Source organism: Nicotiana attenuata, unplaced genomic scaffold (genome assembly GCF_001879085.1).
Source record: "Nicotiana attenuata strain UT unplaced genomic scaffold, NIATTr2, whole genome shotgun sequence".
NCBI lineage: Eukaryota > Viridiplantae > Streptophyta > Magnoliopsida > Solanales > Solanaceae > Nicotiana > Nicotiana attenuata.
This window is the reverse complement of record NW_017672924.1, coordinates 26277-98365: the sequence shown is the minus strand read 5'-3', so window position 1 is coordinate 98365 and position 72089 is coordinate 26277. Positions and strand designations below refer to the sequence as shown.

Below are 72089 nucleotides of genomic sequence, written 5' to 3'. Positions count from 1 at the left end.
CCTGCCAGCCCTTAGGATTCAGAAAAATGGTTTGGCCGCGGTTCTACCGCGACCGCGGCAGAACCGCGGTGGAAGGCAGCTTCAGAACTTTAGAGATTCAGAGAGGGTGATTGGTCGCGGTTCTACTGCGACCGCGGCAGAACCGCGGCAGGCGCAGAAAAGTTCAGGGGTCAAAGTGTCAAATACGGGATTTTTAGACCTAAACCCTATTTAAAACATTAGACTTCGCCCAAGAGAATTACAATTGATTTTTAGGGTTTCTTAGCAAGGAAAACCATTGTGAGAGAATACTCAAAACATCTTTCTTCTTTACTTTTGATTTTTATGATGAATTCTATCTTAGTTTATTTTTCCATAGCCATGAGTAGCTAAATTCCTTGTCTAAGGTTTTGATAGAACCTATTGGGTGATGAACTTCTTGTTTATGTGAATACAAATTGCTAATTTAATCTCTATTTGTTCAACTTCGTGTTTGTTGTAGTTAATTGACAAGATCCTCAATTAGTTGTGCCTATTTAGTGTGAATAACTTGGAAAAGAGTGCATATATAGGGTATTGTTGAACAACACCACTCCTAGATTATTAGACGAATCTATAATTGCGGGTTTAAAGGCGGGATTAGGGATAACAAAGCCTTGGGTGTAATCTAAAGTGAATCGTGCTAAATAAAGTAAGCAGTGTACCTCGGGAGAGTGCAATAGTAAATTACTGTGATTACTCGGGAGAGATTTACGGTAAGATTAGCGTTCATGATTGATAGAGATGTGTTGGTAAATTTGTATGAGCATAAACAGAAGGGATTCCATCAATAGGGAAAATCATTGCCTTAGCTTTTTATCATAATTGTTTACAACCTTATTAGTTTAGTTTACAGCCATTTAGTTACTTGCAAGCGTAGTTGTTAAAGAACATTCCACTGAGATTTGAATATTTGGGAAGCTGGTTCTGAAGAATTAGTGGGTCTGAAGATAGTGGTTGATAGGTTAACTCTCTGTGGGTTCGACCCTGGGCGTAATACTCGGGTTATATTTGCAACGTCCGCAGAGTCCTTTTTATAAGGCATAGTTGGGCGTGTTCAGATGTACATAGGTCGGGTTGGTTCGGATTTTGCAATTGCCAAATCAAACCAATTGTGTCGGGTTATTAAATCTAAAGACCAAACCAAACCAATAAAACTCGGGTTTTTCAATCTCGATTTTTTTCGAGTTATTCGGGTTTTTCGGGGTTTTTTTTTCCGGTAAAATCTTTGTAGCACAAAATATATAATTTGTGCTCAAAATATTTCGCAAATCCTAGTAAGATACAATTATATAATGTATTTTTCAAGAAAATAAAGTCGGCTTTAGGGCCAAGCAACTAAAGCATATGCTTTAGGCCCCCAACTTTGGGGGGCCCCAATTTTTTTTTACCAACAATAGGCTAATTATTATTTTTTTTTTTTGGAAATTAATAAGTACTTTTAAGTAGGAAATTGTTTTTTGAACAATAAATCTAAATACCCGTCCATCCAACGCTTAAACTAAAATAGTCGTTTATATTTTTTCCTCAAGTTTCAAAGAGGAGTTATTGAGCAATCAAAAAATATTTGGAATCAAATCATTGATTTCCTTAAATCAGAATTCTCTTATTCTAAACTTTCAAGTGTTATTTTTATCTAAGATTTGTTATTTCTGAGATTTTTACTTCATACTTATAGATTATCTTTTTAATAATTTGTTAAAATTTAAATATATCAACTAGAAAATATGAATCCGATTGCTCACAACTCAAAAAGAAAAAAAAAGAATTAAAATTATGATATAGTTCCAACTCCCAAAAAGGATTATCAGGAAAAATCGATTAAACAAAATGAATACTAATTTTGCATATCAAAATATTAGAAAACTAGCCTTTAGATACACACTGTTTAAAACAATAAAGAAGAAGAAGAGTATTGCAGAGAAAAGTAGAGGGAGAGAATTCTTATTGATTTGGGATGAATTACAATGGAATAGAACCCTTTATTTATAGGGAGAAGGTGACTTAGCCACCAAGTAATAAACCCTAGAATCTCTCTAAATATAGACATTCACCATAAATACATTTTTATTTATAACACTCCCCCTTGAATGTCTATTCAACAGATAATGTGCCTCGTTAAAACCTTAACTAAAATAAAACCCAGTGGGAAAAAAATTCTAGAGAAGGAAAAAGAGTACACATATCTAACAATACGCCTTTTGGTTGCCTCGTTAAAAACCTTGCAAGGAAAACCTGGTGGGACAAAACCTTGTAAGGGAAAAAGAGTACAACGCGTATTAACTCCCCCTGATGAGAGCATCAATTCACATCCTTAAGCATTTGCATTCCAATCTTGTGCACCATTTTCAAAAGATCTTTGGTAGATATTTGATAAACAAATCAGCCATATTAACTTGAATGAATATATCGCACCTTGAAATCATCATTCTTGATAGAGATGAATTGTCTTCATATGATCTTGTTGGAATCTTCAGTTCAATATCTTCACATAGAGGTGAAACTCTTGCTATCATATTATCATGCATATAGTTATAGCAAGATACGTTTGTGCACAAATTGCACTGAGGAAGTGGTACTTCAAGATCAAGAATTGTATATGCTTCAAGCAACTTAAATCCTTCATGGATTGTCATATAAGTTAAGTCGTATAAGTCATATAATAGACTTTTGATGCATATCGAGTTTTCATGTCATGCTAGACATATAAGATACCCAAAACTGATTGCACATACCATTGACTTTATACTTTCAAGTGTTTGAACTACATGTCTTTCATATGAAACCAATTCTATTCGAATTGTTTCTTCAGACTTAAGATCCTCATATATATTTAGCGCTATTATAGATGTCGTCGACAAACATTTTATATCGATTCCAACCTTCTTATTTTTCATAAAGACATAACATAGAGATCTCTTCATTCATATATTCAGGTACCTGAATCTCTCATGAGATTTTATGAAGTGTTATGTCATGTGATCTTCTAGATCACTTGCCTCCTTTATTATGATCATTTAGATCATTTGCTCATCTTCTTTATCAAGAAGTTTATTCGAAACCGATTTGTCTATATGCTTCAAGCGTACCATAGACTTTGTCCTTCTAGGACTTAATAGGAGCATTTGCAATGAGAATATAGTTACTTTCTTTGGGTCAGCAAATGCGTCTGGCATGCTTTGCAATATATTGCAACTGAATTATCCTTTTATGAACTTCAAGTTCATATTATCTTATTCGATGATCTAGATGTATAAATGATAATTCATTCCACGTAACATTTTCTCAACTGTTTATCATGTCTCCCCCTCATGTTAGAAAAACTAACTTGTTTTCTCAACTTTGAGAACTCATCTTTGTGCGTTATGGTGTTAATCAAAATATACACCGCACATCAATAATAATAAGATGGAATTATTTGGTTCCTGACCATGAACCACCTGTGAGGGGAGAAATTAATATACTTTCGTATATAACGTATATCAAACTGGTATATAAAACTTTGTTCTCATAAGCAATTGTTTAGCTATTAAGTGGAGGCACTCAATAAATCATTTTGCTAAACCAGCTGTGATGTGGACCAACTTATCAAGATGAACTTCTTGAATAGAAAATCTGGAATATGCTCTAAATTAAATTATTGAGCAAGTTACCTCACAAACACCATGTTGCGGGTTAATAATAATCGCACATGTAACCATCTCATATATGCATCTTATGTGGTATACATGGCAGGTGAATGGGCCCATATTCACCTTTGATATTTTCAGCATTCATGGGACTCAATCCCAATTTTAGTTGGTATATTAATTAATGAAAACAGGCAACATAAGAGAATTCGTAAAGAACTTTCTAGTTCTTTAATATTTACCCATGTGAATTCTCGTTTATTTTTGCACATGATGCTTAAATTAATATGGCTAAACAAATTATGCCAACTGAATAAATTATCAATATTGATAAACTTCGGATTTACACCATGACATGTGCAATTATCAATAAACTCCAAGTTTATTATGATATGGGTTTTTATATCAATAAACTTCTACTTTATTGTGGCATTCTTTTATTTATGTAGTACAAATTGGAGAATAAAGCGGGTAGCTTTTCACATACATATTACTCCGCTACAAGTTGTAGTAATAAAACAAACAAACAAACAACAAACCCAGTTTGATCCCAACAAGTAAGGTCTGGGGAGGGTAGTCTGTACGCAGACCTTACCCCTACCTAATCAACCGCTTTCGCGTATACTTTGGAAATTGAATAAGTTTCTTTGAGACTTACTACAACACAATACCTTATTGGTAACTAATTGTGTTTCTCCAAAATTGTATAATTGGCTCTTGCGGAGTTCTCAATTAATTTTGTAGTACCACATATTCATCAACACCCATATGGTGAATATCTCTTTTAAAGAGAAAGTTATACCATTATGGTTATGGTCAAAATTATATGCAAGATCTGTTTCTTGCATTACCGTTGTCTTTTAACAATCACAATGCCAAAATATTTTGGCGTACAATAGGTACGTGACCAATGACCATTCATGCCATAATAATGATATTATTTTCTTATATCATCTCAAACCTTCTTTTCGAGGTGAGTGCGGTATATTCACTACCACTAGCACGTTCATATTCTTTGAAGAATGAATCTGTATTCATAAATCAGATGTTGTCATATTCATATCATGAATGGACCATAATCATCTATATGTGCTTTACAAAATCTCATGTCAAATCGATGACAAATATTTTTCACAGAGTGAAAGATTATTTTGAGAATCCTTATTGTTCTCATTACCACAAATGATGATGATTATAATTTCGTCTATTGCCACGTCCATATCCATTGATACATTCGTAGTAATAATTTTGTCTTCTTTCAGACTTATCATATACTGCTATCACATTCTCTTAAGGGAATGAGAATGGAACAAATTCAATGGGACGGTTTTTCAATTCTTTGCCCACAATCATACATGAATTTGATCATGGCGAGGCATAGAAATTTTACCACTTCAGGTGGTTATAATTTCTTACAAACTCCATTAGAGTTATAATCAAACTTTATTGTCTTTGCTTGTATTTAAAATCAAAGTATAGAATAAAAGTGAAAAATACGGTAAAATACTTACCTTAAATCCAGAATTTAATCATGAAGGAAGTTCATGGAATAATTGACAATCATTATGCTCAATCCCAAAGCTTCTACTCAATTGGTTAGAGTCCCGTGCTGATAACGTGTTATAAAACAATAAAAGAAGAAGAAGAGTATTGCAGAGAAAAGTAGAGGGAGAGAATTCTTATTGATTTGGGATGAATTACAATGGAATAGAACCCTCTATTTATAGGGAGAAGGTGACTTAGCCACCAAGTAATAAACCCTAGAATCTCTCTAAGTATAGACATTCACCATAAATACAATTCTATTTATAACACACACATATATATATGAATTTTTCTGTCTAAAAAGGGGTTTAAGGCCTCTCATCAAATGTTGGCTTTAGGCCACAAATACGGTTGAGCCGCCCCCGCAAGAAAATAATACAAAATATGAGATGTGTCATGGAATTATCCTAAAATATTCAAACCAAACCAAACCACTTATGATCGGGTTCTTTTTCTCGATTTGACTCGAATTATTAAGTTGGTGCGATTTGTCGGTTTCCTTTGTACACGCCCATATGTTACTATTATAACTTATCCAAACAATTTGAGTTATGAGAATGAAGTACACGTACGATAATCCTAAGGTTGCTCAAAAGTCCCGCTTCCTGACTATTGACCCGAAACAAATATGCATTTGCATTGTCAAGACACTACATGCACCTTGATGTGTTTGTATAGGGGTGTCAAATGGATGGCTTGAGCTAAGGGTGTTAAACGGGTTGGCCGGGCCGGTTCGGGTTGGGGAAAAATAAAACTGGCCGGGTTCCAATCCGGGCTGGTTACGGGTTAGGGTTTATCGGGCTTAACGGGTCCGGGTCCATCCGGATAAAAAATGAACCGTAAGGGTTACGGGTCCAAGGGGCCGAGCCGGGTTAGTGTTATTTTTTTTTTGTATTTTGTATAACTATTGTAATTTATATTTATATAAAGTAAAAATATAAAGAATACAATGAAGACGGAAAAAAATTGCACTTATAAATTGCAAGTGCTACATTTATTTCAAAATTCAAACTTACAAATTGAAAGGTTTACATTTAACAACAAGTAAATTAACGAAAAAAGAGTAAATTCAAATGTTTTGCATTGCCTTATTAAGTTCTTCATAATCAATATGAACTGTTTGGCCTTCTTCTGGAGTGTTAAATTCATATGGGTTATCATGTGTTAATATATCTCCAAGTTCCTCGTCTTCTGGGCTATCAACATCTTCACGTCCTTGATTTCTTCGTTCCGATCTAATCCAATCTCTAAAACATACTAAAACTTCCAAAGCATTGCTTCCCAATGAGTGACAGGTGTCTCCAAGTTGTTGTCTTGGTTGGCTAAATGCACTCTCTGATGCAACAGTTGAAATTGGCACATTCAGCACGTCCCAAGCCATAGCGGAAAGAACAGGAAATTGCTTTCCATTCTCATGCCACCATCCCAACGGTGAAAATTCCTTTGTGCGAGGCTCTTTTTGCTTTTGCAAGTAGAATTGAAGTTCATCAATGTTCCTGCTACTGGTTTGAGTGTTAGAAAATGTAGAAAAAATATTAAAACTACAAGGCCTTCATCATCATCCATAGTAGTAGAAGTGGTACAATGCATAGTGGGATTAACATTGCCTACATTAAGAGCAGCGTCATCAAATATATTTGCATAATAATTATATAATTGTTGTAAAGAATCATTTAGCTTGTTCATACAAACATGTATATCTGGGGTTTCAGTTGGTCCGATCTCCGTATAAGTATATAAAGCATTGATTAATTGGTGACAATCAAACATCTTTATAGAAGGATTTAAAACAGCACCAATTAAGTAAATCGGAGGAATTGAAAAGAAATATTTTTTGAATTTTGCTTGTATTTTTTCAACAACATCCTTATATTTTTCTTTCTTCTTAAATCCAGAGAGTAGAAAAAAAATTTCAGCTATATGTACTAAAGCCATAGTAACAGTAGGGTAATATGCTCCAGAAAACTCAACAGTAGCTATATAAAATTTATGTAAAAATTTAACAACATCATTAATGGCCTCCCAAGTAGTAGTTGTTAACATACGGTTTGCATCAGTACAATGCGCATTAGCAACTTCAGTTATTGTGAATCTATATTTGTAGCAATATTTTAAAAATATATATGTATAATTCCATCTAGTAACAATTTCGTCTGGCATGAATCTGGGCTTAAGGTTATGCTCGGTACACTTATTCTTAAATTCTCTAATTCTAGATTGTCTATTATTTCCTTGAATAACACCAACTGCTCTTCTAACATGAGTAATCTCAGTTGAAAATAAATCAAGGCCACTTTTAATAATTAAATTATAAACATGACATGCACACCTAACATGAAAAATTTCGTCAAGTGGTGGTTGCAAATGTAGTTTCAATATTGAAATTGCGGCATTAATGTTAGAAGCATTATCAAAAGACATACACAATATTTTTTTCTTAAGATTATAAAATTCTACAACTTCGCAAATAGTAGTACTTATAAACACACCAGTATGACTCTGATCTTCATCATATTTAGAAGTGATAATACGTTTTTACATACAATAATTATCATCTATCCAATGACATGTAATTGTCAAATAATCATTTTCATTAAGAGCATGGCCAATATCAGAAGCTAGAGAAGCTCTAAAAGGAAGGTGGCTAAATAAATAATGTATGTTTGATATTGTCCATGAAGTCTAAAGATATCAGATCTTTTTTTTTTGGTAATTAAACTTTCATATACCAGGGAAAATATTTACAAGTAATTCAAAAAAATATTACATACATGTTCCTATGCTTTCTATACTTCCCTCCCCCCCCCCCCCCAACACCTTACTGTTATCTTTGCTACTTCCTATCTATTACAATGAATAACAGTCTAATCTACTTAAAGCTTTTCCACATGTTTGTTGCTTCGACAGTGCGCTTCTTGTATAATCAACTTGCTAATTATCTCCCATTGTCTCGCTTTGTCTTGAAAAATGCTGTTATTTCTCTCTTGCCACACATAGTAAACACATCCTGCTAGTATCATTTTTTATAACTCTATGTGTGCAGTCTTTCTCCTCGTCCAGTTTTCTGCCCATTTTAGCTCCTCTGTCCATCCATATACTGATCTATTTATGCCTTGCCATACTAGCAAATTCTCCCACAACTTTGCTATGTATTGACACTCAAAGAATAGGCGTTGGATAGATTCATTTGCAAGTTTGCACAGCACACACTCTTGGTCCACTTGCATTCCCCATTTTGCAATCTGTCTTTAGCTTGCCATGTGCTACCATTGTTAGCATGAAGATCCACCTAGGGCAGCCTGCATTGTTACATACCATTCTCCTCCAGCTCACTTTACTAAAGTTTCCTCGCAGACTATGGTAGATTTGTTTAATAGAAAAGTTACTCATTCTTCTAATATCTTCATGGCTATATCCTGCAGCCTCAAAACTCTCCTTTGCTTTCATAATCTTCCTCATGATCCACGATGTTTGCTTCAGTTGAACTTCCCATATGTTCTTGCCTTTGATATAGTAGCTGTGTATCCACTGTATCCAAAGTTTGCTCTTTTCTTTGCATAAGTTCCAATACTGCTTACATATAGCTGCTTTATTCCAGAGACTGATGTTTATAGTATTGAAACCTCCTGCTGATTTGGGTAGGCAGACTTTCTCCCAGGCTAGTAGTGCTTTTTTAGAGACACTATTCCCCCCTGTCCACAAAAAACTTCTGCAAATTGCCTCTATTAACTTTGTAATTTTCTTTATTTATGCCCAGTAAGTCTGGATAGAAAACAACACACTTTTGATGAGCTGAATCCTTCCAGCATATGATAAGAACTTAGTTGTCCATGATATTATTCTGCCCACTAGCTTGTCAATTAGAGGTTGGCACTGTACTAAATACTCTTTTAGAACTTAAGGGAACACCCATGTATCTCACTGGTAGTTCACCTTTTTGAATGCCCAGAAATTCTAGTATAACTGCCTGTACATTTTGCGGTACCCCTCCAAAAAATATAGAGCTTTTATGCTTGTTGATCACCAGTCCTAATGCCTTTGAAAACTCCATGAAGCACTTGTAAAGGAGCTTGACTGTCCTATGTCACCCCTGCAAAATAGCAAAAGATCATTTGCAAAACCAAGCTGCATTATTTGCAGCTTTGCACACTTGGGATGGTAATTGAGGTCTGGGATCTGATTCAAAGACTTCAGTCTTCTTGTCAAATACTCCATTGCCAAAACAAAGAGAAATGGAGATAATGGATCCCCTTGCCTAAGCCCCTTCCTAGCTTCAAATGGTTGTGTTAATGAACCATTCACCATGACTATATAAGTTCACTTTGCACACATGCCATAATCCATTTAACAAACTGTTCTGGAAAAGCCAATGCATTCAGAATCTGCTCCATAAAAGGCCACTCAATTGAATCATATGCCTTCTGCATATCCAGTTTCATCATGCACCTTGGTGACACTCCTTTCCTTCCATATCCCTTGACTAGCTCATGACTAAGTATGATGTTGTCTGTAATCACTCTTCCATGGACAAAAGTAGATTGTGTCTTATCAATTAAGGCATCCATAACTTTTTGTAATCTCTTAGTTAGGGCCTTAGAGATCACTTTATACAAGGTAGTGCAACATGAGATAGGTCTATACTCTTTAATGCTAGTTGGATTTCTAATTTTAGGGATCAAAGTGATTGTTGTGCAGTTGATAGGTTTGTACATCTGAGTTGTACCAAAAAATTCCAAAACAGCCTATGTTACTTCCTCACCTATGACTTGCCATGACTTTTCGAAGAATACTGCATTTAGTCAATCATATCCAGGAGCTTTTAAGTCACTGATATCTTTCAATGCTAACCATATTTCCTCCTTGGTCGCTGGTTGAATTAGCTGCATTTGCTGCTCCCTACTTAGCACTGCTCCTTTCTTCATAACATTTGGGTTGATGGCTGGAATAGTTGCTGCTCTAGACCCCAACAATTTCTTGTAGTAGCCCAATATTTCTGCCTCTATGTCTTCTTCCAGCATTAGTTGTACACCCATATCATCTGTTAGAGCCTGAATACCATTCAAGTTGTTCCTATTCTTCATTTGAGCAAAGAAATAGGCAAAATTAGTATCTCCCAGTTTTAGCCATTGGACTCTTGACCTTTGTTTGTAGATACTCTCTTCAATCAGTATCTATTTTTCTAATTTATTTCTTAGTGCTTTCTCCTCCTCAATTAACTCTGAATTCTGCATTCTGCAACTCATCTTCTCTTGGACTTCCTGCAGTTCTTTTCTAGTCTCTTTAATTCTTTCATCCATACCTTAATAGTGTTAAATGTTCAGCCCTTTTATAACTTTCTTAACTCTTTTGAGCTTGTTCCAGACTCCCTGCATCTTTCCATCTGCTCCAACTGTACTCCATGCTTGATCAACTTGTTGTATAAAGTGAGGATGGTCAGCAATACACTTAAAAAATCTAAATGGCCTACTCTTTTTCATCTGCATATGTGTGATCATTAGCTTAAGTGGAGAATGATCAGACACAGATGGCTCTAACACATGTATTTTCAGGCTAGGCATTGTCAGCATCCAGTTAGCATTCACCAATCCCCTATCTATTCTGCTATAAGTATGATTGTTAGTCCAGGTATAGTCCCTTCCCACAGTTTGCAATTCACTCATACCAGTATCATTCATGAACTCCTTGAAGTCTTTTGTCTCCATGTCTTGTATCACAAAACCATGTTGCCTATCTTGGTCATTTAACACAGCATTGAAATCACCCATTGCTAGCCAAGGCCCTTGCTGCACATTATAAATCTGTCTCAATTTCTTCCACATGTTCAGCCTATCTTTAATGGTATGCAGCTCATATACTGCTGTAAATCCAAATGTTATTAGCTTTGAGATAGCTCTAATTTGTCCATGTGTAATCTGCTCATCTGTTTCTGTTGGTTCAAACACATAAATCCTCGGATCCTATATCACTCAAATTCTGCTTTTGTTCTTGACACTAAAGTTTGATATCCACTGCCATCCAGGAGCAATCTTCTTCATTATACAACTATTTTTTTCTGATCTTTTATTCTGTGCTCAATTAATGCTATTACTGCCTTTATTCACTTCAATGAACTCCTTTATCTCCTTTTGCTTATAAGCTTTATTCAACCCCCTAACATTCCATGTTATCACACTCATACTGGTATGAATTGAGGGTCTTGATACAACTCTTGCACCCCAAACCTCCTCATATGCATACTGCTTGTACCTGGATCATTTGTTGCTTGGTCATTTCCTATAGATTGAAATCCATTATTGTTAACTAGATTTTGCTTTTCGTCTTGTTTAGCTTTGGCTGCTCTTGCTGCTGACTTACCAAGCACTGTTATCCACCCAGCTTCCTCAGTTTGTTTATTATTATCCATTTGCCTTTTTCCATTTTCTGGTGGTTTGACTGCTTCATTCTTCTTCCTTTGTTCAATCTCCTGTTTATTATCACTTGAGCCATCTCTATCTATTCTTAGCCAAACTTGTTTGCCTTTGTTTACCTTTCTCTGATATACCATCTTCTATGGTTGTGTAGCTTTGTTTTCACTGCAATTGTGGCCTATTTTCAAATATTTAGTACAGTATGCTGGTTCCCAATCATAGCTAACTTCCTGCTGAATTGTTCTGCCCATTGGATCTTGCAGCTTCATGCTTCTAGGTAATGGCTTGGTAATGTCCATCTCAATTAGCATTCTTGCATATGAAATTTCTGACTGAGCCAGTTGTACACTGATCAGCATAGACATGATTTCCCAATGCACTACCTATCTTGCTTAGAGCCTTCATACTCCAACAATTAAGCGGCAAATTAGGAATCTAGACCATAGGGGAATGGTTTTCAGTACTTCATCATGAAGATTGAAATTTGTTGTCCATGCTTTCATTATTATGGGACGATTATTAACAGTATGAGGTCCAGAATATAGCACTTGATCCCTTTCTTCCAAATTAGCAAATCTTATCACAAAGTAATCATCATTATGGTAATAGATCTGAGGCTTTACTGAGAATCTACTCACTGAGCTTATGAACCTTTCCATTGCTCCAATAGTAGGTGAATCACCTATTACAGAAAGTACAATTGCTGAACTCCACTTAGCATTTTCCTGTTCTACATCCTCTAGATCTAATTGCACAATTTTCTCGCCATTTTGAATCACTGGTGCAATAAACGGTAGATTCATACCTTTCATAGCTAATTTATTCCCTACTACCACATTCGCCCATGTCTGATTCCTGTTATCCTTCTCCACTTGCTCAGCAACTCTAATGGCGTCTACAGTGCCAGATTTGCATGGCACTATTCCATTGCTATTTGGCGTCATCATCTGTGTTTGAGCTTTCCCGCTTCCAGATCCACCTCCTATGACTTGTGTAGCTACAGGTGTAGCAACCACAACTTTCATTTTGGCATTTTTGAGAGCTAGATATGCTTCCGCCTTGCTCTGCTCACTCTGCATGTTCCTCGGAGTAACTAGCTCAGTCGGTTCTTCGATTCTCACCCCTTTTGGCGAGACAAACAACTCTAATACTGCATTGCGTGCTTCCGTTGATCTCTGATAAGTGATCGGAACCTACATAAGGTTCTTTTTGGGTCTACCTCTCCCTCCCATGGCTTCCAAAAGCGCACGTTAGCTAGGCCACGTTAACGTGCACCGAGAGAAAACGGTTAGAGGGAAAACTAAAAGTTCTGTTGGTATCAGATCTACAAGTACTTCTAGGGATACCTTTAAACAAAGGATTATAAATCCTTTGAATATACATAATAAGATATGATGAAGAAGCAAAAAAAAAAGGTAGACAACCCAAAGCAATCATTTTTGCTAACTCCTCATGATCCTTCATTTTATCATATTTCATAAGTCCTCCAGTCATAGGGTTTAGAGTTGCTTGATTTCCATCTCCATCAGAGCCCCATTCTATAGGATGCTCAATTCTCATATGTCTACTAAGTGTCCCAGTTCCCCCTAATTGTTCTCCAGTCATATGTTTAAAATCATCATTACAAAGTCTGTATTTAACTCTATCAGTACCTACTATTTCGTCAAAAAATTTCCAAACCTTACATCTTTTTCTCCGATTAGTAGTCGGGGCCACATGTGATCTACTACTAGCACCACGACCACTACCCCTGCTACCAACTCCAACACTACTAGGTGTAAGTGGTGTCTCATCTTCAATTTCTAATTTATTATCTTCCATACCGAAATCTTCTTGTAATTGTTCATAATTTATATTATTATCACGTAATGTTTTAGAAATATGTGTAGAGTCATTTAAATTACTACCAGATGCTGAAGTACTACCTCTTTTTCTATTTTCCCGATTAGTAACCTTATTACAAACTTTTTTTTGCAGCATTAAACATATTGTGAAAATTTAACTACTAGCAAAAATTAAATATGCAAATAAAATAGTAAATAAGAGATGAGTTGGAGGGAGTGCACCGAATTCGGCAATAAACTGAACACTTGATGATTTCGCAACTCCAATGTTACCACGAAGAAACGTCTATTGTTCAAACTTCAAACTTCAAAAATAAATAATATGATAAATTAAATTCCAAAAAAAAAATGAGAGCCAAATACTTGATTGTGATTTAGGTGAAGAATGAGAGAATGATAATTGAGAATATGAATTTGAGAAATGAGAGATGAGTGAAGAAATGAAGAAGAGGTGGGGTGCATTTATAGTTTTTCAAAGGGCTCAATTAGTAATTACAAAAAGTATTAATTTTAAAAAAAAATGGCACAAAAAAGGGCTAATTGTGCAAAACAGCCGTTGGGCAACGGCCCCTTGGCCCAGCTGCCGTTGCCAACAGTCAGAAACATTTAAAAAAAATTTTTTGAAAGACTAGCCGTTAAACCGGTCTGGGCCGATCCAGGCTGACCTCAAGTCGATCTTAGAGAACACCCTAGCACCCTGCAACTGGTCGAACAAATCATCAATGCACGGCAACGGGCACTTGTTCTTGATAATAACCTTGTTCAACTGGAGGTAGTCAATGCACATTCGCGTAGTCCCATCCTTCTTCTTCTTCACAAACAACACTGGTGCACCCCAAGGTGACACACTCGGTCTCACAAACACCTTTGCTAACAACTCCTCAAGCTATTCCTTCAACTCTTTCAACTCTTTCGGAGCCATACGGTATGGTGGGATAGATATAGGCTGGGTACCTAGAGCCAAATCAATGCAGAAATCAATATCATGATCTAGTGGCATGCCTGGAGGTCAGAAGGGAACAAATCAGCAAACTCCCAGACTACTGGAACAGAATCAATCGTCGGAGACTCTACGGTGGTGTCCCGAACATAAGCTAGATAAGCCAAACAACCCTTGTCGACCATATGCCGAGCCTTCAGAAAAGAAATAACCCGACTAGATATACTAATTGAGGAACCCTTCCACTCCAACCTCGGCAACTCTGGCATCGCTAAAGTAACAGTCTTGGCATGAAAATCTAGGACGGAGTGATATGGGGATAACCAGTCCATGCCCAGGATGACCTCAAAGTAGGTCATATCAAGCAATAAGAGATCTGCTCTAGTCTCAAAACCGTAGAATGTGACCACGTAGGACAGATAGATCCGATCCACAACCACAGAATTGCCCACAGGAGTGGTCACATGAATAGGAATACCGAAGGATTCACGGGGAATATCCAGGAAATGAGCAAATAGAAGTGATACATATGAATAGGTAGACCCTAGATCAAACAGTACTGAAGCATCCCTACTGCAGACCGAAATAATACTTGTGATAACGGTATTTGAGGCCGATGCATCTGTTCTGTCCAGAAAAGCATAGAATCTAGCAGGAGCGCCGGCTGGCTGGCCTCCACCTGACTGAACAGTAGCTGGCTGACCTCTCCCTACATGGCCTCCACCTCTAGGACAGCCCCTACCAGTCTACCCTCCGCCTATCGGCGGCTGGACAGCCGGTGCTGTAATCATGGGCTGTTGACCTGCTGCACTGCCTTGCCCCGAAGTCTGAGGCAGTATCTCCTCATATGATCGAGATCTCTGCACTCAAAACAACCCATCGGTGCGATGACCTGTTGCCTTGATATCCAACTCTGATGGCCTGTAGACCCACTGGAAGAAGCTTGAATAGCCGGTGGGCGGTATGAACTCTCCGGCATAGCACTAAAGTAGGAGGTGGAAGAACCCTGGGGACCTGAATACCCACTGGAAGAACCCTGTATGGCTGGCGGGCGGTAAGAACTCTCTGGTATGGCACTGAAATAAGGGCGCGTTGGAGCACCTCGAGGAGGTGGTGGTGCTGAATATGGGGGCCTGCTGGGCTGACCCCTCCCAAACTGACCTCTGCCCCTAGCTGGGGCACCTCTAACCTCTCCGGAGAAACGGGCCCTCTTTTCCTCCTACATCTGCTCTCTACCCCTCAGATGTTAGCCCTCAATCCTCCGAGCAATCTCCACTACCAGCTGATAAAAAGTCCCCATCTCAACCTCTCTGGCCATGTTAGCCCTAATACCGGAGTGCAACCTTGCAACAAATCTCTGCACTCTCTCTGCGTCAGTAGGAAGTATCATGAGTGCATCGCGAGACAACTCAGAAAACCTCACCTCGTAGTCGGTCACTGACATCTGATCCTGTTCAAGATGCTCAAAGTGATACCGCCGCTCTTCCCTCTCAGAGGGTGGAATATACTTATCCAAGAGAAAGTTGTATGAATTGACCCCAAGTAATGGGAGGAGAACCCGCTGGCTTGCCAAGAACATAAGATTGCCACCACCTACGGGCCCTGCCCTCCGGTTGGAAAGTAGTGAAGTCAACCCCATGAGACTCCAACATCCTCATGTTGTGCAGTCTATCCCTGCACCTATCAATGAAATCCTAGGCATCCTCATGACGCTCGCCTCAGAAGATAGGAGTGTGTAGCCTAGTCCATCTGTCCAATAACTTCTGCGGATCACCGTCCGCAGCTGGTCTGGGCTCGGGTACCACTGCGGCAACTGGCTGGGCCCCATCCATGGGTAGTGCACCCGGAGTCTGATACACTGCAGCTGCATGACCAGGAGTCTGAGCAGTAGGGGTCTGTGCTCCCCCTCCCGCCTGAGATATGGCTGGATCTGCTGGAAATAAACCAGCTTGAGTCATAAAATCCATGAACCGCAGCATACGGCCCATGACCTCTTGGAAGCCCGATGCTGTCATGAAATCCGCCGGGGCAGGCTCTGCTGCGGGCACCTCACCCTGCTCCTCAATAATGGGATCCCCTGCTGGATCTACCGGTGGTGCAACTGGGGCAGCTCTGGGACGCCCTCGTCCCCTACCTCAGGCCGATGCCCTCCCCCGGCCTCTGCGTCGGCCTCTAACGACGGGGGGAGTAGCTCCTCTCGGGTCTGGAATGTCTGTCGTGCGCGTCCTCACCATTTGTGAGAGAATAGAAGAAGGAAATTTAGTATACCCTCAACTGCACGATAGAAGATGAATAAAGAGTAGTTTCCTATCATCCTATAGCCTCTCGAAGACAAGTACAGACGTCTCCATACCGATTCGCAAGACTCTATTAGGCTTGCCCATGACTTGTGAGACCTACGTGAACCTAGTGCTCTGATACCATGTTGTCACGACCCAAATTCCATTATAGGTCGTGATGGCGCCCAACACCAAATTTACTTAAATTTAAAACAGTCGAACATTAACAAATTTATAAGGCAAACGAATCGGGAAAGACTAAAGGAAGTCAAAATAATAGAAATACAACCCAAAAGTAATAGTCTACTAATGTGTGTGCTAGGAACTAGTGTCACAAGTACTAGGGCAACTAGTAGAATGTACAAAAGAATATAACTATCCTACTGCCTGAAATAGAGTAGACAGTAATAACAAAAGGAGAGACTCCGGCATGCTGCTGAACATCTTAGAAGGGGGCAGCTCACCGTGAGATCTCGATTAAGTATCAGGAATGCGCGCCGGACGGGTAGCTAGATGCACCTACCTCATATCTTGTACAGTTTAGTACAGAAGCATAGTATGAGTACATAAACAATATGTACCAGCAAGTATCCAGCCTAACCTCGAAGAAGTAGTGACGAGGGGTCGACTTGACACCTACTAGGGTCAATAATAATACAGTTTAAGTGTTATGCTAAGCATGGATAGTATGAATATAATGACAGTCAAAGAACAAGAAGAAACAAAATATTCTTTCTTAACAACATATCAATTTCAGTCATATCATGTAATAAGTTACATTCCAAAGCATTCAAGGAGTGTAAATCACAGAAAGTTCCACATAAATAACATGCGAACATTGTGCCGAGGTCGTACGTCCTGGTTCGATATAATAATAAACTGTGCACTACCAGAGGGTCGAATAGCGCAAACCATAGATGCATATATTTACTACCGAGGCGATCGACCCGATCCACAAATAGCAATTTATTATCAAGTAAGCACACATTGCCCATTTATAGTCAAATAATTCATACAAGTTCTTAAGTAAGTGAGTATAGCCGGCTATATTTATTTACCAATTTCTAGAACGACCTAAGTGTTCTTAGTAACAAGCAAGGACGCAAGCATTTGCAAGTATAGCATGATACGGGTCCTAAACTACCCGGACAATTGGCATAATAGTAGCTATGTACGGACTCTCGTCACCACGTACGTACGTAGCCCCCACAGATAGTCACATACATTTATTTAATTCACCTATGGGGCTAATTCCCTCTTACAAGGTTAGAAAGGAGACTTACCTCGTCCCAAAGCTCACTTCAAATTTCAATAATGCGCTCAAACCCTCAAATCGGAGCCGAACGATCCAAAACTCCCAAAGCTAGGTTGAAATCTCCCCTTGTAAAGCTCCCAAATCGCCCAAGAATGGAGTAAAAATGTGTCAAAATGACAAACTCCCGTTATTTAATGAAGGCTACTGCCTTCAGCAGTTTTTGCATCTGCGGTCCTTGGCCGCACCTGCACCAACCGCATCTGCGGAAAATGGGCTGCTTCTGCGGTTCTGAGCTGGGCTGCTGGGCCGCTTCTGCGGTTCTGCTTCAGTGGTTAGGGGGCCGCTTCTGCGTTTTCTGGGCTGGCCATCCATGGCCGCATCTACGATGGCTGAGCCGCTTCTGCGGTCTCGCACCTGCAGCTGGCCAACCGCAGGTGCGGTTATGACAGAAGCCTGGAGCTTCAGCTCCTTCTCATATTTTCAACTAAGCTCGAGCCTCGTCCGATTGACGCTCGGGGTGCCGGGGGCCTCGCCCGAACATACCGATAAGTTTGGAATGATAAAACGGACTCGCTCGAACCCTCGAAACACCGGAAACAACATCAATACTAGGAACACACCCTAAAACCAATTGATTCAAACTTATGAACTTCAAGTTCTTCAATTTACTTCCAATGTGACGAAACACCCTTATACTACTCGGATTGACACCAAATTTTGCGTGCAAGTCTTAAATGACATTATGGAATAATTCCTGGTCTCGGAATTCCGTTCAGACCTCGATATCACAAAAACCCGCTCCAAACCAAATTTAAAAAACTTCAAAAAACCTGAATCAACTTTCACTATTAGGTGCCAAAACTCTCCTAGGTCATCCGAAACCTGATCCGGACATATGCCCAAGTCCGAAATCATCATACGAACCTGTTGGAACCTTCAAATCCTAACTCCGAGGTCGTTCACTCAAAATGTTGACCGAAGTCAAACTTGGCCTTTTAAGCCAACCTTGAGGAACCAAGTGTTCCGATTTCAACCCAAACTCTTCCAAATCCTGAACCAACCATCCCCACAAGTCATAAATCAGTAAAAGCAAGTATAGAAAGTCTTATTTAGGGGAACGGAATTCTAGAAAGCAATACGACTAGTCGGAACGTTACACTCATCACCCTCATCTCCAACTTATTCGTGGTTTTATGGTGCTTTTGACTATTATAAAAACTTATTTGGAGACCCAAGGTGAGGGGTTATATTCGGCAACCAACCGGTGGGGACGGCGGGTTGAGTCAATAAGTGGGCGAGTCAAGATGGGCTAAATTTCGGGTCATAGACCAACCCGCCCAACTATTTTCAAGCTTTACATAATATGTGTTGTCTTCTTATGAATTGTATAATTACTAAATTTGATTTTTTTCTTTTTTTATGGTCATATATAACATATCAAGCAAAAAAAATATTTTAAAGATATTTTGGCAAAGTTACTCATGGATCAATTTGGGCTAAAAATTGACATATTTAAATGGGTTGAGATGAGTTGGGTCAAAATAGTTAAATTCAATAAATGGGCGGGTCAATAATCAGCCCAACCTTGAACAAGTTGGGCAAATCATTTGGGCTTGGGTCAAATTTGAGCTTTTAAGTTTGACAATTCTTCAATCAATTTCCAGGTTGACTTCTATAAAAAGGAAGGTCTAACTCCATATACCAGAGCTGAACTTCCTATCTCAAGTGGTTAGTATGTGATAGTTATGTTTCTCATCTTCTTTTACTTCTAGAATATTATTCCTCTCCGTTGATCCCTTCTTAAAATTAGCCTCTTTTTACTAAACCACTTGAGCATACTAATACTATTGTGTTTGCAGATGTTCCAGGTAGGAACTGTGCACGATGAGTGTTATAGCTGTTGTTTGCAGAAAGGTAGCATCAAAATTTTCATATATTCTTTTAGGAGTGTTTACCCTAAAATCGAATAACAATTGAATTTATACGCAATTTTAAGGACACGTGATATAACTTGGTACAAATTAAGAAGAATAAATTAGTATTGAAATTGATGATAAAAGAGTAAATGCAAATCACACAAATTGAATAGCCTTGGCCCTCGGGTCCAGTCACCCCTGAACCAAAAGATGTTTCAACTGGCTTATGAACAGAATAACAAGATAATGAAAGCTAGAAAATGACAGTATATTGCTTTGTATTGCGTGAATATGATGTCTTTTACAAATGATCAGACCCCCTTTATATAGTAGGGAGTCCTACTCTTGATACAATTCTATATGAGGTAAGAAATCTCATGATTAGCTAATTAATCGGCCTCTTCTTGATACGTGCCGGGATTTTTGCCGTGATCCTCGCCCGATTGCAGATATTTCGGCTCTCCGTTATTTGGCTTGGTAAGCTTCCCTCGATCTCACTCGATTTCTATCTTGCTCGGTCTCGATCATGGCTGATCTCGATCTTGATCGGTCTCTGGGTCACGAGCTCGGCGATCTAACTTTACACCATGGTTCGATATAACACGAGGTTGAACCTTGGCCTATCACGTTCCAGTCTCAAAGGGCAAGCCCGATTTTGACCGTATACAGATAGTCCCCTTATTTTTTGAAAAGAGATGACGAGAAACGATATGAATTTCTGAGCTTCGTCTCGATGAGCCATGACGTAAGCAACGAACATCACTAATACACCCGATCATGACATAAGCAAGAACTTGAAACGCCCCGTCGGTCCAATTACCAAGGTATTAAATGCCTGTCAGTTGTTGGTCGGCCACCATGAGTTCTGAACCGTCACCGGCAAGCTATAAGTACTGTAACCTCTTCAGACTTTACGTTCAAAGCTTCTCCCATTCCTGCTTCAAAAATCCCTTTGCTTTGCAATTCTTGCACCCAAATTTCTTGAACTTTTAGTAAACCGCATACCATCCTAATTCCTTTTTCTTCTACGATGGCAAAAACTTCTAAGACTGTACCACAAAAGGAGGCTGCCTCTTCATCACGGCCCGCCGGTGATAGGGCTGTGGTGGAGTATCCCCTTGAGGATTTTGTTCCGGGAGGGTTGCCTTACTGTTGTTGATTTTAAGATTGAAAAGACCTCCTCGGTACCGGGTTGATGTGAAACGGTCTCGAGGAATATATGCACAATTACCGATGAACTCCTTGCCAAGGTTAATGAGGATTGCAACTGGCTCGATGAATATGTGGTGGTACCTTCGCCTGAGGAATCGATCACTACCCACGTGGAGGGTTTCCTAAGTGTTTGCACTTACCTCTTCACGTTGGGTCCCTTAGACCCTGTCATCATTGCCTTCTGCAAGAGGTACGATGTGACCATTGGCCATATCCATCCTTCCTTCTGGAGAATAGTGATTCTCCTCCGATTCTTCGAAAGAAAAATCGTGGGATATCCTTTCACCCTCGATAACCTTATGCGCCTTAATAGTCCCCGACTCTATCGAGGAGGGATGATTAAGCTTGGTCGCCGGGCCAGCAAGGCCCCATTCTCGAGCATAGACGAGGCTCATGACCGAGGTTAGATGGGCCGATTTATCCGAATAAGGACTTCGGACCTGATCCCTGCTGAAGACATTCCGTTTCCTGAGAAATAGAACACGCATCGTGAGTAGTACTTCGCCTTGAACGTTCAATTTTACTGTTTTACTTCTTATCTTCTTTCCTCATCTATGTTTTTGGTGTTGCAGCTGTGGCCCAGGTACCGTAAGTAGTTCCCGAACTCAAGCAATGGGTCGAGGGCCTGGTTTGGTAGAGACCATACTCCGAGAGTGCTTGGATGGAGTTATCGAAGGGTTGATGGGAGGCCCGCAATCATGGTAATTTCCTTTCTTAGAACGGTTACTGTTCGGGCTTCTTCTCGAGCTTACTCATCTTTTTTCCTTTGTAGACCTCGGGAAGGATGTTGCAATAAGGCCCCCATCTGGTGGCAAAGAAGTCTTTCCCCAACTACCTCCTCTGAAGTAGGCCAAAGAGAAGAAAAGGAAAGGGGCTTCGAATTCCCCGGGCTCGGAAAAGAAGAAATCGATGAAGAGGTCGCGCAAGCCCAGGGGAGACGCCAGTGCTATGTCCTCAAACTCAATCCGCCGATTAAGGGATGAGTCCGAAGAAGAAGAACAAGAGGAAGATAAACCCAAACTAGTGGCCTGCGTGCGGGCTGGTGTCACCGTACAAGAATTTCTCGAACCGGCGGGCGCTGAAGCTGAAACATCCCGACATGAGGAGGTCCGTGAGAGAGCTCTCGTTGAAGCTTCTGATATAGAAAAGGTCGAGCCCATTTTGCCCCAAGCTAGGGGGGTCGAGAGAGAGACTGGGGGCGATAGTTCTCGAGCTGCGGAAAGTGCCCCGATAGACGAACTTGGAGCGATCGACATCACCGTGTCTCCTCAGACTTCGGACGCCATGCTTCGTGAGGCCGGTATGTTGAGTCCTCAGGGTTGATTGATATCCACGGATTCTTGGATGGGGTTGAGTCCGATGCTTTGGCATACGTCACCGGGCTCGGTGACCTGCCGGTGCTAAGGAAGGAGCCGTCGTCAGGTGCCACCAGGTCTTCATCGAGCCCAAAACTGGTGGACCGATTACTGACCCCAAGTATTTATCCTAACCGAAGACAGTCAGTAGCTTTTTCTATCTCGGAGGACGCCCTGGTTTTCTCTGCCCCGTGGGGATCGCTAGTTACCATGGTGTTTAGTGACCGAAGAAGATCAGGCAGTGATGGAAGGGGGTCGCTAGTTACCATGGTGTTTAGTGACCGAAGAAGATCAGGCAGTGATGGACGAGGTGGAAACCCCTTGCCAATTCAATGAAACCCAACAAGCATTAAATCGGGTAAATTCGCGTGTTCTTTCTTCTCATATATTCTAACTTTTAAAGTTATAAATAACATCTTCCCTTATGCTTGCAGACTTCGGTACTGCATCACGAGGCTTTCCTCCGATATTTGGAGGAATTAACTCATCACGAGGCCGAGGTCCGGGACCTCACTGAGAAAAGTGACACCTACAAGCTTCTCAGTGAGAAGCTTCAGGATGATTTAGTAATGGCTCGGGATGAGCATGCGGAGATGTCCGAGCAGGTATTCCGAATGCTTTACGATAGTGAAGACGAATTGGAGATAATGACTAACGATCTGATTCTATAGGTTCGGCAGAGGCTTGAACAGATCGGGGAGCCTCAGAAATAAGTAGATAGAATTCGAGTTGGGGCTGAGGAGTTCAAGAAAAATATGGACATCTTAGCCTCGAAAAGGGAAGCTGCCCAAACACAACTGGAGTCGGCCGAGATCCAGCTCCGAGCTGCAAGAGAGAAGGCCTCGGTGCAGGTCAAGAAAATCGAGGAACTTCAGTCCCAATTAGCAAAATTGGCCAATAAGCTCGAGGCGGCCTAATCTGAGGTGGCCGTGGCCAACAACAAAGCCGATGCTAAAGTGTCCCAATGTAAGGTTGACGTCGAAGCCATCAAGGCGCGGGCCAAAAGCATGGTGGATCATGCAAAGTGGCAAGCTTGAATGGAAACACTTGAGGGAGTCCATGCTCAGGGCTTCGATATACTGGCTGAACTCGAGAATGCCAAAGCAGAGGATGCCAAGGCTTGGAGGCTGGCCTTTCCCGAGGAAGACTCAGATATTTCAGTCCTTGATGAAGACCATGCCATTTAGTCCTTTATATTTTTTTGCTTTTCTTTTGCATGTTTTTTAGGCCATTTCAGCCATTGTGAATTTTTTTGAATTAAGCCGTTTTGGCTTCTGTAAAAGACTATTGTGTAAATATATACAAGGCTTTCTTTTCCCTTTTGGCTTTCCAATATTCCTTTGCTTTATTACTTGTATTCACAAAGGTTGGAATAAAATAGCTTAGGTTGTGTAAGTTCGAACAATCCTACCTTTACATTATTTTTGTTTTTGAGTCATCTTGGAGGTTCGGGGTTACCGGGAACCTTCTCCCAAAGTAAGTAACTCAGACCGTAGTTTGCCGAGGGTAGCCTTTAAAACCGGGTATGAAAACTTCGAAGGCCTATTTTTTGTTACGGTTCTCGGACGTCTCTGAGCCATGTTAATGCGGCTATGGCGTTTTAATTCGGGCGTCGCCCAGTGAGCTTGCTTTCCCGAGTTATCCATGCCTTCCTAAGATAATAGTCCCCTAGTGGGTATGGCCGTGGCCTTAAAAATTCGGGGGTTTCCTGAGAGGTCTTATGCCCCTGATAATTAATAGTTTGATATGTTCGAGTTTGTTTTTTGGATGATAGTCCCTGAGTGTGGGGGCGATCATCCGAACTCTGGTTATAAAATCGGCCCTTGAGCTCATTTCCATAAGAGATCGAAAGTATGAAATGGTAAAGTGGAAATTTTTTCTAAGACATAAGATAATTGCAAGGAAAGTACTTCTCTTTATTCTTGTGAAAAATAGTTACACATGCATACATGTTTTATGCTAGGGCTCGAACAACCTATGTGGGAATGGTTTGTTTGACCATTTGGCCCTTACAACAAATCATACCTATCGAGACCCTTCTATTACTAAGTAATTCCCTCGCAAAAAGTTGACATCCGAGGGTAATCCCCCCAGTATTCGAGGTTGATTATAGAGGAACCTCGGATACTGTTAGTGTTGTCTTTGATACCGATTCACGGTCGGCCTTCGCTTTTAAGTTAGCACGATCCACTGTTGCCTTGTTAAAAGCCTTGTGGAAAAACCCAATTGGAACAAAAACGGTTCAAGGGAAAATGAGTGCAATGCGTGCTTTCAGACCTAAAGGCTTTATGCCACTTCTTGTCGATCACCTGCAAGTGTTAGTCCAAAAATGGAAAGAATTGAAATGGGGTCGTACCTTAGCAGTAATATCATTTAAGATGAGTTACGTTCCAATTGTTTGGTAGTTGTTCTCCATTTATCATTCTGATCTTATATGACCCTTTCCCTGTGATCTCGAGAATCTGGTATGGCCCTTCACAGTTCGGACCCAATTTTCCTTCGTTTGGATTCCGGGTGTTTAATGTGACCTTCCTTAGTACTAAGTCCCCGATATTGAAGTATCGAAGGTTGGCCCTTCTATTATAATACCTTTCGATCCGTTGCTTTTGGGCGGCCAATCGAACAAGGGCAGCTTCACGCCTTTCTTCCAATAGCTCCAGGCTTGTATTCATGGCCTTATCATTCGATTCCTTTGTTGCATATCGGAATATGATACTCGGCTCCCCGTCTTCGACCTGTATTAGAGCTTCGGCGCCATAAACCAATGAGAACGGGGTAGCCCCGGTACTGGACTTCGAAGTTGTACGATATGCCCAAAGAACTTCGGGCAGGATCTCTTTCCATTTTCCCTTAGCGTCAGTCAACCTTTTCTTAAGGTTTTGAATTATGGCTTTGTTGGTTGATTCGGCTTGTCCGTTACCACTGGGGTGATAAGGTGTCGACAAGATCCTTTTGATCTTATAGACTTTGAGAAATTTGGTCACTTTACTGCCGATAAACTATTTTTCGTTGTCACATGCAATTTCGGATGGTATCCCGAACCGACATATGATGTGGTCCCAAATAAAGTCGAATACTTCCTTCTCCCTGACCTTCTTGTATGCCCGTACTTCAACCCACTTAGAGAAATAGTCAGTCATAAATAAGACAAATTGAGCCTTACCTAGTGCCGATGGAAGATGGCCGGCGATGTCCATCCCCCACTTCATGAACGACCACGGTGATAAAACCGAATGCAGCAGCTCCCTAGGTTGATGAATCATCAGAGCATATATTTGGCACTTATCATGTTTTTGCACGAACTCCTTCGCATCTTTTTCCATATCGATCCCGTAATAGCCGGCTCTGATTACCTTTCGAACCAATGATTCGGCGCCTGAGTGGTTCCCGCAGGTGCCTTCGTGGACTTCCCTCAAAATGTACTCGGTATCTCCCGGTCCCAGACATATTGCTAGCGGGCCATCGAACATTCTCCTGAGAAAAGTTCCGTCCTCGGACAAGCTAAATCAGGTTTCCTTTGTGCGCAGGGCCCTCGATTCCTTTGGATCTGAGGGAAGTTTCCCGGTCTTCAAATGCTTTATGTTTTTATTTCTCCAATCCCAAGTTAAGCTTGTGGAGATTATTTCGGCGTGACCTTCCTCTACTACCTAACACATGAGATGTACGACCTTCCTCTACTGGGATCGTAGCATATTTGTAACATTTGAATAAGTGCAATCTCATCCCTTTCTCATTTTTATCGCATTCTTCCTTTATTATTCCATAGTTACTAGAACCACTTAATTCTGACTTAATACCACATCACTCCATATTTCCCCCTTTAGGGGAGTACTAAGAGTTGGAGCTACGACGACCTGCCTATAGATATTTTTCCTCTTCATCTTTGGCGCCTTTCACATCATCGATGACCCTTACTCGCCTTGTGGTAATCTTTCTGTACCAAGGATAACAAAATTCCTTACTCGTGATGACAATACTTAGTGTAATTGGCACATACAGTCCCTTAAGCTTAACTTTGCTCGTATTGTTTGCTTTAGGGAAGCGTCTTCCTGAATGACCTTTAAAGGGTATTCTTTTGTCATCCATTCTATTATCGCTGGAACGCAATCTCTGAAATTCTCATGATGCTGACTATTATCATATTACTCAGTCCCTAGTTCATGTTTAGTTTGTTCAACAGTCCATACTGATTTCTATTACTCCGGGGTCTAGCTTTTCCTTCTGTTAATCACGCTAGAGTCACGAACTTATTTCTCGAAATGAGGATATGACTTTATGGCCTATACTCTTTTGTTGTCTCGAAGCCTGTCACCTCTTGTCTTTTCCTTCCCTTGTCGATAGACTCTGTAATACTATTATTTTTTTATTTTTTTTCCTACCGTTGTCATCCATGTATCACATCTTACTCATAATGCTTCATTAACTCTTTTCTTATTTCCCTGCTAACCCTCTGTCTATCACTTTATTCTGAAAACTTCAACTTGCATTTAGCTCCCCTTGCTCCATCCCTTGGCTCTTCCAGTTGCCTAACATTCTCCCTCTACTAGGGACGGGAGCCACACTAAGGTAATATTTATCTCTTCTAGGCTTCCAGTGCCTATCTTTGTAGTACTCATATCTAGCTGTACTATTTTAGAGTGCACCATCTGGGTGTCTCGCAAGGAGATCTATTAGCACATTTGCAATATCCTTGGAAATGTCAACTAACATAAACAATCCATCCACCATTTTGGGTCACTCTAACCCTAGCGGATCCTTATATTCGTCCTTCTCTTATACTACTTCTGTTAGCCCCCATGGGGAATAAATGAGATGGGTGTGGCCAATTGTACATACCTCTATTGTTGTTGAAGGTAACTCAAAAGGCTTATATTCCTCTGCCTGTATTGTAAATACTGATAATCTTTATTAACTGGATGCCTCGTACCCTTCTTCATCCTGCTTCTTTTACTTATTGAAACTTGTGTCTATCTTCTGAATCTCCCATCGCCTTTCACCATAGGGGTGGATAGAATATTCCTGCCTTAAGGCTCCTTATCAAAAGACTTACACGTCTTAGTACACACATGATCTACTGAAGACCTTATATTTACTCATCATAAGCACTATGAAAAAAAGAGTCCCTCTGACTCAACTCTTCCACAGACGTATTCAACCCCTTACCAACCATCTTCGTAGATGTAGGCATCGTTGTATTATGAATAAGATAGAGTTAAGGAAATTGAGTTCTTACAACTGAGCTCTACCATACGATCTAGAGTAAGAAGAAAGAGTGACACTCCTAAATGCCCTGTAGACTCCTGCTTATAAGTGTGGTGCACGACACACCCATAAACAAGACTCTACTAGACACGGCTTGAGACTCCCTAGGACAGAACTGCTCTGATACCACTTTTGTCACGACCCAAATCGATGGGCCGCGACGGGCACCCGGTACCTTACTCAATCGAGTACCAACATAATGTATCTTTTCATGTCATACTATCATAGATATCTGAGCCAGAAGGCTGTCGTGAGATAAGTAGAATACAACATGTGATACCAACTTATATATAAGACATACGGGCCTATAAGACCGAAATAACCACTCGTACACCAAACATAGGCCGACAAGGCCATACAATCTTTTACGTACATGACATCTGTCTACAAGCCTCTAAGAATATATAATTTTCATAAAGGTCGAGACAGAGTCCCGCCATACCAAACAAAACACGTCTAAATCATACTAACCAAACGAGCAACTCCGAAGCAAATGGAGCGCACCAACACCTTTCGACGAGCTGATAGCCTACTTGGAGGGCTCTCGACCTGTCTATCGGGACCTGCGGGCATGAAATGCAGCGTACCCATGCAAAAGGGACGTCAGTACAAATAATGTACCGAGTATGTAAGGAATAAAAATCAGTAAATAATAGACATGAAGGAAACAAGGAGTAAAAGACTCGACATATAAGTCTGAACAACTTTATGAATCTTTTAATATTTAAAATGTCATGCATATGCGTATAAAAGTCATACCATGCTTGAGTATATGCGTTCATAACATCATTAAGCCTCTGAGGGCATCACATCATATCATCACGGTCACCGTGGGCAAATCATCAACGTATACCAGCTGATTAGGTGGTGGTGCGTATATAACGCCGTAACCTTTTCCCATATCACATATACATATATTATACATATATACGCGTATATAACGCCATCTGGTCATAGGTCAATATAAATGAATGCAATGCATGATAAGTACGTCAATAAAATCTTTCAAAGTGTCATAAGACCACTATGCCTTTGATTAATATCATGAAATAAACTTTATCAACTTATGTATTTTCTGAGACCCATGAACAGATGATAGAATAATAAGATACACGGGAATTTAAGAACATAGGCACTTCTAATACTTCTATGAATAGAGTCATTTATGGAAGTTATGCATTTACTCGTTTCGTTTGTATCGTATGGATCATGACAAAAGAAAGAAGGGATAGCCTTAACATGCCTGAACCGATTCTCTTGATAATCCTTCTAACACACGCCAATCACGACGAAACACATAATAGCGAGATCGAAATAGGGAACAATTCGTATAAAATGCTCGAAGCAATAACGTTGCTATTGCAAAATCATCTTTGTTGAAACTTTCTTCTTAAGATGTGAGAAATCACGTTGCTTATGAAAAATAACATTTGCTGATACTCTTTCTTAAAAGAGGAGTATTAATGTTTCTATGCAAAGCAAGCTTTTGCTGAAAACTTTCCTAAGAGATTGTAATTGAATTTTGAACTAAAAATGTTACCTTAGGTGGGCCCCACTTAGGATGACTAATCTTTTGCATAGGCTTCTAATTTGGCCACCTAAATGTAATGAATCCTATGCACTTCTTGGGGCTGCCACGTTTTTGGGCCTGTAAGGCCTTATCCCAACATTTTAATTTATTCACTAATGTCTTATTTAACTTTAATCTCTCATTAACTAATAATCAATCAATTATTTATATAATTGAGAATTATCTCAAATTACTTAAAATACTATGCACTTTTAATACATTTTATGTATCCTACTATCGTGGTTATGGGGTACCTTGTATGGAACTAGTCCATAAATGTCGGGTATTGTAGCTCAAACCGTATTTTATCCCAAATCGACAACCTTCAACGAAACTCACTTTCTTTGATTCGTTTACCCTTTAACCTTCACGGAACTTACTTATTACTTGTTAGGAATAGCATAAATGCTTATAACCTCAAAATAATCTCATCTCCGAGTCTACGTCGATTAACTGAAGACGAAATTTTAATATACGAAGTCGCGAGATGTAACATTTACGTACGGAAACATGGGTGTAACATATATACATACATATATACGCGTATATAACGCCATATGGTCATGAGTCAATGTAAATGAATGCAATGCATGAGAAAGTACGTCAATAAAATCTTTCGGAGTGTCATAAGACCATTATGCCTTTGATTAATATCATGAAGTAAACTTTTTTTCAACTTACGTATTTTTCTGAGACCCATGAACAGATGATAGAATAATATGACACATAGGGAATCAAGAACATAAGCATCTCTAGTATTACTATGAACAGAGTTATGTATGGAAATTGTGCATTTGCTCGTTTCGTTTGTGTCGTATAGATCATGCCAAAAGAAAGAAGGGGCGGCCTAAGCATTCCTGAGCCGATTCTCTTGACAATCCCTTTAACACGCGTCAATTGCGACAAAACTCGTAACAGCGAGATCGAAGTAGGGGAAAATCCACATGATATTCTTGAGAAAGATTGTACCGAACTCCTTTAGAATTTGAAATTCGCGTTGCACTTGTAGGGGTTTATACGAATTCCCTTGAGAGTTACATCCCTTCTAGCAAGCCTAAGTATTTCCTTCTTAAATGATACATGACCATCTCTTATCTTTACGAGCATAGCAAGCAATAGGATAAATTACTAACAAATCTTCATACTAATAAGAAGTCAAAAAAGTCATGAAGTAGTCATAACGTTACTACTCTCCAAGTTTGCCACCTTTTACATGACCTTAAGAGTCACCATTCCTTAATGTAAGGCTGCCACGTTGATGGTTATCCTTATCCAATAATTAACCACCAATCATCTTAATTAAGTGTTAATATCCCACTAAAATTAATAATTATCCGATTATCCACATAATTAAAAATTATCTCAAATTACTTATAATACTATTCACTTTTAACACACCTTGTTATTCTGGCCATGTGGTACTTTGTATGGTACTAGTCCATAAATACCGGGTATTTTAGCTCGGGCAGTATTTTATCCCACAATGTCAAGCTTCGACAATGAATATTTTGCATAAATTGCTCTTTTCTTAAGCGTAAAGTATGGAACTAAATTGATCCTTAAGGTTCACTTTGATAAATTTAGGTTTCTTTTTGAATTTCGTCTAAAACTAAGCTTAAATCCCCACATTTAACTACATAACCCGTACCACATGAAATTATGAGTGAACAAAATAATAAAATACAAAAAGAAATCTATAACTAAAGAAATTATATGCTCGCAAATTCATAAAAATGTCAAATATTTTTCAATTTATGATCTTGTCCGAGTTGTAATTATTTTGAACACTTTAAATCATATTAGTTTACAGAATATTGAATCACTTGTGCCCCTTTGATATTTGCTAATTCTCCAGCCAAACTTGCTTCTTCATAAATAATTTTTTTCTTTAACAAAATTATTCAATTATGTTGCTAAGAAACTTTAATAATTATGAAGACCTATCAACAAGACTTGATTGATGTGTCACTATATTAAATTATTTATGCAGTAAAAATGTGATACGAATTAAACTTATTTAATTAAAATAAAATTATTAATTCTAAGAAAAATATCTTGAATTTGGGCCCGTACTGAAGCCCGGGCCTCCAGCAACTAGTATCCTTAGATACACTAACACGCATCAAGTGCTAACCCAGTAATTACGAAAAGCTACAAACGAAGAAGGGTGAATTGATTACTCTATATTCAATGGTGTAGTTTAATGGTCGATAAATATGAAAATCATGATAGATGCAAGCTAACAAGAAAAGGTGAAACGCAAACACCTCTGTTATTTAAAAATAAAAATAAAATTACTACTCTTGAAATAAAAATAAGGCAAAAAGAAAAAGCAAAACCAAAGAAGAAAATGTTACCGAGTTGTACCGAGTGAATCAGAAGTTCAGAACAGAAACCCCCAACTTCCACCTCACTCTTAAACCCTAGACTTTCATCAGTCCCCCCACATCACTCCCCAGAAGCTCAAAGCTCAGCCAAAACAATGGCGAATCGGCGATGCGTTCAAACCTTAACCCGTCATTTAACATATCTTCTATCTCCAAACCCATCTTCACTACATTCCCTCACTTCCCTTTCCCCTCAAACCCTAACCCCAGCACTCCTCAATTCCCTTCACACACTAACTCCCTCCCCAAAATGCCCCCACGTTAACACTAAACTTTCATCTTTCCACCGGCATTTCTGTTCCAATCGACCGAATAAAAGCGACGATGACGAGGAGGGAAGTGAAGAAGAAACTGATGATGAGGATGATTATAATGATGATGACGTGGAGAGTTTGAAGTCGAATAGTGATCCCAGTAGAGAGTACACTCCGGAGGAGAAAGAACACGAGGCAGCTGAAATTGGGTATAAGGTAATTGGCCCACTTCAGAGATCGGACCGGGTTTTCAAACCGTATGAGCCCGTTTTTGCAGTTATTCAGGTACATATGTTCTGATAAAATGAAGTAGCTTTACTTTGTTGTTCAAGTTGCTATAGCTGTATGATGATATGAAGAGGTTTTCTTTGTGATGTAGATTGGTTCTCACCAGTTTAAGGTGAGCAATGGTGATTCCATTTTTACTGAGAAATTGAAGTTCTGTGAAGTCAATGACAAGGTAAGTTGGGGTTTTCACTTTCTTAGTGTTTTGTATACAAAGTTGATGTCTTTTTGTTATTGTAAGTCAGGAGTGGCTCTATAGTAGTAACTTAGTTTAAATTACTCTTCTGGTTGAACCATTGGGATTTGAAAAGCTGTTTATATCCCACATATTGCGATGAAAAAGCCTTGTAATTTTTTCCGTGTAGTCCTGAATATTTGTGCAAATGTGCTTCCATCAGTGTTTCTGAGAGCGCGAAGCGCAAAAAAGTGACAAAGCGAAGCGCACACTTTATTAAAGTGAAGCGCAATTCTTAAAAACATAATGTAAAATCATAAATAATCAAAAACTTCAATTTAAATACTTAAAAGTAGGTACTAGGTACCACCAAATCATCCACAAACCATAGGACAAGCAAAATCAAAGCTACTGAAAAATATAAAATATATAATAATTAATTTTAATTACTGAAATATACACTAAAAAAATCAAATAAACTGAAAAATATAACATATATAATAATTAATTTTAATTACTGAAATATACACTAAAAAAATCAAATAAACTGAAAAATATAAAATATAAAATATATAAATTATAAATAATGACAGAAAGAAGTAAAAAAGAGAAGACAGAACTCAGAAGAAGAAAGAAGAAGGAAGAAAGAAGACAGAACCCCAGCGAGTCAGTGACGAAGCAAAAGAAGCAGAAAATAGAACAAGAAGAAGAAAGAAAGAAAGAAGAAAAAAAATGAGAAGAAGAAAGGAGAGGAAAATTTACCTGAACTGGTCGACGGAAGAAAAAGCCAATTGCTTTCTTTATGACATTTTGGGTATAGGGCAACTCGTCCCTTTTGGGAACTGGGTTTTGCATTTGAAGAGTCGCCACCTAATGATTTATGGTGCATTAAGACACCTACAAGGTTCACTTCTAAGGAGAGAAAAGAAAGCAGAAACTTTCTGTCCCAAAACCCTAATTTTTTCGATGAAGAAGAGAGAAAATCGCAGCAATTGGCTTCTGTTATGTCGCTTAGCAATTAGGGGTTTGTTTTGTATAAATTAAAAACAGACCCAATCTTAAAAAGGCCCGGCTGCGATTTTTGAACAAAAGCGATCAATTCGTCGCTTCGCTCGCCTCGTCGCCTCGTCGATTTTTCCTCTGAAGCGTGCGCTTCAACTGTTCGCGTCGCCTTAGGCACAGAAAAGCGATGCTCTGTCGCTTCGTGCTTTAAGCGACGAAGCGCGCGCTTTTCCAAACACTGGCTTCCATGTTATATGTAGGTGTAATGACTGTAGAAGGATTCATGCAACTATTTGTTACATCAGAGAAGAATTGGTGAGTTTTTATAACCAAAAAAGGGTAGTATGCCTCTGTTCTAAAACTAAGGAAAGAAAAAGGGAGACTTGAACTCTATTACTGGAAATGGACATCTTTTGAGATGCTTATGCACAAGTCCTGGGTTCCATTTGAAACTAATTGGTTGTGATATCTTTCTGTGCTAAAAGAAGTCAATTTGTTTGGTTTTCGACTTTGTTAAAAGTAACTACTACTGTACAAATAGTTTGGAAAACAAATCTTAGGGCTTCAGTTTTAACAGAAAGAAGAGAGGAACAAACTTATCACCCATAAATATAAATGGTCTGTGTTCCTCATAGGTTTTATTTCTAATACAAGCTGAAGCACGAGATAAGCTTCACAATGCAGAATCATGTTGCCTATGAAACCTTGAGCCTAATAGAGTTTGCTATCTGCTTTCCATTTGCACGTTGTAACTTATTTGTACATGTCCTTTACTTGTGAGAAAATGCTCATACATTTGAATTAGTGTCACGTGAATACTTAATTATGTCATTTGTTTTGTGTTCAGTTAATACTTAACAAGGTTCTGCTGCTGGGCTCTACGGATCAGACAATCATAGGAAGGCCTATATTGCCGGATGCTGCTGTTCATGCTGTCGTTGAGGAGCATGTAAGATAGTTGTGTCATGAGTCGACCTTTGCCTTCAGTTTGTTTGCATAGTTATTTGTGTGCTTTCTGGTTGACTAGTAATTGAGTGTTATGTCAATTCCCATGAAGTTTGAGAAGTTGGATTAGAAATTCCCTCATAAATTTTACTTTATCATATTTAAAAAACAGAAATTCCCTCATAAACCACTCTTTGATCTTTTAAAAGATAAAAAGAAGAAATTCTTATGTGAATGATTTCTGTAAAGATAACTGTCAAAACTAGGTGGAGGTTCATCGGGAGGAGTACTTATCCAAAAAAATAAAAATAAATGGGTTCATCGTGAGGACTGATTACAATTTTCTTAATATTTAAGATCTATTTTTCATCACTGTTGAAAAGATACTGAGTGGATGAGTTTTCTGATAATGGGTGCATTCTACTTGCCTTTTCAAGGATTGGCTTCAAAGTTGAATTATACTGCTACTGACTGGAAATGAGTACATTTCTGATAATGAGTGCAGTTACACTTGCTTGTCAAGTATTGGCTTCCATCTTGAATTTATACTGCTCTGCCCAACTCTGTGTATGAAAGGCAAAAACATGCAAAATTACGCTGTAAAAGGAGTCTTCTATAATTAGATTCTCACCGGCTTTCAGAAGGAACTAATTATGAGAGCAATTGACAACCTGAAATAACTCTCTAACTTACAATTCTGTTAAAGAACCTTGCATCTAGGTCTTGAGCTTTTAGGCCAGTTGATGATGAAGATTTTAGTTCCTGTAGTTGGGAGGAACAACTGACAATGCACCAGGTTTTCCTTTTTCAAGTCTTTAGGAAAATTGTAAATGAATGCAGCAAGCTGAGTTTGGGGGGACTATAGTATTTACTCTTGTATCTTTAGATGGTTGAGAGATTTATAGGTAAGCACATTGTGATATTTTTTCTGGACCATTTCCCGAGCACATCATGATGTTTTTCTGCATCATTTCTCGGTTTTTGCATGTCATCATATCGCAGATCGTGATATTCTTAAGGGTACATTGCATATAGTACACTAACTTAAACCACTTGTGGTTACTGGATCGATTTTAGTAATATACAATACTGCAAGAATGACTTGTCTGATTGACAAAAACTTCATATTTCAGTATTTATAACTATTAGCTTCAATTATGTTACTTGTTGGTGCTTGCTGAGCTGATTCGAGGAATGCTGCACACAGAGGTGGAACTAGGTTCAGATCTTCAGGCTTTGCGCATGGATGTTTGCATAACTTGCTTCATATACACGCACTCATCTTATTTGATTCCAGATAGATTAGGAAATTTATTCTGTCCTCCTCTTGGTCCAGGCATTAGATGCTAAAGTACTTATATTCAAGAAGAAGAGACGGAAGAATTATCGGCGAACACGAGGGCATCGACAGGTTAGTCATTGATTCATCAACGAGTTTACTGCCTGAAATACATTGTTACTTCTCATTTCCTTTTCATTTTAGGAATTAACAAAATTGAGGATCACGGATATACAAGGAATTGAGAAACCTGAAGTGGCACCCCCTCTTAAAACTGAGAAGAAAAGTGTTAAGAAGGTAGCAGTAGCAGCTTAAAGATGCTAAGAAGTTCAGTAATAGTTGAGTAAGGGAGTTTGGGCATATACAGCTGACACGGCTCAGCATTTTTTATTGTCATATTGTCTTATGAATTTTATCTGAGAACGCAGATGCCACATGTGGTCAGGTGTAAAACTGGCACAAGATGGAGGGCAATGATTTTGTTGTAGGCTTAACATAGTCGAATCTTGAGGAAGTATATTTGCTTACAAGGACACATCGCCTATAAAGCATAGAGAATAATATTTTCTTGTAGAGGAGTATGCCCTACTCTTAAGTCATTGGCGTTTTCATCGTTTCTTTGCTGGCTTGCGCTTTCCGTATGTGTTGTTATATTGCACGGCTTCAGCTGTTGGACTATGCAAAATATGGCAAGATATGATCAGCTTTGGTTGAATAGTTTGGTTTTGCATTGCTTTGTATAAAACATTAGCATTGTTGTTTCGCAAATAAACTCACTGAAGGCATGTGGCTTTCCCCCTCCCTTGTCTCCTCCATCCAGGGAAAATAAGTGCTGAAATGTTCAAGGAAAAGAAATGGATGAGGGACTACATTAGCAGAGGTGGTACCCTAAGCATGTGTAAGCTTGTGCATTATTTTTCCTAATACCTCCTACCAAACGACCCCTAAGTGCCGGCGAGGAACAAAGGTAGAATGAAAAGTACAATTTGCTGGAGTGCAAATTGAAGACTTAATACTTCTGTGCAGCTTATTGAATATGGTAAAAAGAAATCTCAACAGGCCTATAGTGATCTTAATAGTTAAAAAAGGCGGGGGGTTCTCCACACCTTCCTTTTTCTGTAGTTCTGCAACTAATCTCTCTATTCGCAATGCCATAAGCTCCTTGGCGTACAAAAGTATTTTTTGTGTCCAACTCCCAGCATAAAATAATTTTCATGCGGCTTTCCGCCCTTTACCCTTTTTAACCACCTTCTGTCATTCTGTGTGATTAATTAGGTTGAAGATTATTCAAAACTGAGGGCAGGTTAGTTTGAACTATCTTTGTCAAACGATACCAAAAGACTTGCCAGTGAGTTGGGTTGGTTAAGCAAAAACAGATGAATTGCAAAACCTCCCCACCAGGGGTGGAAGCAGGATTAGAGCCAAAAGGAATAAATATTTTTTACACTCTACACTTCCCAAATCCACTCTCTGCCCCACTTCTTGATAGAAGAAGATCTTGGGTATGTGCAATACATAGCTTGCAGGTATATCTTGTTTTTAAAAAAAAGTAGTCCGATACACTAATCATCTCGCATTCACGCAAGGTTCAGGAAATAGCCGCATCTCCTAGGGATGTGATGTAGACAGCCTACCCTAATACAAGTATTAGTGGCTTCTTCTACAGCTCAAACCCGTAACCTATGAATTATACGAGCTAATTTTACCGTTGCTCCAACGCTCCCTCTAGATATATCTTCTTAGTTGACTCCAAAATAACTTGAGATGAGGATGAACCTTCTCTTCACTTTTATGTCACCACTAAGAAATACTTTAAGAAGACTGCTTTCATTTTCTTATGCTCCACTTATTAGCTTGGCCCTACCTTCTTTTAAAAAGTACATAACTTTCGTCCTATACATTTCATTTACATTTTTCTATCTTTACAATCACATTGCTTCCATTTGTTTTCACTTAATAGAGATTTAAATTTGGAGAATTCAGATTTTGCCCCATTAGGTACATTTATTTTCTCATGAGCAATCAATTATTTGCTTTGAAGAGATATGATTCCTTCAAATCTTGTTTAAAGTCCTAAAATCATTGAGAAATTGTAGAATATACCTCTCCCTCACAAAAACAAAAGTACTTGAAAGTGGAATTTACTTTATTTATTTATTAATTTATTCGTTTGTTTTATAACCTATTTCTTCTTAAACAAATAAAACAGAAACAAGTGGATATCACTAGAGTTGCCCACCTATTAACCTAAGTATCATTGATGAACAAAGCTGGGAAAAGGAATAAGAGGACCTCTTAGTGCTCCAACTTGTATTTTTTAATTAAAAAGCTAATAATGGAATTCTTTGTCATAGTATATAGTCCCTCCCACTCACGACGACTCTTTTAGCCTCCACCCCCACTCACTAAACTTCATTTTCATTAACATGTGGAGTGTTTCTACTTTTGTCCTAAGATTTTATAATTATCATCTCACTATAAACAGTAGAGGTATATATTTTGTTATATAAGAAAATGAATTTAATATCTTTCTTTATACGTATAATATGTGACAATAACTTGTGCATCAAAGTAAATACTAATCAATTGAAGAAACTACGTACTTTATGGCCATGAAGTGCACCGCTTAATTTTATCCAGTATCTCTATGGGGTAACTCTTGTTCATTAACAATAAACAAACAATAAAGTACTTACTATCTTCTCTTTTTATTTTTTAATATTTTTTCAAAATTTCACAACCACTAGATAGAAGGATAGGACTCAAGTCCCTTTATCCATATCAAAGTAAGATGTTTTGAATCATTAAACATAATTATGTAACATTTCAAAATGTATGAGTATGTATTCTAAAAGATCGCGAGACATTAAAAAAGAAAATCTAAAATTCATGTCTAACTTGTCTATCGCGCATGGTCTTGTAACGTTTACATAAAAATGCAACAGAAAAAGATTAATGCTTATATTAATTCTAATCGATACTATATTAAAAGCACGAAGGCCCTTAGCGAAATGTTGTTCGTCTTTTTTACCCTTTTAAAACAAATGTTACACTAGACAAAATAGTAATTTAATTATTTTCCTAATAATTAGGACATGAAAATCCGTTGAAATTTGGTTATTAAATCTTTCCTATTTTGAATTATATACCTAAAAATTAGGACTTTATATCAATTAAATTTTACCTTAAATAAATAGTAAAAAAGTCAACTCTTTCGGAGCATTAATTTTTAACTATCCCTTTCTTCTTCGAAGTCTAAATTGATTCCTCTTTCGTTGTCTTTGTTTTGCAAACATCTACTTACTACTCACTATTATAAATGCAAGAAGATGTTATGCCAAATAATGATCAATAAATTTATCCTTTGAAGATAAATTAACATTAGACAAATTATTATTTTAATACTTTAAAATTAACTCTAAGTTTTGACTATTAAATTTATTCTTGTTTGAACAATGCACGAACTCATATATTAAGGTACTTAAAGTACATCACAAAAATATCTAACTAAATTTAACTTTAGATAAATTAATATTAACTAAAACACAAAGGATTTTAGAATTTTTCATGTTATAAATGTTAGGATAAAATTATTGTTACATATAAATATTTAAAGCTTGGATGAGCTGATGTGAATTTGAATAAAAAAAATTATTTCCTTTAAGGTTGAGAACAAATAATTAATTTCTATATTAATTAACTATTAAGCAGTTAAAAGTATCCAATTCAATTTCTTTTCAAATTCATAATAAATGTAAATTTATTTTTCAAGTTGAGAAAACTCTTAACCTACATAAATTTATTTTTATAAAAAGAGCAGTGATAATGGACGATATCAAAAGTAAGAAAAATAGTTACTTTGTAGTATTAAAAGTCAAATTAAAAAAAATACAAACTTGAATCAATAATGATAAAATAACAGTAGACAAATTCTAAATTGAATTAATTTTGTAATTAACTTTTGTTTCTATTCACATTCATTTCAACACATGATAGTTCCCTATATTTTTTATAAATTAAATTATTTTGGTAAAATATTAACTCAACATTAATCATTTTTAGACTAAGCATCATTGCCTAAGGATTTTTCCTATGATATAGGGCAACCCTTTATTTTCAAATCTCTAAAATAACAAAAGACTTATCTTTTTAATTTATTTTATTTGAAAAGTATTTTTGTGATTTACGTGTTTTTAATATTAGGTAAAAAATAATAATTTTGAAATCACAATAAGGTATCTAAGGACTTTTGTGGAGCGAGCCTTTTCTCATTTAGTTAGCTAAATGAGATTAACATTCATTATTTTCAAGAACTTACCATTTTTAAACTTTGTTTTATAACTCAAACACATTATGTGATTTTTTCAAATTGTGTACCACTGATATAAGTATACGCGCAAAGCGCATACCCTAAAACTAGTATATTAATACCGTATGGATTAACGTTATTTTTATCAACATTTCTACCACTTACTTTAGAGCTTCAAGACATGATCATCTCAAACTTGAAGTCACATTTAAAAAAATAATCATCGATCATGAACATATGAAAGCAGCATGATCTTCCATCCATAATCTATCCACTATGCAGGTTTTCCGTTTAATATTTAAGGAATTTTATTCGGAAAAGGTCCAATAATATCCTTAAACTATTGGATATAGCTCAATTTTGTCCCCCGTTAGCAAACTGGGCCATTAATATCCCTCACGTTAGCAAACTGAACCAATAATTCCTTCATTTTAACAGCAGTCCACATAAGCCTTCTCAAAGGCATTAATTAGCTGACATGGCATCCACGTGGCTTCCACATAAGCGAATCTCTCTTAAGCCTGCTCCAATAACCCATTAACCCATAAAACAAATACCCAGTTATCAATCAAACATTATTGGACCTTTTCCAATTGTTAAATGTGTTGCTGAGGGTTTTCGAAACACAAAGAGTGATAAAATGTCGGAAGAGGTAGCGGAAGAGTCTTTAGAGGATCTCGTTAGCAGAAGTTTGATTTTGGCTAGTAGACGACGAGCCAGTGGTAAAGTAAAAACTTGTAGAATTCATCACCTCCTTCGACAATTATGGTTGAAAGAAGGAAAAGCTGAGAAGTTTTTTTAATATCATAACTAAATGTTTTGATGTGTCCGCCGAAGGTGTGGAGATTGAACGCAGAATGTGTTTGAATCCAAATGCTTTAAATAACCAGAATCTTGACTTGGAGAAAGGTAATTTGAATTCGGTTCGGGCAATCTTATGCCTGGGTGAATACCATACATTTTACCTCGACTATCTGTGCTGCAAAATAGTAGATTCTCGTTTTCAACTGCTAAGGATATTGGATGTAGAATGTATTTGTTTTTCAAGTTTTCGCTGTGACATAACACAGCTAATATACACTTGAGATACGTTGCTTGTAAAGAAAATATTTTGGGTCTTCAGAACTTAAAACACTTGATTCAATACGCGCTGCAAATTCCAACTAGATAGAAGTTCTTACAGCAGCCCCTAAAATAAAGAAATTGGGAGTTTTGGTCCATCCAGATCATAATGAATGGTCTAAGCTTATTGATAGTCTGATTTGCTTAGCAGATCTCCAGAAGCTAAGATTGCCATCTGGGGTTCGAAAAAGAAAATGGGGAAAATATTGCGCTAAAATGAGAAACCCATTTAACAATTGGAAAAGGTCCAATAATGTTTGATTGATAACTGGGTATTTGTTTTATGGGTTAATGGGTTATTGGAGCAGGCTTAAGAGAGATCCGCTTATGTGGATGTCACGTGGATGCCATGTCAGCTAATTAATGCCTTTGAGAAGGCTTATGTGGGCTGCCGTTAAAATGAAGGCATTATTGGTCCAGTTTGCTAACGTGAGGGATATTAATGGCCCAGTTTGCTAACGGGAGACAAAATTGAGTTATATCCAACAGTTTAAGGATATTATAAGACCTTTTCCGAATTTTATTTCTGCGTTTGACAGGTTCCCTATCCGATTTTGACTTTTGTATTACAATAATGCACATGAATATCCAGTGAAATCACATACTTTATAACATCTCCGCTAAAGTACTATCTTTTCTTTTCTCTCTCCAACGGCCAGGATTGTCTATATTCTCAGAAGTACGTCTCTCTCACGCTCCACCTGATGGAGCCGTCGGAAGGCCCTCTTCCGACGCGTAATGTTGGGGGAAACAACCCACAACATGGGACGACTTGACCTAATGGGGCTACTGTAGGAAAACAGCCCTATGCTACAACAGTTATTGCTCCTTTATCCTCTTCTTCGAACCCAGTGGCGTAGCCACCCTATGCCAAGGATGGTCAAACGCACACCTTTCGCCTAAAAGTTATACTGTGTATATAAATTAAATACTATTACTTTATATAGTTATATATTATATTTTGAATAGTCTTAACACAATTGAGTGAGACGGTCTAGCGGTTCAAGGTATTCAAAGTGACGTATGGTTACTTCTTATAAAATAACTCTTAAAACATAAAATTTATGTAGAAATAAGCAACTAATCTTAAAAGTAAATTTTTAATAAAAAGTTATTTCTTTACTAAATTTATAATTTTAATATAAAAATTTTTCGAACAAAAGCTCTCTACAAACTATAAATTCTATCGGCTCACTCTTTCCTTTGGCTTTATAATTACTTTTATTAGTAAAATTTCTCATGTTGTCCTTTTGCTATTTTAATTTTGATTTATAAAACTATAGTTCTATTAAAAGTTTTTTTATTTTTTAGTTAAATGTTGCGTAGTTTGGTTAAAAAATTTTGGTACAATATTCAAAACCATATAAAAGGAAAAAAAGGAGGAAAAATTAGGATCCTGTACTGAGATACAGAATAAGGATAAAGTTAATATTGGGATTAACAAAGATGGGGACCAAATGCAAAATCTTGAGAGTCATTCTGAAAAGAAGAGTAACAGCATAGAAAAAGAAAGCAAAGGCAAGGATGTGGGCATATCAATAGATTAAACTCATGTTAGCGATAATGTGGAGATGCAAAATGAAATGAGTTGCATAGTGGGAAAAATAGCAAGGAACAAAATGCTGAGGAGGGAGAAATTATTGCTGCTGCAGTAGCTGGTTCCTCCACTTTGTCTTCATTTATCAAAAATTAGGAAGAAATAGAGATATTTGTGTAGCTAAATTGTGGAACTAATCCAGAAGTGAATGGAGACGCTAATAAGAATGCTAAAGAAACTGAAAAGTTGTATGACAAGAGGAAAACTAAGCATGGATAACACTCAACAACTCAAGGAAAGGAAGCTGCAAAAACAGTTCAATGCTTTAAGGACTGTTTCTGAAGAATCCAGATCTAGTAGAAATAATGTTCCGGATTATATACAGAGTCAAGGTATTTTTGCTGCCATTGTATCTAGAGGAAGAAGTAGAAGTAGGAAACAAAGGAAAAGCAACATATCAAAGTCCATCTCCAAATCTAAAATAAATGGAAAAGGACAAAGACAAAATCCTCCCCCTTCTATTCCATGATCAGTGCCATATTTTTGGAATATTAGGGGGGATAAGGGCTCAAAAATCTTTCTTTAGACTTAAAATTCTTGTCAACATTAATAAAGTGGCCTTTGTTGGTATATATGAGCTTTTTATGAATATGAAAAAATAGATGGTTATAGATATCTAGGGTTCCACCATTGTATAAAAAACTCTAATGGTCAGATATGGTGTTTCTGGAAAGGTTTTGACCACACAACATCTATTGCCAACACCGATCGATAACTTACTCTAAATATGAAGGATAATCCTAATGAGATTGGTACATTTGTGACTGCAGTGTATGCCAAATGTACTCACGTTGAAAGAGAAGACTTATGTGAAAGTATTGTCAACATGAATAGTCAGTTACATGGTCCTTGGTGTAGGGGAGGTAACTTCATTTTCATCATGGATCCTGATGAGAATCTTGGGGGTCTACCTCATAGGATGTCGAAAAGTATGGATTTTATCGGTCATATGGAGGCATGTGGTCTAAGTGACAGTGGTTTTACTGGACCTAAGTACACCCGGTGCAACTATTGGAGACCAAGTAAGAGAATCTGGATGACGCTGGATAGAATTCTTATTAATGATGGTTGGGCTCAACAATTTCAAAACAACAGTATCAAGCATCTGTTCAGGTCTGGGTATGATCATAAACAACTTTTACTCCAATGTCAGAACTTGTATCAAAATCACATCGAGCAATTCAAATTCTTGAGTTTCTAGGTAGATAAACCTGATTTCCTTGAGACTATACAAGTTTAATGGAATGAAGAAGTAATGTCCAATGCTATATGGAGATGATAATGTAAACTGAAGAAGCTTAGCAAAGTCCTAATTCAATGGTCCAAGCAACACATTGGTGATGTTCAGTAATAGGTACAGGATTGGGATGCTAAGATTGAAATTTTGGAAGAATTGGACAAAATTCATAACACGAGCAAGGTAGAGAGGATCTTAACAAGGGATATGCTGCGTATACCAGGTGGATCAATATGAAAGACTCTATTCTTAAACAAAAAACAAAGCTACAATGGTTTAAGGATGGGGACAAAAAATACCAAATACTTTCACAGTGTACTGAGAAGTAGAAGAAGAAGACTTCACGTACAAAATTTAGAATCTACAGAGGAAGATGGGTGCAAAGAGATGATAATGTCGCAAACGCTACTGTCAAATACTACAAGAAGCATTTCAACTCGAATCTCACTGATAGAAACAATAGAAATCATGAATGTATCCCTCAAATCATCACTGTTCAAGACAATGAATGCTGACTAAGTTACCTGACGAGGAAGAAATAATGCAAGCAGTATTCAGTATGAGCAAAGACAATTCTACAGGACCCGATGGATACAATATAATGGTATGTTGTTTAAAACTTGTTGGACTATTATTAAAATTGATATTATTGCTTTTCTTAAGGAATACTTTTCTGATAAAGCTTTAACCAAATTCTACTGTCATACCTGTCTAACCTTGATTCCCAAAATAGACTCACCTACTAGTTACTGATCTCAATCCTATAAGTTTGAGTAATTTTACCAATAAAATTATCTCCAAAATTCTGGCCAACAGACTTACTCCTTTGTAAAATGTCCTGATTTCTAATAACAAAAGTGGGTTTGTCTCTGGGATATCAATCACAAACAATGTGATGCTCACTCAAGAGATAGTCCATGGTATTTCTAAAACAAAAAAAGTTGGTAATGTTGTCCTTAAATTAGATATGACCAAAGCTTATGGTAGGTTATCATGGTCATTTCTTAATAAGGTCTTAAACAGGTTAGGTTGCAGTAAGGAATGGTGTAGACTAATTTGGAGAAGTATCTCTAATGTGTAGTACTCTATCATCATAAATGGAACTAGACATGTTTTTTTCACTTCTTCTTAAGGTCTTAAACAAGGTGATTCCATATCCCCCTCCCTTATCATAATTGCTGCTAAGGTTCTGTCTAGATCTCTCAATAACTTGCTGCATAATTCTATTTGCACTTCTTTTTCTAGGTATAGAAATGGTCCTCAGATCATCCATCTGGCGTATGCTAATGATATTGTTATCAGATTATGAATTATGAAAGTGTCTCTGGCCAGAAGGTTAATAAGGATAAGAGTTTTTTTCTCACTGATCCTAAAACTTGTGCATATAGGGTTAATAGAACTAGAGAAAATCTATTGTTTTTGGATAAAAACTTTCCTTTTAACTACCTTGGTTGCCCTATCTATTTTGGAAGGTTGTCATATTTTGATAGCATGAGTGCTAAGGTTATTAAGAGACTAAATATTTGGCAAGGTAATATGCTCTCCTGTAGTAGTAAACAAGTTTTGATCAAATATTATTGCCATCTACATTTTATCTGTCATTAATCCCACTAAGGTACCTTGGAGCTTATTCAGAAACATATTGTAAATTTCTTTTCGGTACTGTTAATGGTAAAAAAAAATACCATTGGACTTCTTGGGAGAAAATATATTTTCCCAAAAATGAAGCTAGTATTGGTATCATGGGAATGGATGACATTTCCAAGACTCTTACTGTTAAAAGATGGTGGCACTTTAGAGCTAGCAAATACTGTCCTATATTGCATCGTGTTGGAAAGAAATGGTGCAATGGAAACTCTCAAGCATGGCAACATCTACTGTGGGCTAGAGATAATTGTGAAAAGTTAATCACCTAGAATATTAATGCTGGATATTATAATTTTTGGTGGGACAACTGGACTGAATTGGACCTCTAGCAACTACATCACTGGGAACAATGCCAAGGAGAAGTTAAAGACTTCATGGTTAATAACAGTTGGGATCCACATAATTTATATACTACTCTGCCTAGTCAAATTGCCTTACACATCATGTCTGTTGAATTGGGTCAGGATGGCAAGGAGGATTATGCCATCTGGAATGCTACCGAGTACGGTCACCTCACCAATGTTTTAGCTTGGAATCTTATAAGGAGGCTTATGCTAGTCGATGGCATTATCAGCAATATTTGGCACAAATCAATCCCCTTCAAGCAATCCTTCATGTGTTGGGAGGATTTTTCTTTTGTACAGTACCTTTAAATGAAGGTCTTACCAGGTTTTGGTCTCAGGGAAATAATGAATATATTTGCTGATTTGTGCATAGAATTGAAACATTAACATATTTTTGTGGAGGGAAGAGCTACAGAGTAGTGTGGAGATCAATGGTCAACCTCTGGGGATCACACACCAATATCTACCTATCAGGGGTTTACTTAATGTATGGTGGAAATAGAAGGCCAATAATAGAGTGCACAAGTTGGTTTTACAGGATGTTCCTATCATTATCTGGAAGGAGATTTGAAACTCTTGGGCTGCTTGCAATGTATTTGGAACATTAAAGTTGTGCTACAGTGATGCCTTCCCTAGCATTGATACTGTAGGTAGTTAGGATAATATGTGCACCATGATTGAGAATCTCAAGCCTGTATCTGATGCATCCCTGTCCACTGGACTAAACACTACTAGAAATCTGGGTTTTAGCGACCACAAAAAGCGACCAACGTTGGTCTGTTTATGCAAAATACCAACCAAAACCCGTCCAAACAGGCTTGGTCGCTATTTTAATGGTCGCTTTTGTATACCGACCAACGTTGGTCGCTAATTACCGACCAAAGTTGGTCGCAAAGGTAAAAGGACCAACTGTGTAATTTAAAGCACATACCGACCAACTTTGGTCGGTAACATATTTAATAATTTAATTTTACCGACCAAAGTTGGTCGGTGTATGTAAATTACGTTATATTATTAATTATTAAAATTTAAAGATTAGCGACCAAAGTTGGTCGGTAAATTAAAAAATATATTTTTGTTAGAAATTAAAATTTAAAAATTAGCGACCAAAGTTGGTCGGTAAATATGAAATCTGGGTAATCCTTGTTCATTAACCGACCAACTTTGGTCGGTAATTATTAATTTTTTATTTTTTTTAAAGATTAAGCGACCAACTTTGGTCGCTAATTAGAAGAATTTTTTTTAAAATTAAATACCAACCAACTTTGGTCGGTTTTCTAGGTTTTAATTTTGGCATAAAATACCTGTTTTGGCAGCTACACCAACCTGCCAGCATACCAAAATTCCTAAACAGGCATTTTATGCCAACAACAACAACAACAACAACAACAATAAACAACAACAACAACAACACAATTCAATAAATACATTAAAACTAACAAATTAAAGTTCAATAGAATTTAAAAATCCAAAACCAAGTTAATACTTATTACAACTAGTTCAGAATCGGTTCTATTTGTCTAGTTCAAAGTATATACAAGTCAAGGAATGTTTTGTACAACATCGTCATCACCGTCTGATGAACTTTCATCTAAAAGACGGTATCGAGAAGGGTCTTGTGGAGGATGTGAAGAACGATCACGGGGAGGACGGGAGGAACGATCACGGGGAGGACGGAAGAAACGCTCACGTTCAAGTCGAGCCTCTGGCGATGACTCATGAGACCGGGGCAACGGAAAAGCTCCAGTAGATAGGAGAGTTCTGATCTGAGCTTGCATGCCAAGGAATTGAGCATCTCTAACCCTTTCTCTTTCCTTGGCCGCTTCTAGCTCGGATGTGAGCTTTGTCACAGTCTCCTGCATAGCGGAGAGGCTCTCCCCATTAAGTTTCTCGCCTTGCGAGGAAGTCTCTATTCCTTGCATTCCACACTTATAGCGATGGAACTTTTTAGTAGGAAGCCCGTATACCTTCCCCCATTTTGGACCGCTAGCATACTCCATCCATATTCTTTCAGCATCCTCGTCCGAAGGTTAGGTTGGCTCGCCTGATTCACCAGCTGGCTGAGTGCGGATGAATTCCTCCACGTTAGTTTGGTGGCAGGCATATACGAAAATTTAAATTGAATTAGTTTTTCAAAATATATATAAAAGTAAATTAAAATACTTAAAGAAAAGTGAAAGCTTACATATACAGTCGAGGCCCGGTCCTCGACCCATCTTTCTTGATCCGTCTCTTTCTTCTTCTTTACAATATGCGTCTCCTTGATTAGCTCATGATGGTTCTTTGGACGCCCGAACTTCTTTTCCTGAAAACAAATTAATTTAGTTAATAAACTGAATAGATATACTTTAAAAGTTAAAATAATTTAAGCAATTACGTAGCAATCTTCTTCTTATTGTCCCTAGGCTGACCGCACCTCCTGTCACGACCCAGACCGATGGGCCGCGATGGGTGCCTGAGTCCTACCTGTCAACCACCTCTAAACATGCGTCTAAGATATGAATCTGAGTAACATCTGCTGAATTACGAAAATAACATATATGAAGGAAACCTGCCAACAAGGCATATGTACGTATACATGTAGGATACAGTGGGCGAGCCAGCAAGGCTGCTATAGACAACTATACATCCAAAACTGAAAGCTGACAAGGCCACATACAACCCAACTAGGCATACTGTCCACAGACCTCTAACAGAAACATGACTGTACAAAGACGGGACTGAGCCACGTCATACCCATATACCTATATATATACACAAACGTATCGTACCAAAATCAAAAGCAGCTCCTGATCAAATGGAGCATGCCAACTCTCGCTGATCAGGGATCCTAAGAAGGGGGACCGTCAGCTTGCCTACCTGCACCTGCGGGCATGAAAGGAAGGCCCCATGAAATAGGGCGTCAGTACGAAAAATGTACTGAGTATGTAAGGCATGAAAATTAGTACGTAAAAGACATAGATGAAACATGGAATATAGAAACACATCTTTAAATCTGAATAACTTTGTAAATTCCAAGACGTTTATAATGTCATGCACGTGCGTATAAATGTCGTGCCATGCATAAGTATGGGTGTACATAATATCATCAAGCCACTGAGGGCATCCCATCATATCATCTCGGCCACTATGGGCAACATCATCAACATATACCAGCTGATCAGGTGGTGTTGCGTATATAACGCCGTAACCTTTTCCCATACCCCATATACATATATTTACATATATACGCGTATATAACGCCATCTGGTCATGGGTCAATGCACATGTATAAATGAGTGAAATGCATGAAAAATGCGTAATAATCTCAATTCCTTCCAGATAAACTTTTCCAACTGCATAATATTCTGAGACCCATGAACAAAAGATAATAGTAATTCTCATTGGAAATCAAGAATATAGACACCCCTACTATTTCTATAATAGAGTAATTTATGGAAACTGTGTGTTTGCTCATTTCTTCAGTATAATTTGGACCATGCCAAAAGAAAGAAGGGAGGGATTTAACATACCTGTTCCTTGAATTATTTGTACGAAATGAAGCTTCTGCTTCTTTAAATCTTATGAACAAAATTTGTTGCCTTGGATTCTTTGACACTTGAACGAAATTACTTGCTTCTGCCTCAACGTCTTTGGCTTTAAACCAAAGACAAATTGTTGTTTCGAATATTTTACAAGGGAGTGACACCAAGTCTCATGGATTAATGACAGAAAAGGGGCCAATGTTCTGTTGCAAGCCTTTAAAATGAAATGAGTTGGAGTTTGAAATTTAGAAACGAAATTGTGGTTGCTCTTTGAAATTTCAATCGAAATTTTGGCAAGAATTTGGACGAAATGTTTTCTGTTTCCAAGGTTCTTGGTTTCAAGCCAAAGACGTGAATTGAAGCTAAAGACAGAATGGATAAGATTTTTACAAGTCTTTCTAAGACTTAATCTTTATGCCATGATTATGTTATTCATAGGTAGCCACCTAGAATTATGACTACTTAGTCATTTTCTAGGTTTGTGGCTTCTTGCCACGTTTGGAGGGGGGGTTAATTTATTAATTTTTTATCCACTTATTAGTTAACTGGGTAATGTCCTGTTACCCGGTAATTAATCAATTACCACAAATTACTTAAAATTCTTATTTATTTTAAAATACTTCATATATTATACTAGCGTGGTCATATGGTACCTTGCATGGTACTAGTTCTTAATTATCGGGTATTATCGCTCAACCCATATTTTATTCCAAATTGGCCACTTTCAACGAAACTCGTTTTCTTTAATCCGTGTACCCCTTTATCCTTCATAACACTTATTTATCGCTTGTTATAAATAGCCTAAGTACGTTAACGTCAAGATGATCTCATCCCCGCGTCTACGTCGGTTAACTGAAAACGAAATGTTAACGTACGAAAATGCGAGATGTAACATCCTTCCCCCCTTAGAAACATTCGTCCTCGAATATTCAACTCCCCGTGATCCATATAACTTTGGCAGGGTCGCCTTTGTAACAACACTCTACCGACTCTCCCTGTAGAAGCTTAATAATCCAACGCAACACCGGACCACAATTATTAATAACGACAATGGTATCACATGACCAACGACAATAACCAACACAAGAATTTATACACGTACCTTATGATTATGGCGTCTCAGTTGAACCCTTCTCTGGAGGAGGAAATAGGTAGGGCTATCAAGACTTCATGTTTTCCTCGACCTCCCAAGTTATTTCTTCCACATTCTTGTTCCTCCAAAGTACTTTCACGAAGGCTACCTCCTTATTTCGCAGCTTGCGGGTTTGTCGGTCTAAGATGGCAACCGGAATTTCCTTATATGACAAGTCCTCTGTAATCTGTACATCATCCGTGGGTACCACTCGGGTAGGATCGCCAATGTACTTCCGTAACATAGATATGTGAAAAACCGGATGGACAGACTCCAACTTCGAGGGCAATTCTAACTCATAAGCTACCTGGCCCACTTTCCGAATGATCCTATAAGGCCCAATATACCGTGGGCTAAGTTTACCCTTCTTGCCAAACCTCATCACACCCTTTATAGGTGACACCTTTAAGAATACCCAGTCATCAACCCGAGCTCTAAATCTCGTCGCCGCACGTCAGAATATGACTTTTTACGACTCTGAGCTTTCAATAGTCAATCCCGGATAAGCTTTACTTTTTCTATGGCCTGCTGAACCAGGGCTGGCCCATGTAATTCAGATTCTCCAACATCGAACCACCCTATAGGCGACCTACACTTCCGTCCATAAAGAGCTTTGTATGGAGACATTTGAATACTGGAATGGTAACTATTATTATATGCGAACTCAAAAGTGACAGATGATCATCCCAGCTACCTTTGAAGTTACACAAGCTCGTAACATATCCTCCAGTGTCTGAATAGTACGCTCAGCCTGTCCGTCTGTCTAGGATGAAATGCCGTACTAAGACTTACTTGAGTCCCCAATCCTTTTTGGAAGGACCTCCAGAAGTTAGCTGTAAATCGAGCTCCTCTATCCGAGATAATAGATACAGGGACACCATGCAGTCGTACTATCTCCTTAATATAAAGCCTTGCATAATCCTCTGAAGAATATGTAGTTTTAACGGGCAGAAAATGGGCTGACTTTGTAAGACTATCAGCAATCACCCATATCGAATCGAACTTACGCTGGGTACAAGGTAAGCCTACGATGAAGTCCATATTGATTACTTCCCATTTCCAAGTCGGAATCTCCAAAGCCTGCAATTATCCACCGGGTTTTTGATGCTCAATCTTAACCTGCTGACAGTTAGGACACTGAGCAACAAATTCTGCTATATCCTTTTTCCTTCCGTCCCACCAATACACTTCCCTGATATCATGATATATCTTTGTTGCTCCTGGATGGATAGAATAACGAGAATAGTGAGTTTCTCCCATAACCTGCCGACACAGCTCTGCAACATTAGGCACACATAATCACCCTTGATATCTGAGGACCCCATGTTTTGTAATTTCAAATGGTGTCTTCTCCTTATGAAGAGTGGTATCCCTATAATGAACTAGCACAGGATCCTCGTACTGGCGTTCATTTACTTCAATTACTAAAGAGGATGTTGCCGTATCCTGAAGAGTAATTCCAATATCACCTGAGTCCAGTAACCGAACTCCAAGACTAGCGCTAATGAATCTCATGGGCTATTCCCCTATTTTTTGGCCGTAAATACGATAGGATACCCATAGATCTACGGCTGAGGGCGTCGGCTACTACGTTCGCCTTCCCCGGATGGTATAAAATATCAACGTCATAGTCTTTAAGTAGCTCCAACCATCTCCTTGACGTAGATTCAATTCCTTTTTCTTGAAGATGTACTAGAGGCTCTTATGATCCATATAGATATCAACATGAATGCCATACAAGTTGTGCCTCCACATCTTTAGTGCATGAATCACCGCGACTAACTCTAAATCGTGGGTCGGGTAGTTCTTCTTGTGCTTTCTTAGTTGTCTAGAAGCATAAGCCACAACCTTACCATGCTGCATCAGCACACAACCCAATCCAATGCCTGAAGCGTCACAATAGATCACATAACCATCTGTCCCTTCTGGAAGCGTTAGAATCGGTGCTGACGTTAATCTGTCCTTTAATGCCTGGAAACTTCATTCGCAAGCATCAATCCATTGAAACTCTGCTCCCTTCTGAGTCAACTTTGTCAAATATGCTGAAAGGGAAGAAAATCCTTCCACGAATCTTCTGTAATAACCTGCCAAACCGAGAAAGCTACGAACCTCCGTCGGTGTTGTGGGTCTAGGACAAGTCTTTAATGCCTCAATCTTTTGTGTATCCACCCGGATACCTTCACCCGAAATAACATGCCCAAGGAAAGATACAGAGTTCAACCAGAATTCACATTTAGAAAATTTTGCATGCAACTTCCCTTCTTGTAGAACTCTGAGCACAGTACACAGATGATCAGCGTGCTCATACTCTGAACGAGAATACACCAATATATCATCGATAAATACAATTAGGAACAGATCTGAAAAAAGGCCTGAACACACGGTTCATCAAATCCATGAATACTGCTGGGGCATTGGTTAGACCGAATGACATAACTCGTAACTCAAAGTGCCCATATCTAGTCCTGAATGCTGTCTTCGGAATATCTTCATCCTTAACCCATACCTGATGGTACCCAGACCTTAAGTCTATCTTTGAAAAATACTTGGCACTTGCAACTAATCAAATAAATCATCAATTCTCGAAGCGGGTACTTATTCTTGATCGTCACCTTATTCAGCTGCCTATAATCAATACACATTCGTAAGGAACCATCTTTCTTTCTCACAAACAAAACAGGTGCTCCCTATGGTGACGTACTAGGTCTGATAAAGCCTTTCTCAAGTAAGTCCTTTAATTGTTCTTTCAATTCTTTCAGCTTTGCGGGGGCCATTCTATAGGGAGGAATAGATATTGGGTGAGTATCTGGTAGTAGGTCAATAGAAAACTCAATTTCTCGCTCTGGCGGGAGACCCGGAAGCTCATCGAGAAAAACATTAGGAAACTCATTGACCACAGGGATGGACTGAATGGTTGGTGACTCCACTTCCACATCCTGAACCCGAACTAAGTAATAAATACAGCCCTTTCTGATCATCTTCCTTGCCTTGAGATAGGAAATGAATCTTTCTCTTGGCGATGCTGTATTACCTTTCCACTCCAAAATAGGCTCCCCCGAAAATTAAAATCGGACTATTTTTGATCTACAATCAACGTTGGCATAACAAGAAGCTAACAAATCCATACCCATTATAACATTAAATTCTACCATATCTAACTCGATTAAGTCTGCTACGGTAGTTCGACCATGAACTACTACTATACAACCCTTATATACTTGTTTAGCTATCACCAAGTCCCCAACAGGTGTAGATACCTCAAAAGGTTTAACCAACTCAGGTTTTATTCCAAACTTACCAGCAACTAACGGAGTAACGTATGATAAGGTGGAACCTGGGTCAATCAGTGCATATACATCATATGAGGAGACTGATAATATACCTGTAACAACATCAGGCGATGACTCCTGGTCCTCTCGTCCTGCCAATACATAAATGCGATTTTGAGGGCTGATCGAGCTAGATGCTCTACATCTGCCTCTACCACGACTCATTGGTGCTTGGGGACCTTGCCCAGGGGGCGTACTGATGATGACGAACCAGCTGCAGATCCCGACGGCTGAGCTATGCTTGCATCACCTCTCATCGGACAATCCCTCATAACGTGGCCTAGATAACCACAAGTATAACAAACACCTAACCCCATACGACACTACCCGGTATGCTGCTTACCATATTGAGTACATCGTGGTAAGGGTGGCCTCATTTGATTTGACTCACCCCTATACTGAGAATCTGAGGCCCTGAATTCTGACCAGACCCTGATTATGTAGAACGATCAAATCTCTTACCGCCAAACTGAGGGGGCGTGCTAGCCGAGTGCTGGGATGGATACCTCAAGTACTGCTGCCTCTGACCACCTCGAAACTCACCAGTAGGAACCGAAGACCTCCCGGTAAGGCCCCGGAAAATTTCGCTAAGTAATTTGGACTTCGTGGTGCTAGATAGACTAATTATATATTTTATGTGCTATTAACATGATGGTCATCAACTGGATTTGGTACATAAGTGTATAAGTCTTATTGTAAGTAATTTGGGGTCCAAGGAAAGTCCTAAGTCTAAGTCAAATTGGAAAATTTCATAATAGGCTAAAATTCTAAATGAGTTCGCACAAGTCCCCACTTTGAACGAGCATGCATATATATATATATATATATATATATATATATATATATATATATATATATATATATATATAAGGTTTTATGTGATGAACAACCTATCATATGAACGGCCTTCGAGTCTAGTTTCCAACGCTTCAAACCATTCGTCATTTGGACATTCCTACACAAAGTTATGATCAAATTACCAAAGGCTGGCATAATGCAATTCTGCGACCATTATGCGACCGCAGAAGTGGTTATGCGACTGCAAAATGGTCGCAGACCTGTCCAGTGTAGCCCGGTTCTAGGCATCGGGTTTTGCGACGCGTGTGCGGCCCACATTCCTATTTTGCGGTCCATTATGGGACTGCAGACCCGATTTAGGAGGCTTATTTTTTCTATTTTTATAACCCAACCCCATTTTAATAAATAGGCTTAGAGTTCATTTGGGGTCATTTTTTCTACTGATTTTAGAGAGAGTTGAGAGCATATAGAGAGAGAAAGAAGGAACCTAGCTTCATAATCACCCAAATCTTGTTCAAGTTTTCAAGAATCAAGGAAGATAACCACTTGATTGTCCTCCATCCGGATTGTTATTGCTAGAGGTGTTGGTGGATTGTAGAAACATAAGGAAAAGCTCTTTGAGGTATGTATGGCTAAAACCCCCTCTTCTTAGAAATTGAGCTCCGTTGGTGTTTGTGCAAATGCTGTAAGACTAAAATTGGAATGATGTATTGACTGTTATTTCACATGAATTGGTTTTGCAATTAGGTATACGTGAAAGGTGTGCCTCAATGTGATCAATGTGCTATCCTTGATAATTTAAAGATGTGCGAAGAATATGAACCATGTGTTGAAACGCCTAGACTTCAAATCAAGATTTAAAACTGATATTGTTATGCTAAACTACGTGAAATCCTCTATGTATAAAGATGTTTGAAATGAATCAAATGAATTTGGGAAATAGAGTGTGGCCAACGTGCCGAGAACTTGAGTTATAATTGTGAGTAGTGATGCCTATAACATGAGAAAATATGAAACAGATTATGAAATGAGCCTTGACTCTACTTTCCATAAATGACTTCAATAATAAAGTGTCCTAAAGACTTTGTACACAATTTAGGCCCATAAGTGGCTGTTCGAGATATTGTTTTGCCTTATAAATGCATCCAATGTGATCCGAGTTGTTACATGCTCCGATGTTGAAATTGTATATTGTCGTGATTGGAAAAGAGTAATTCAAGAATAATCTGTGTAATTGCTTGTTTATGACTTTGATGTGTGTTTCTATTATGGTTTGGTGTGTCCCCTCCTTTTTGGAAGAATCCTTTGTGTTTAAAGTTCCGTTGCTAATGAACTTGAGGTGTATGATTTTTGAAATATTGTATATGCCCATGATTCATGATTCCTCTCATGTGTACTTGACATCTTGGATTGAATGGCTTGTTGTTGAAATTGATATTGATGTGAAATGTGGGGGAAAAGAGCTGGAATTATGAAATGTGGTCTAATGCCAAGTATGATGTGATAATTGTGGCCCTATGTGCCAATGAACTAACATATGTGAAGTAAAGATTGAAATGAGATGATATATGGAAAAGGAAAAATGTCTTGGTAAGACGGCCTAGCCGATCGGGCCGTGATCGGACGCCATGCTACACACATGGTGGTATTGAAACCGGAAAGTGACAATGAAATTGTGATTGAGGTACATGTCTCAAATGAGGCAACCTAGCCGATCGGGTCGTGATCGGACTCCGCACAATAAAGCGGTGGTATTGTGAATGATGATGAAAAGTATTAAAAGCTGCAAATTTGAGGTATGGGAATTATGTGAAAGCTATATGATTCTTCGATTTGATGATGTGGTGATTGTTTAAAGCATTTGATTGATCTTTATGATCTCTTTGTTCTTGTATGACAATTCTTTCTATTGAGATGGTGTTTATGATTTCTTTGTTCTTGTATGACAGTTCTTTCTATTGAGATGGTGTTTATAATTCCTTTGTTCTTGTATGATAGTTCTTTCTAATGAGATGGTGTTTAGTTATACATACTAGTACTATCCCATGGTACTAACGTCCCTTTTGCCGGAGGTGCTACATCTTTAAATGGATGTAGGTGGTTCCATAGCAATCAATATTGGCCGCAGCTAGTAGCGTATCCTCTTTTCAACCGACTTGGTGAGCCCCACTTCATTTCGGGGTCTTGTATCATCTGTTCATCATGTACTTGTATTTGAGGTATAGCCGAAGCCTTGTTACCGGCATTTTCATATTTCTCTTCAGTTGTATTTAGAGGCTTCGTAGACAGGTTGTGGGTAGTGTCGGGTATTGGAATTAAAATAAAGATATTGATGTTTGGAAAAGATGTATAAAACTTGTAATATCTTCAAAATTATGAACGAAGTTGCTAATGGGAAGAAATGGAAATCGTTAATGACATGTTTATAGAATTTGATTAATGGTGTACATTTCCTCTTTATTCAAAGACGAATTTGGGTAGTATGAAACCTAACAGGCTTGCTCAGTCGGGTTTACTCGGTTGAGCGCCGGTCGCGCTCCTCGAATTTTGGGGCGTGACACTCCCTCTCTTATTCTGGGCCCTATCATGCTCACGATCGACTCTCTGTTTCTGTTTACGCTCCTCCACACCTTGAGCGTATGCCTGATTACGAGAAATATCCATTTCTGGCTGAAGTGAGACCGACATACAATCGTTAAGCAAGTGAGGCTCTAACCCTATCACAAACCGGTGCACCCGATCTCCATCTTAGATACAATAGTGGGAGCATACCTAGCCAACGAATCAAACTGAAGGCTGTACTCCTGAACACTCATGTTACCCTGCCGAAGGGTCAAGAACCTATCAACTCTGGCCCGTCTAAGCTCTGGTGGCAGATAATGACGAAGAAAAGCTTCTGTAAACTCCTGCCATACCACTGGAGGGGCATCCTCACCTCTGGACAATTCCCAAGACTCATACCAATTAACTGCAACATCTCGGAGTCTATAGGAAGCTAGCTCAACTGACTCAGTCGTAGTGGCCTTCATTACCCGTAACGTCCTCTGCACTCTATCAATAAATACCTGAGGGTCCTCGTTTGGATCTGCTTCAGTGAATACCGGAGGGTCTAAATTAATAAAGTCACGAACCCTCGCACTCACGGACCTATCTGCATGACCAACACCTACTTCCTAACGCCAGCCTGTGCAGCTACTAATCGGGTCAATAACTGAATAACATCCCTCATCTCCTGACCCGGTGCATCCGGCTGAGGTGCTGAATGTGCAGGGGCGGGCGCTGAAGCTGGTGCCCCTCAGAGCTCTTTTGGAAAGGGCGGGGTACGTGAAGTCTGAGATGGAACCTCACCATGAGACTCTCCCCGAGCCCTGGTAACTCATGGCGCTCAACTAGTAGTCTCACTAGCCATGGACTTTCCCTTCTGGGCGGCCGTACTCTTTGGAGGCATCGCTGAAAATATAGAATATTGTTAGGAACATGAATTCTTGTATCGCACGATCTGAGATAAAAAGAGAGGATAACATCCTATATGTCCTGTAGCCTCCTGTTTATAAGTGTGGTGCACAACACACCCATAAACAAGACTCTACTAGACAAGGTCTGTAGACAACCCTAGGACAGATGTGCTCTGATACCAATTTTGTCACGACCCAGATCGATGGGTCGCGACGGGTGCCTGAGTCCTACCTGTCAACCACCCCTAAACATGCGTCTAAATATGAATCTGAATAACATCTGCTGAATTACGAAAATAACATATATGAAGGAAACCTGCCAACAAGGCATATGTACGTATACATGCAGGATACAGTGGGCGAGCCAGCAAGGCTGCTATAGACAACTATACATCCAAAACTGAAAGCCGACAAGGCCACATACAACCCAACTGGACATACTGTCCACAGACCTCTAACAGAAACATGACTGTACAAAGATGGGACTGAGCCACGTCATACCCATATACCTATATATATATATATATACAAACGTATCGTACCAAAATCAAAAGCAGCTCCAGATCAAATGGAGAACGCCAACTCTCACTGATCAGGGATCATAAGAAGGGGGACTGTCAGCTTGCCTACCTGCACCTGGGGGCATGAAACGCAAGCCCCGCGAAATAGGGCGTCAGTACGAAAAATGTACCGAGTATGTAAGGCATGAAAACTAGTACGTAAAAGACATAGATGAAACATGGAATATAGAAACACATATTTAAATCTGAATAACTTTGTAAATTCTAAAATGTTTATAATGTCATGCACATGCGCATAAATGTCGTGCCATGCATAGGTAAGGGTGTACATAATATCATCAAGCCACTGAGGGCATCCCATCATATAATCTCGGCCACTGTGGGCAACATCATCAACATATACCAGCTAATCAGGTGGTGGTGCGTATATAACGCCGTAACCTTTTCCCATACCCCATATACATATATTTACATATATACGCGTATATAACGCCATCTGGTCATGGGTCAATGACCATGTATAAATGAGTGAAATCATGAAAAATTATGTAATAATCTCAATTTTCCTTCCAGATAAACTTTTCCAACGGCGTATTATTCTGAAGAGAAGATAATAATAATTCTCATGGAGAATCAAGAATATAGACACCCCTACTATTTCTATGAATAGAGTAATTTATGGAAACTGTGTGTTTGCTCATTTCTTCAGTATCATTTGGAACATGCCAAAAGAAAGAAGAGAGGGCTTTAACATACGTGTTCCTTGAATTATTTGTACGAAATAAAGCTTCTGCTTCTTTAAATCTTATGAACGAAATTTGTTGCCTTGGATTCTTTGACACTTGAACGAAATTACTTGCTTCTGCCTCAACGTCTTTGGTTTTAAACCAAAGACAAATTGTTGCTTTGAATATTTTACAAGGGAGTAAACCGAGTCTCATGGATTAATAACAGAAAAGGAGGCCAATGTTCTGTTGCAAGCCTTCAAAATGAAATGAGTTGGAGTTTGAAATTCAGAAACGAAATTGTGGTTGGTCTTTGAAATTTCAATCAAAATTTTGGTAAGAATTTGGACGAAATGTTTTCTGTTTCTAAGGTTCTTGGTTTCAAGCCAAAGACGTGAATTGAAGCTAAAGACAGAATGGATAAGATTTTTACAAGTCTATCTAAGACTTAATCTTTAAGTCATGATTATGTTATTCATAGGTAGCCACCTAGAATTATGACTACTTAGTCATTTTCTAAGTTTGTCGCTTCTTGCCACGTTTGGGGGTTAATTTATTAATTTTTTATCCACTTATTAGTTAACTGGGTAATATTCTGTTACCTGATAATTAATCAATCACCACAAATTACTTAAAATTCTTATTTATTTTTAAAATACTTCATATATTATACAACCGTGGTCATATGGTACCTTTTATTTATTAATTTTTTATCCACTTATTAGCTAACTGGGTAATATCCTGTTACCCGGTAATTAATCAATCACCACAAATTACTTAAAATTCTTATTTATTTTTAAAATACTTCATATATTATACTACCCTGGTCATATGGTACCTTGCATGGTACTAGTTCATAATTATCGGGTATTATCGCTCGACCCGTATTTTATTCCAAATTGGCCACTTTCAACGAAACTCAGTTTTTTTAATCCTTGTACCCCTTTATCCTTCATAACACTTATTTATCGCTTGTTATAAATAGCGTAAGTACGTTAACGTCAAGATGATCTCATCCCCGAGTCTACGTCGGTTAACTAAAAACGAAATTTTAACGTACGAAAATGCGAGATGTAACACCTCTAGTGTGCAAGGAGCCTCCCTTCTCAGTTGCGCGAGCTTTCTTTCCTTTTTTGCTCTTCTCTAAGAACTTTGCGGTAAGCCATTGCCTTTTCAAATCATCCCATAAATTTTGAAGTAACCAGTTAGGCTTCTTGTTCTTCTTTCTAGCTTCGGGGAAAGTATGCGACAATTGCTTGCGAGCTTTGTGATGAAAATTTGCAGCCACTTCCGCGCTATAGCGGTGTTCCCATACACACTTGCTTTGTATTTCAAAAGTTAAATATTAAACAAGAAATATCATAAATATAAATTATTAAACTGCTTAAAAGAATATTTATACCTTAAATTGATTGAAATTTTGCTCCTTCAGCGAGAATGAGAAATCAGTCCAAGTCGCATAAGGGCCATCATAAAGCTTTCTGATGGCTTTGGTGGTTATCCTCGTAGTCCTATTACTCGGGATGAACCTGCAATTTAACAATAAAAAGACATTAATATCTTAGTAAAAACTTTATAAACTAGTAAACGCAAAAATAACAAATAACTCTTGCCCATCACCCTCAGGGACTGTGATAGTCCTGCCATATTGATCATAATGTACCTCCTCGTCATCATCAGCATCATCGTCTGAAGCATTTATATCAGAGGCATGCGTGGATGGTGTAGGGGGGTCAGAGCTACTACCTCGCAGGCGAAGGCCTGAAATAGATGGAGTCGCTGATGAAGATGGCTGCGATCCTTGTGACTGCGACATAGCTGGATGGACCTCAAGTGGCTGTGATACTGATGGCTGTGACCCGAGTGGTTGTGATCCATGTGGCTGTGACATAGATGGATGCGATCCATGCGATGCAGATGGCTGCGATCCATGCGATGTAGATGGCTGCGATCCACGTGGTCGTGAGGCAGTTGGACTGTATGTCGGACGTATAGTCCTATGGCCCTGTGATGAAAGACTTGGTGTCTGCATGAAGGTGTAGGGCTCGTGATGCTGTGGCAGCTCAGTATAGCCGTGGGGTGGAGGATAAGACATAGGCATCTCTGTAGAGGGTGGAAAAGAGGGAGTATTATTAACTACCCTCCTCTTTTCCTTCCTAGCCTTTTCTCGACCCCGAGAACCAGTAGGGTCATTGTTACCTTGACCCTTGCCTGCCATCTGCATAATATAATACATATTTAGATTGAAACATATAAGAAACTAGCTATAAAACAAGAGCTATTTAAAAAACCAACTTTTTAAAGCTCATCGACGTATTGTTCCTCGTCTAAGAATTCTTCGTCCTCACTTGTTTGAGCTTCATCAGTTGATTCTTCGTCCTCATTTTCTATAATTGTTACTTTATTTATATCAACTTCTTCCAATATGTGTTCAGGATGTTCCAAATCATTTTCTAGCTGATCGTCCACTATTTGGTGAATACTGGAGATATCGTTTTGATATGCAACATCTAACACATTCTCAACTTCCACCCACCTACAAGCTTAGTTTTTATTACAACCCACCAATCGGACTTATTCCGCCGCAATGGATAAGGAGCATAATACACTTTCCTAACATTATGTGCAATTATGAAAGGATCATAGCGATCATACTCCCTAGTATGATTAACCTCAATTATGTTGTATTGATTGTGTACTCTTGTACCTCTTGTTGGATTTGGGTCAAACCACTTGCATCTAAAGAGTATCAATTTCTTAAATGGCCAACCTGTATATTCTAGTTATATTATTTCTTTGAGCACACCATAATAATCAATATCTCCAACTTGGTTGCCATCACCACCTTGAACCCGCACCCCGCTGTTGTTGCTATTTTTATTTTTAGAGCAATCCTCTGTATGGAACTTATAACCATTCACTACATACTTAGACATTGTTGTGACCTCAAGCCCAGGTTCCCAAGATATATCTTTCAAAAATTGGTTTACACCATTATTTGGATTATTTACCTACATAGTGTTAAAAGAATTCATAAGTTAGCATAACTTACAAACATTATTTACGTACATAGTGTCAGAACATTATTAGGATAATCTTACAAATTGTTTGAACCACGTATCAAATCTCGTATATACAGCATCATGGCCACATTGACCCACGAAGTGACTGTGACACATCAAATATTTTTAGTAGTTGCATCAAGATGTAATCACAGTAAATTTTATATTTTGATAACTAATAAATCAATACTTACTTGAAAAATGGTACAACTTCGGGACAATTTAGCAACACATGAAGTGTAGCTGACTTGTACTCTATATCACTCAAACTTCACTTTTTAACATCCTTAGAACATCGGCCTGGTTGATTGAATATGGACATTGGCGGATATAATGGATCATTCACACATTCGACTGTGTGCCTATTGGGCATATTCCTAGAATATGGCACGTTACTCTCAAAATAATAAGAACAAAAATGAGTAGTTTCCTTTGCATTGAACAAGCCCTCCAAGTCGTGCCTCGTGTACAAGGTGGATTGAACAAGCCCTCCAAGTCGTGCCTCGTGTACAAGGTGGATTGGAAGGTGTTCCATCACATCAAAAAAACCACATGGAAATATCTTTTCCATCTTACTAGAAGTTACAGAAATGTTCTGATCCACCCGGAGTAGGTTTTCTTCCCTTAATGTGGTAGAACACAAGTCTTTGAAAAACAAACTAATCTCTGTGATGGGTTTCCAGATTCTTTCAGGCAAACCACAAAATGCAATAGGCACTAAGGTCTCCATGAAAACATGACAGTCATGACTTTTCAAATGGCTCAACTTCCCTACCTCCATATCTACTTTTTTTCCAAGATTCGACGCATAACCCTCAGGCATCTTCAATTTTGTAACCCAATCACAAATTTGCCGTCTTTCCTCCAAAGTGAATGTGTAACTTGCTTTGGGCTTGAACACCTTACCATTGTTTGTTGTCTGCAAGTATAATTCAGGCCGCCTGCAATATTCTTGTATGTCCATTCTAGCCTTCGGGTTATCCTTTGTCTTACCTTTAACATCCATCACTGTGTTGAACAAATTATCAAAATAATTCTTCTCAATATACATGACATGAAGGTTGTGACGAAGAAGATTATCCTTCCAATAAGGCAACTCCCAAAATATACTCTGTTTGTCCAATTATGAGTAACACCATATCCGGGGAATCTATAAGGTAGCTTCAGTAACTTTACTGAAGTTCTGGACCCTCTCCCAAATTTCCTCACCTGAAAGTATCGGAGGTGGATAATCATATTCCATTTTATTCTTTTTGAATGCATTTTTCATCCTTCTAAACTCATGATCATGAGGCAAGAATTGACGATGACAATCAAACCATGATTGCTTTCGTCCATGTTTCAAAGTGAACGCTTTACTATTTTCCATGCAGTAAGGACAAGCTAGCTTCCCAGCAGTCATCCACCCAGACAACATTCCATACGCAGGAAAATCGTTAATAGTTCACATTAAATTAGCACGCAAATTGAAATTCTGCTTGGTTGATATGTCATATGTTTCAACACCATCATACCACAATTGTTTTAGCTCATCAATCAAAGGTTGCAAATATACATCAATCAAACTTTTCGAATTACGTGTGTTGATACCCAATTTTTCCTAGATATTTTTATACTCAAAATACTTTCAAAATAACATATATATGCATATATGAGCATACCCAAGTGTTTTGGTATTTTTCCAAAATTTTAAAGATTTTTAAAACCAATTTATTGTCTATTTTAATACTACAAAATTCAATAATTATTCCCAAAAAATTATCATTTTGTGAATAATTCATTTTTATTCTCATATTTACACAAAAATATAATTAAGGTGATTTTTGCATATTTTTTACAGATTTATTTGGCATTTTTAAAACTAAATTTCATATAATTGCAATTATAGATAATTTTACAATTAACAGCATTTTACAATTATAAAATCGTTTCCATTATTTTTAGATTAATGTTTATACATTATTAATTACATAAGTGCTTTTAATTTGTTTTAAAAATCATTCTCACTATTTTATAAAATAAAAAAAGGGGAAAAATGGCCATTAAGTGCTAGCCAAATTTTATTTCAATTGTAGCCACATATGACCCCCAAATTAGCCCAATTTTAGACCCAATTAATCTAGCCCAACAACCCGTTTGAACCGACCCACCCGGTCTCCCACCTAACCCCTTCTAATCACAGCCGTTGATCTAAAAGATCAACGGCCCAAATACACCCTTTCCTTTTTAATTTACCAAACTCCCCAACCCTAATTCATCTCCCTCTACCCGCTGCCCTTGAATTCCCTTCCTCTCCCATTCTCTCTGCAAACCCTAGTCGCCGCCACCCAGGCTAACCCTAATCCCTTCGATTCTTGCCGGTTTCCATGGCTTCTCAGGCCGTGAAACCCTCATACTCACCTCCTATCGCTCTTGTGCGCTTGGTATTTGAAGGTTTGAGGCTAGACCTCAAAGGTCTCCACCCAGATCTCCGCCAACTTGAGGGTTCCGGCCATCTCCGGCTTGGCTCCGGCATATCTTAGCCTCCTGAGCCTGCTTCCAGTCTTATCCGACTTAGATCGGACATTTTTCGAAGCCTTTCTCGTTCTAGGGTTCACCTGAAACCCTAGCTGTTCGAGGTTTTTCTCCAATTCTCTTCAGATCTGTGTGTATTCATGCTTACTTTGAGTTTTTAAAAGGTTTTCCCAACTCTTCTTTATAAGATTCTTTTTCCAAAAGTCACTTCTTTCTGATTTAGGGTTTCTGAAAAAAATGCTTACGTGTTTTCCGATCTTTCATCTCCCTTTCTCGTGTATGTTTGTCTCTACCATATTCTTATGTTTTCTCTTTTTTTTTTACACATGTTCTTCTACTATGTTTGCTATATTTTGTTCTTCCTTCTACTATGTTTCTGTGCTATGTTTTCACATGCTATGTTTCTGTGCTATGTTTTCTTTTCACATGCTATGTTCTGCTACTTGCCTTCCATTACGACTTGATATGCTTCGCCTACTGTATTTTTCTACCATGTTCGTTAAGTGTTCTTACTATGCCTGCTTAAGCATATTTTCCTCTACTGTTTCTTCTACTCTCATTGTGTTTCGAATTAATTCCATGACTCTGTTTGCATTAAACCTTCTACTGTATCTGCTTGTTTCCTCTTCTTTGAATTTGATTCAAGTCGAAAACCCTAGGATTTGGGGTTTTTGGCGAGTTTGGTCTTGTGTGTTTGGACTAGGGTTCTATTTGAGCCCTGGACTCTCTCAAACTCACTTGGGATCCATGTACTGAGTTTGAATCCTTTTGTGTATGAATTCTTCTATACTAGACTCCTCTGATTAGCATGACAACCCCTTTTATATGTGTTAAAATCTTTCTTCAAAAGGTTTTCCAACTTGTGTTCGAATCAGAATCCTTTTTTTTGGGTTAATTGATTGCTACTGATTCTTCTTAAGTAAAACCTTTTCCTTAGGCTTTCTGACTTGGTTATTCATGAGCCAATAGTTGCAAATCTCTGATTCCTTGATTTATTGGGTGCTGATTGGTTCTTACCTTATTTGTTTAACCGTGTATTTCAAAATTTCTTCCCTTAATTAAACTCCTATGTATTTACCCCTAATTGCCTACTTTGCACAAGATGCTTACTTGATCTCTTTCGTTAAATCCTCTTTTGTTCATTACCATTTAAGTTTGAACTCCTTAATTAAAGGAAGTTCTTCTACTGATTGATTCTAATTGGTACATGGTTATTTCTTTGCCTTATTCCTTGCCTGTTTTCAAACTATAAATACATGCTCTTTTATTAACACAACACACCAACATTGTAGTTTTCTGAACTCACACTCACACTCAAAAAGTATTCTCTCTTGTTGCTTGTACTGTGGCCTATTTGCAAGACTTCTGCTTTCTTTTGCTTGTCTCTTTATGAAACTGGTATGTCCTAGTTTTAATTCCAGCATCAACTCTAATGTGTTTACTTACTAATTCTCCTGTCCATGCTTACTTTACTGCCTGTAGAATTTAACCTTTGTGTAATGTGCTTATATCTTGCTTATGTCTTGCAATGAATCCCATTCCCCAAGTGCCCCTATGTGTTTGAGCTATAGTTTAAAAAACATGGTAATATACAAAATTATTGTCCATGGATGTAAACTGGACCTTTTGGGTCCTAAGCTCTTTCAGTTTCCCATCCCCATTCCCTTATGTGTGTTTGAGTTAAGGTCTGGCCTGGCAGCATCCAAATTGCTGTCCAGGGTTGAACCTGACCTTCAATAGGTCCTAACTCTCCAATGTTTGGCTAGTGGGCTGGTCAGGGGTGTGCTAGCATTTTATGTTGCTGGGCATGACCACCAGCCTGCCTTGGCATCCTTATATCCCTCAACTGCACTTATACTTGTTCCTAGACTCTAAGTTCTGCCCCCCTCTAATGAGCCTTGCCTTGGGACCTTGAGCTCCCTCTGAACTTGGACATTGGAGGGCTGACCCTTCCACGCTGCACTTTCATTCAGTTCTGATATCTGGGTGTGAGAATTGCCTGGAGTTCTTGAAATTCCTTGGAACTTTGACACATCCCGGATAAGAGAGAGGCTTTGGAACCTGATCTTGGCAGTTGACTCATATCGTATTGTTAGACCTTGGGTTTGAATTAGGCTCCTTGGATGCAGCTTAAGAGTTATGATTGTAATTTTATTTCCCGTTTTCGATTCATCTTGGTCTGTAATAAAATTTTGTGATAACCTCTGGGGAGATTAGTGAAAAGGAAAGGGTAACCATGCATGCAAAGGGGTAGATATCATGCTCATAGGGAATTACCACACTTCTGTACTCATGTATCTTGCCTACAGCTTTGCACATTTGCATATCACACGTAGATGCCATGTTTATATGTTTTTGCATCCATATAGATATCATGTCTATAGGTTTATGCATCCATATGGATACCATGTCTATAGGAATTTCGCGTCTCCATATGGATACCACGCCTATAAGTAACCAGAAATCCAGACTTTACGCATGCATTGTTCACTAGGCAAACCTATTTATAGGATTAAAAACTAACAGCATTCAGATACCATGCCAATAGGATTTCTGCGCTCTTGCTACGCCTGTAAAAAGTGTTTAAATTAACGACGCTAGAAAGCATGCCTATAGGAACTATCAATCAAATCTGAATCACTCGTTTTAAGATTAGCACTAATTACAGAACTCGCACCATCTGTTAAAACTGGCAACTTTCTTAATCAGTTTATTTCTTTATTCCTGAAACCAGTAGATGCCATGCCTATAGTCCATCACGTAGGCAAACAAGAATGTAGTTAATTAATTGCACTGGTCTTCGATAAGTTGCAGCCAGGCGAGCCTAATGTGAACTTCTTGCCTGAAAATATGTAATGAACCAGCTTGCCTAACGTTAAGCATAATTTTGACCTAATCAGTACATGTAAGACATGCTAAACTACATGATTTTCTATGATTAAAGAAGGTTTATCTGAGCCTTAATTGTTTTGTGCTCCCATAACTGCTTTCATGTGTTTTGCTTGACGCCTTAGTATTTTAACCTTTTAAACCTCTGAAAAGCCATGCTTCCTCCCTTTAGGATTAGTAGTCCTAAAAGCCTCCAGGACCGATAGGTGGGATGGGTAATAGCATGCATAAGTAAACGAGACTATTTCGCGCTTAATACCTTAACGGGGTGGGAAGGGTAGACATGGCGATGATGATCACACGATAACACTACGCGTACGATTGATTACCGGTGTTGTGTGGATGATCCATGTGATTTATAAACCTAGGACCCCTTTCCTTGTACAACTTTGTTTAATATCTATAAAATCCTGTCTTTTCAACTACTCAAAACTCCTCCTTAATTTTACTGCATTATGCCTTTTCTTCCAAATTTTTCTCCTTTGTCTATTCAATATATTGATTAATTTTCTGCGTTTAGTCCCCCCCCCCCCTAAAAAAATTGTAGATCATCTAGACCTTGATCCCACATACTTGTCACGTATCTATTTACAACCCTTATGTGTAAAATCATTTGTGTATCTATTTGCATTAAAGTCACAACATAGCATGGCCGGGAACCACACTAGTGGATCTTGAGGGGTGCCTAACACCTTCCCCTTGAGATAATTTCTAGCCCTTACCCGAACTCTGGTTTTCCAACTCAAAAACCCTTCTTAGTGTCCTAATGCACTTAATCATTAGGTGGCGACTCTTCAAATCCAAAAACCCAAGTCCCAAACGGGAATAGAGTTGTCTTCCCGGATGTCGTAAACCCGATTTCGCGAGAAAAGGGGGCGTCGACAGTGAGGTGACGAGTACTTATACGTTGTTGTTGGGTTAAAGCATGCGGGTGGGACTTGTTTCTTGTAATTTACTCTCTTCTTTGATTATGATATCCATGCTTAGACTAGTTTATTACTAAATTGATCGTTCTTTCTGCATTTACGGCTATTGGTGATAATTGAGTATTGTTTCTTGAAGCTGAGGTTGGTATTGTGGAACTGTTGTTGATGTAAGGTTTATTCTTGCTTGTTCTATCTGCAAAAAATTTTATATGTTCATTATTACATGGTAAGGGAGAGTGTTAAAGCACAAAGGGTGATGTCGTGCCGATTGTTGTTGCAATTATTGATTTATACATAGTGAGGAAGAGAGTTAAAGCACGAAGGGTGATGCCGTGTCGTGTTTGAGAGTTAAAGCACAAAGGGTGATGTTGTGTCGTATCTATTATTTCATGATGAAATTGAGAGTAAAAGCTCGAAGGGTAATGTCGTGTCATTATTACTGTTTCATAGTGAGATTGAGAGTAAAAGCATGAAGGGTGTTGCCGTACAGTTTTATTCATTATGTTTATTTTATAGTTGATGGTTGTTTCTGAATTCCATCTCTACTACATAACCGGACGTGAGAGTTTCTTCTCATCCAGCTCCTCGCGAATAAAAGGATTCAAAAAAATTTAATTTGAATTAAGCTAGAATAGTCAATCTTAAGTTAAGATATATATGTATTCACTGAGTAATATTGAAGGTTTATTGACTGTTTCTTGCTATCATTCCTTAATGTAGTTACCGTATCTTGTGCCCTTTCGCATGTCCCCTCCCAATGTACATGTTTATCCTTTATTTGTTGTTATGTTGTACGTATATTGTTATCTGCACATGTTTAATTACGTGGGTGTCCTGTCATAGCCTCGTCACTATCTCGTCGAGGTTAGGCTCGACACTTACGGAGTACATTGGGTTGGTTGTACTCATACTACACTTTGTACTTTTTGTGCAAATTTTGGTACTGGCCCCTACTGTCTGTGAGGCGTATCGGCTCAGATCAGCTCATTTGGAGACTTGAGGTAGATCTGCTGACGTCCGCAGACCTTGAAGTCCCCTTCCATTTTCCCTATTTATTGTTCTTTTCATTCGAGACAGTTGTACTTATTTCAAACCCTATTTGTAGAGACTCTAGAAGCTCGTGTACTTGTGACTCCAGATCCGAGTTGAACTTAGATATTGTTGATTATTATGCCACTTCGTACTTTGTTTTTGTTTCATTTCGGTTTACTTGGTTTTACTTATTGAATTGATTAAAATTGGCTTAAAGATTCTCTAATATTGGCTTGCCTAGAAAGTGAAATGTTAGGCGCCATCACGATACCGAAGGTGGAAATTCCGGGTTGTGACACTAAAACACTTGATTACAATCACATGGCTAAATGGTTCTCTTTTATTTTTAAATAAAAGTTTTATACGGTACTTTTTACCATACAATAATCAATAGAATATTTAACTATAAAAACTATATTATTAATTAAAACGGGGCCTCAAAAGTTAGGGAGTCTAAAGCCTTTGCTTTACTGGCTTGACCCTCCAGCCGGCCCTGATTAGATCTAGAGTTGCCTATTCATACGTATATAATATCTTGATTTATATTAGTGGTGGCAAAATGGTTAAAAATAATAATTATCCACCCATTATTCACTAAAAAGGGATTAAATAATAAGGTTTTTATAAAATGGGACAAATATGAATAAGATCCATATTATTCACTTAACCAATGAGTTTAACTTTACATTTGTAAAGAATCAAATTGGGGATTCCTCAAATTTTGGAGACTATTGGAATTCTCCGAAAAGTGATCATATTCAAGAAGTCACAGAGAATTTGGATATCTATATTATCCGTCGGATAGCATATTTTCAATCCGTTTAAATATGGATTGGGTCGAATATTTTATTCATTTTTTCCTTACCCATTTTTGACCCGCCCATTTGCCACACATAATTCACAATAAACAACTCTTTTATTGATGAACTAGAAATTTCCTCTTAATTCCAAGAAAGTTGAAAGCAAATAATATAACTTTTTACTACCGAGTACCAAGTACCAACAAAGCAACAAAGGAAGGCGAAAAAGAAAATAACTTTATTTGATTATTTATATAGTGGATTTAGGGGTGGCAAATGGACTATTTGGGTTGTATGTGGGCTGTCATGATGGGCTGACTCGTTAAATGGGTCATTGCCCAGTCCTGCCCAAAGTTTATGATTATGATGTGCTGGGTTCAGATGGGCTAACAATGGGTTGCAACCCAACCTACCCAAATTGACTCAAATCTTTGCAATATTCTCAATGAGTATTTTTTTTCATATCGTAGAAAAAGTATTTTCTTTTGTTTCAACAAAAAGAGTACTTTCTTGCCATGATGTAAAAAAAGTATTTTCTTTTTTACAAAATGAGTACTTTCTTTTTCTGTTGTAGAAAAAGTATTTTTTTTTGATGTTATAGATAGAGTATTTTCTTTTTCATTTCAAGAAAATGAATATTCTCTTTTTATGATGTAGAAAAAGTATTTATAAGTACTTTCTTTTCATGATGTTGGAATACTATTTATTTTTTCTTAAAATGAGTACTTTCTTTTCATGATGTAGAAAAAGTATTTTCTTTTTCACAAAATGAGTAATTTTCATGGGTCAAGGTTGGGCATCATTATGGGTCCATTTGGGCTGATGATTTTTGATGGGATAACTTGGGCTAGCCCAAGACAGCCCATCTTTAAAACCGTTCCAGCCCAAACCCATTAAAACTTGAGCGGGTTGGGCGGGTCAAACGGGTTTGGGCTAGTTTTGTCACCCCTAAGTAAATTCATTGACGACTACTTGTGAAGTAACAGTATCAGTGTATATTAACTTGAGATATCTCAATCGTCATGTTATACCAATATTTCCATTTTAAAATTTAAAGAGTAAGATAATGAAATGTTATGAATTTTTATTATTACTATTATATATATATATATATATATGTGTGTGTGTGTGTGTAATTCCTACGTATGTGAAAATAAAGATACACCTGCATTCACAAGCAAAATTTAAGTTCTTACGTGTAGGACCAAAAGCATGGGAAGGCATTGTCGAAGCACCATATTGTTTGGGGAAATGATGAAGAGAAAAAAGAGAGAATAAATGTGGTTTGGGGCATGGGCGACTCAACATATTTGGTGGCCTAAAGCCAACTGTAATAAGGGGCCTTAATTATAATAGTTTTGAAAAATATTCATATATAATTTTATTTGAAGTCTATTGGGAATCATTTGTAAATTTTTTATTTTCTTGAGTATCTATGTTACATTTTTCACTAACTACTTTTTGAATTTTATCATCTAACTCAACTAGAATAGTAATTGTTTGTTTAAAGAATTCATATTTTCTGGCTTAATTTTTTTATTGTTTGCAAAAGATTTATTTAGAGCTC

The 72089-nt window shown here is 38.2% G+C and overlaps 2 protein-coding genes across 2 annotated transcripts; one reads left to right on the top strand and one right to left on the bottom strand.

Annotated features, from left to right (window-relative positions):
• The first annotated feature begins 31564 nt into the window (after window positions 1-31564).
• LOC109214944 (50S ribosomal protein L21, mitochondrial-like) lies at window positions 31565-36288 on the top strand. Its single transcript, XM_019378924.1, has 5 exons — window positions 31565-32158; window positions 32253-32333; window positions 34183-34284; window positions 35617-35691; window positions 35764-36288. Exons 1-5 carry the CDS (start codon window positions 31715-31717, stop codon window positions 35872-35874), a joined length of 813 nt encoding a protein of 270 aa, XP_019234469.1. The 5' UTR covers window positions 31565-31714; the 3' UTR covers window positions 35875-36288.
• Window positions 36289-50499: 14211 nt separating this feature from the next.
• Window positions 50500-50853, bottom strand: LOC109214942. The gene has a single exon (XM_019378921.1). It carries the CDS (start codon window positions 50851-50853, stop codon window positions 50500-50502), a length of 354 nt encoding a protein of 117 aa, XP_019234466.1.
• Between the last annotated feature and the right edge of the window lie 21236 nt (window positions 50854-72089).

What these genes read in the sequence shown, in the direction of transcription:
- LOC109214944 (XM_019378924.1), top strand. Translation starts at nt 31,715, where the DNA reads ATGGCGAATCGGCGATGCGTTCAAACCTTAACCCGTCATTTAACATAT. An exon ending in TCTGTGAAGTCAATGACAAG is followed by an intron (nt 32,334 to 34,182) that starts GTAAGTTGGGGT and finishes TTTTGTGTTCAG; the next exon opens with TTAATACTTAACAAGGTTCT. An exon ending in ATGCTGTCGTTGAGGAGCAT is followed by an intron (nt 34,285 to 35,616) that starts GTAAGATAGTTG and finishes CTCTTGGTCCAG; the next exon opens with GCATTAGATGCTAAAGTACT.
- LOC109214942 (XM_019378921.1), bottom strand. Translation starts at nt 50,853, where the DNA reads ATGAGGTTTGGCAAGAAGGGTAAACTTAGCCCACGGTATATTGGGCCT.